This window comes from Podarcis erhardii, assembly GCF_964252035.2.
Source record: "Podarcis erhardii genome assembly, chromosome: 10".
Classification (NCBI taxonomy): domain Eukaryota; kingdom Metazoa; phylum Chordata; class Lepidosauria; order Squamata; family Lacertidae; genus Podarcis; species Podarcis erhardii.
The window spans coordinates 16,346,861-16,418,949 of NC_138500.1; the positions used below are offsets into that span (position 1 = coordinate 16,346,861).

Below are 72,089 nucleotides of genomic sequence, written 5' to 3' on the forward strand. Positions count from 1 at the left end.
CTTAAATTACCTATTGCTGAGAGAGGGAGATCAAACATGCACATCTCCGACAAAAACAAACAATTTATTTTTATTTTATTTTGGAAATCATATGCATCAAAAAAAAAAAAAAAAAAAAAAGGAAGCTTTGGGAAACATGGCTTGATTTTCAGAAATTGACAGGTATTCTAGTTACATTAAGCCACCGAGATTTAGGTGGGTTCAAAAGGGGAGGAGGCTAGTTCATTGAGGATAAGGGGAGCAGGGGCTTCCAGCCATGATGGCTAGATGCTACCTCCAGGTTTCAGAAGACAGGTGCCTCTTAAGTAGATGTTAATGAGAAGCAATCATGGGAGAGGTCTCCTCCTCCTCTTGTTCTGGTCATGGCTTCCCAGAGAGAAGGTCAAACGACTAGACAGACCTTTGGTCCAACAAAGCTCTTCTGTCAGGGACTGGCTGAATGAGGAAGAGTGCCCAAGAGTCGCCCAAAAAGAGCTCAGAAGATGATGACTTAGATCCTGGATCCTGGTTGTGGGACACTGAAGAACAGTCTGCAGAAGCGATGAGCTGGGAAGTACTAGAAGTAGGGGATTTGAACGATCAAAGGTCAGGAGAAGGAGGGCCTTCTAGGACAGAGACAGGCTGAGAGTCACAGTGTGAGTGCAGACAGTCACAGTCCTGCTGACTATCCTCCCCCTCTAACGCTCCATTCGAGGAGAGTCCTACATGTTGCTGAGCAAAGAGCCAGACAGTCCCAGATGAGGCACTCACCCCCTCAACACAGCCTTTGTCTGCTTGAGAGGCATCCAGAGTGAGAGGCTAGAGTATGGTTATCAAAAAATTTTCAATGAATCCGGGGACACTCTTTTTTTTTTTTTTTTTTAAAGCTGAGTAGCAACAGGGAGTCAGTAGTGGGGATGGTGAGGGAAAAGATCCTGGGCCCAAGTACACATGCATATTGTATAAAAGTGCAAAGCCCTTCTTTCGCACCCTGTGAAACATAAATGCCCAGAGTTTTTTTAAAAACTGGGCAATGGCTTGCCACCCGCCCGTGATTCCCGACCCTTTGCCAATCTCCTTCCCCCTTTGTTTGGCAGATCAGGGGAGGCTTGGGAGTCATGGGTGGGTGGCCATTGTTCAGGAGGCGCCAGCTTGGTAGTGCAGTTGGCGCTGGCTGGCTTCAGGAGCTGCTCGCTGCTGTGGCTCAGGAAAAATGGTGGGCGCCATGGCAGCGAGCAGCTCCTGAAACCAGCCAGAGCCAACTGCGCTACCAGGCTGGCTCCGGGCTGCTGAGGCTGCTGTTGCCACGTTTCCCAGGGACAGATTTGCAAATCTGGGCACATTCCAGGGACAGAATTTGTCCGGGGACAGATTTGCAAATCTGGGGACTGTCCCTGGGAACTGGGGACGTCTGGTTACCCTAGGCTAGAGGGGAAGGGTACAGCTAGTGGTCAGTTTCAGCAACTTGTCAGTTGGATTTATACGAACCAGAGGACTCTGCAGTGTTGGCATTTTCTGTTAATAAAGAACTCATTGCATTCTGTGCCGCCCGTATGTGTGCCTGCCCTGTGGTTGACCTGGCTCCCTGACAGCTCCTTGACATCTTATGCTTCCAAATGGTGTGTTGCGTGTGGGGCAGTGTGACCCTTTGCAAGTTTATACAGAAATGAATCCCACTAACTTTCATGAGATTGATTCCCTAGTATGCATTCTTAGGGTTACAGTCCAAGTCTGCACCAACTCAACTCACAACTGAGCTACACGTCCAAGTGAGGACTTGAACCAGGTCATCCAGGGCCTTGTTTGACACTTTAACCACTACACCACACTGCCTCTCATAAGAACTGGACCAGACCAGCATCTTGTGGCCAATCAGATGCCTATCAGAAGCCCACAAGCAAGAGAGGAGCACAACAGTCCTTGACCAATTACGATTCCCAGGAATTGGTGCCTTCTTGACGTAAACCTAATTAAAGTAGCATAGCTGGCAATGGAAGGAGATTTTCCTTCCCAGTTCTATATATGAGACCAACCTGTGAATGGACACTATCCATCATTATCAGATGACAAGTGGAACCAGATGCACATATCGTATTATTTTACTTGTAGGCACTACTTGGTCACATAATTACATATCCCTCCCCCTTTTTTGGCAGATGCAAAGGGGGGGCCGGGATCTTGAGTGCTTTCTCCAATCTATAGTTTGTCATGGGATTTTTAAAAAGCCATCTTTCTATATGATAGAACTAGGTCTAATTTACCCATTAGAGAAAACAACATCGTAAAGAATATCTGCCAACTCCACGATATAAAACTTCACCATGCATCATGAAAAATAATTGCAATGCAATTACCTCTGAATTATAAAACCGTCAAATAGGTGCAATAAGACAAGAGCCTGTGAACATATGAAAAACTGCCTAGCACAGATATAATTATATATGTTTGGGCTGAAAGAAAAAGGGAGCAAAGACGTAAAATAATAAAGCAGGTGCCATTTGAGAGGAAAGCACAATGGTGCCAAAAATCATGGAACGGTGGAATGGACTTCAACCTTTGCTGAATATGGATATGTGCCAAAACATAAGTGCCTGTGTTTATAGCCCCAGAAAGTGCTTTCAGCCAGCTTAGAGTAGTGCACCAGATGTGCCCATTCGTGGTGAGGTCAGATGTAGCCATGGTTTTGTATGCTTCAGTTACGTTTTTGGACTACTGCACCGCACTCTGTGTGGGGCTGCCCTTGAACACTACTCAGAAACTTCCGTTGGCTCAGAATGATGCTGCCAATAACTTGACCAAAGCCAGCTGTTTGGGATCATGTGAACCTTTATTGTATTGGCGGTTGGTACAATGGAAAGCAGTGGCCAAGATATCTAGAGCAGGTTTCCCAAAGCTTGGGTCTCCAGTTGCTTTTGGACTACAAATCCCATCATCCCTAGCTAGCAGGACCAGTGGTCAGGGTTGATGGGAATTGTAGTCCACAAAGAGCTGGAGACCCAAGTTTGGGAAACCCTGTTCTAGAGCCTTCAATGGCTTAAGGTCAAGTTGCCTGAGTGACTCTTTCCGCCTTTGTGTATCTGTTTGTCCTTTAAGACAGAACAGCCTGTGCATATTTTGAGGACTGCTTAGTGGCAAGAGATGAGAGAACTTTTCCTATGGCAGTGCCCTGTACGTGGAACTCCCCGCCTCATGAGCAGCTGTGGAAACCTGTGGTCTTCTAGATGTTGCTGGACTTTAAAAAACCCCATCACCTGCTCCCCATAAGCAATGCCATGGTTGATGAGAGGTGTGGTGTGATAACATCTGGAGGGCTGAAGATTCCCCATGCCTGATTTAATTCCTCTTCCTCTTTACTTCCATCCCACTGCCATTGGAAGGCTGTTCTTTTGCAGTTGGCCTTAAACTTTGTCACTGTTTGAGTTACTGTCACTGCAGTTTCCACCTCACGGAGCTGCGATTCCCAGCACCCTTAACAAACTACAGTTCCCAAGGTTCCTTGTGGGAAGCCATAGCTATGTACTGTGAAGCTGACCTAAGGTAAGCATGGGAGGGGAACCTACACCCCACCCATGAGATTTTCACTGAAATTACAATTCTGCCAGATATGCCTGACGTTTGCTTGGCCTGAGGTATAGTTGAATATTTAAAGAGAAAAGTAGACAGGACGTCCAGTGCATCTTTGCATTTAACATGCATGTTTTTAAAATTGCAAATTGCATCAGCTGTGGGGGAGGGGGTAATAATCAATAATCAATAATGGTATCAGAGAAGGCATGTGGGGGAAGGGCTTAACCGCTTCTTCACCTGCTACAGTCCTCAGGAAAATCACTCCTCTTGAGGCAGTATTTTGCATCCTGAGAATCCTTCAGTGACTGTGGATTTATGATCTGTGACCAAATATCATTTCTGACTAAATTACATCATTAAAAAAAGCTTAATTATTATGTGTTGTCCCTACAGCCATAAATAAAATGAACCTCCTATAGCCATAAATAAAGAGAACCTCCAAGTTTTTATTTCTTTGTGTCTTATATTAACATCTTATCTCTCCCTGCAACCTGCTCAGAGTGCTCTCTTATGTTAGGAAGTACTTCTCATTTCAATAGAACTTACATCCATTTCTACTTAGTCTGCCTGGGACCTTTGTTCTTTCTGCCATAGCAGTCCAGCTACGTAGATGGCTGGACCAAAAGACCAGAGTCACATCCACAGCAGACATTTAAATTATATGGCTTCTGCAAGAAAAGAAAAGAAATATATACATATATATTGGGAACTGTAGTTTTTGAGGGTGCTGGGAATCGTAGCTCGTAACTATAATTCCCAGGGTTCTTTGGGAGAAATCGTGCATTTCAAATGCATGGTGTGAATGTAACCAAGAACCTCATGGCTGGGCAGGGTAATTGTGAATTTCCCATATCCAAATAAGTGGCGCAATAGGTCAGTGCAACCTTCTGTTAGCCAGAAGGTTGATGGTTCGAGCCCACCCAGGGACAGCTGTGGGCAGGATTCCTGCACTACCCTCAGGGTCCCTTTGAACTCTGCAATTCTAGGATTCTAGGGAAAGGAAGAGCTAGCCTCCATCACATTTCCTGAAAAGCCTTGCTTGTTATTTTTATGAGCTAGGACCTTGATTTCACCTAATAGACAAACTTTCCAGATCCTCCAAAAACCTTCCAGTTTTCCCATATCTCACTTCTGCCAGGTTTTGTGAATTCTTACCAAATTACACAGCAAGTCAATATACAACCAAAATGTGAGCAAACATTTGAGTTCATTGAAAGTTTTCCGCGAACCTGATGAAGAGTTCTGAATGATCTGAAAGCTTGCCCACTATTTTCCTACCATAGATTAGGTTAGATTAGCTCCTATGGACCCAATACAGCCACTTTCAATTAGTGTGTGTGCCTTTAACAGTTACCTGACATAGAGAAATCTTCCACCAGCTGTATGCCAGATATGTGTTAAAAGCACAGGAGCCTTATCAGAACAAAATACTTGGCATCTCTGTGTCTGCAACTGATTGACAGACCTACCTCTATGATTTTGGTCGCTAGACAAGCTTTGCTGCAGAAAGTCTGCAGATGGGAAACACAAGTTGCTTGCATAGTGGTATACTACAGACACTTACTTGAGAGTAAGCCCCACCGGACTCAGTTTGTAAACATGTTTCGAGCCAATCTGAAAAAAAGTATTTCTCCTGCTTCTGTCTGCCTGCTCTTTCTGCCACAACAGCTTGTGCAAAGACCAGAGTCTGGAGCCTGAGTTTTCTGCCTCCAGAGCTGCATTGTGTGAAGATAAGCAGGGCAAATTAGTCTCTGAGGCAACGCAGCCCACTGACTAGGAAGTAAGTCTCTTCAAACTTAGTAGCATTTGTTCCTCAGTAACTGTGAGCAAAGATCTGCCTACAAGCATTGCGAGCATAGCTGTCAGCTTTTCCCTTTTCTTGCAAGGAATCCTATTCAGAATAAGGGAATTTCCCTTAAAAAGGGGAATAGTTGACCGCTATGATTGTGTGTGTGTGTTGGAAGGGGGGTTTGTTCCCTGTTAGCAATGGGGGCAAAGTCTGGACTGGGAAAATCCCTGGTGCCTCATGCCTGGTGTGAGGCAAACCCAGACAGTTCCAAAGAAGAGCCTGGGCTCCTATGTGGATTTGACCACCATCACTTCTGCTAGCCATTCTTCCAATCTCCTTCTCCCAACTTCATCAGACAGCAAGGGCTCCTCCTAACCCTCTTGTTTTTGGTGATTCTCCCACTTGAGAAGGCTCAGGAAAGGCTAAAGGTAAAAGTAAAGATAAAGGGACCCCTGACAGTTAAGTCCAGCCACGAACGACTCTGGGGTTACGGTGCTCATCTCGCTTTATTGGCCAAGAGAACCGGCGTTTGTCGGCAGACAGCTTCCGGGTCATGTGGCCAGCATGACTAAACCACTTCTGGCGAACCAGAGCAGTGCACAGAAATGCCGTTTACCTTCCCGCCGGAGTGGTACCTATTTATCTACTTGCACTGGTATGCTTTTGAACTGCTAGGTTTGCAGGAGCAGGGACCGAGCAATGGAAGCTCACCCCATCACAGGGATTCAAACCACCGATCTTCTGATCTGCAAACCCTAGGCTCTGTGGTTTAGACTAGAGGACCACAAAAAATCAGTGGAAGCCAATGGGAGTTTGCCCATTACCACATCTACAGACCCTCCCAAGTGTCCCTATTTTCCATGGACAGTCCTGGATTTACAGAAGCCATCCTGATTTCTGATTTGATCCTGGAATGTCCCACTTTTCCTTGAGACATCCCTATTTTCACTGGAGAAATATTAGAGGGTATGGACTTATGCAATCCCTGAGCCAAGAAACTATACAACTTTTAGAAGACATCTGAAGGCAGCCCTGTCTAGGAAAGTTGTTTAATGTTGTATTATGTTTTTATATATGTTGGTAGCAGCCCAGAATGGCTGGGACAACCCAGTCAGATGGGCGGGGTTTATTATCATTATTATGCGTTGTTGTTGTTGTTGTTGTTGTTGTTGTTATTATTATTATTATTGGAATAGGATGTCCCTATTTTAATCGGAGAAATGTTGGGGGGTATGTGTCTGGTGTTAATCGGGAATCATTAGATCCAGTCTTTTTCTCTTAAGAGTTTCTAGACCTTGTGGCTCCAAATAATAACTCAAGACACACACAGGCTGTCCTCTAAATGAAATTTCAGTAACCAAAGAGAACAGGGCTCCTAGAAATCAAAGAGGAAGGATTTAGCACATATCTCTTGTCTATGGCAATTATCGCCCATCCCTCTGTACCTAATTTCCCCCCTCCCTGTTTGATTCAAACAGACTTCCAAGAATATTGCGAAATAGCTTAAATCTGTCTTCTTGCAAATATACACAGAGTTGCCCACCGATGTTTTCTTTTCAGATTTGGAACTATGCTGCACCACTAAATTGTAGGGGAGGGGAACCTCAAAGCAGTTTACAAAGAGGACGCAACAACGAAATTATTAACAGAAAAGTTAAAATCGATTATTTAAAATGTTTAAATTTGATAGGCTGCTTCCGAGCAAATGTGGATGTATTATAGCCCTTGGCTGCAATCCCATGCACACTAGTTGCAAGTTTGGATGGAGGAGAATTTTGTTTCTATTTGAATTTAAAGTCAAACCCACCTAATTCACACTTTCTGAAACAATATGTGAACACAAACAAAGCTGCCTCTCAAAATTCGTACGTTGTCAAATTTTGCAGTCGAGTACCATGTACATATAAATCTGCATATACTCGAGTAAATGTCATATAGAAATGAATATACAGTGGCACCTTGGGTTACATATGCTTCAGGTTACATATGCTTCAGTTTACAGACTCCGCTAACCCAGAAATATTACCTCAGGTTAATAACTTTGCTTCAGGAAGAGAACAGAAATCGTGCGGCAGCGGCGGGAGGCCCCATTAGCTAAAGTGGTGCTTCAGGTTAAGAACAGTTTCAGGTTAAGAACAGACCTCCAGAACAAATTAAGTTCTTAACCTGAGGTACCACTGTATTACTAAAAAAATAGCAGACATATATTAGGGGAAATGCATATGTTGGACAAAGCGGCATACAAAAATGAGTATATTACATGAAATCTGCAGTCAGATGCTAATGAATTAATTTGCAAACTAATGTGGGAATGTGAGAATGGAAAAGAGAGAAACTGAGATAAACCAAAATGGACATATTCAGTGCACCTTCCCTACTTGGGAGCAAGTCTCATTCAGTTCCATGAGATTTGCTTTGGAGTAAGCCTGCTATGTGTATCAGGGGCTATAAATGTGGAATGTAAATCCTGAGGGTGGTTTGACCCGGCTTGCTGACTCTCTCGGGTCTCATGCTGCAGGTTTGGTAAGAGTGCTCTGACCTTTGCATGTTTACTGGAAGGAAGTCCCACTGGGGTTCACTCTCAAGTCAATCTTAAATCTTCCCCTAGTGAGGCTTAAATCAGTGCAGGATTAGGCCTTTTGGGAGAAATTATATTGGAACTGAAGGCTCCGACTGTCAGAAGCTGAAACTGGCAGCAAGAAGGGAGGCCAGACCACAACTGCTGCTTGTATCAGGTACTGGAAAACTTCTAGAGCCAGGATTAGACCCCCTGTTTGTTTCACCAAAGATCTCTCCCTGACCCAGTTTTCCAAAAAAACCACTCAGGGATTCTTATTGTCTTCTTTCTTTCTTTTATTAGTCCTGGCCTGACATTGTTGGTTGTTAGGACTGGTGGTTCTTCAGGGAGAATTGTATCTCTTTTTAAATGTGTAGAAGTATATGTCTGAAATTAAGAGTTGATTAAAGGTGCCTAAATTGTGGGGGCAGCAGGGGACCCCCTTAGATTTTGTGACAAGTCCCTTTAGCTCCTTACATATATATATATATATTGGGGACTTTATGATTTGACTAAAATGGAAGGGAACTGAAAGTGGGCCTTTTAGATTTCCTTGTCAGCCTCCAACTTCCCCACCCCTGCAAAAAGGCAATTTAATTTTGTTATATGGTTGTCAAGGTTTTTAGACCGCTTCCTCAGCAAAAGCCTCTAAGCAGTTTGCAAAACAAACAAAAACAAACCACCAATAGGCAGTATTTATTTAAAACGCATGTAAATCAAACATTGAAGACAAATTGACACAAAACGTATCGAAAATATAAACAAAAGCAGTGGTTTTAAAACAAGTATGTGCAATAAAATTGCATGTCTGAAACACATGTTTTAAAAAATTACATGCTTGCCCAGTGATGAGTGATGGGGCTGTGTCTTGAATGTCTTTGCATGGTTTTTTCACTCTGCAAGGATGTTGCACATTCATTTCTTGGCTCCGCAAAGCCCTTGCCTCCCATGTTGCTCTCCTTGTACCTTCCCAGCAGTTCGCTGACTCTTGGAGACCAAGGAGCCTAACATCACATTCACACCATACATTTAGAGCACTCTTATGCCACTTTAATAGCCATGGAGAACCATGGAACTGTAGATTGTTAGAGATGCTGGGAATTGTAGCTATATAAGATCAACACTCCTTACACCTGAAGGAGCATCTCCACCCACATCATTCAACCCGGACACTGAGGTCCAGCTCTGAGGACCTTCTGGCAGTTCCCTCCCTGCGAGACGTGAAGCTACAGGGAACCAGGCAGAGGGCCTTCTCGGTAGTGGTGCCTGCCCTGTGGAACGCCCTCCCATCAGATGTCAAGGAAATAAACAACTATCTGACTTTTAGAAGACATCTGAAGGCAGCCCTGTTTAGGGAAGTTTTTAATGTTTGATGTTTTATCATGTTTTTAATATTCTGTTGGGAGCCACCCAGAGTGGCTGGGGAGGCCTGGCCAGATGGGCAGGGTATAAGTAATAAATTATTATTACTATTATTATTATTATAGCACTCGTAACAAACTACAGTTTGTAGGATTCTCCATGGCTATTAAACTGGTATTGTAGTGCTTCATATGTGTGCTGTGTATGTGACTATGGTATCTTTATGATATATTAGGGCTGCCATATTACAAAAAGGAAAAGCCTAGATACCACGAAAGTTGTTGAGCCCAAAAAAACCTGTGATTTTTTTTTTTCAATTTACAGTGGTACCTCGGGTTAAGAACTTAATTCGTTCTGGAGGTCCATTCTTAACCTGAAACTGTTCTTAACCTGAGGTACCACTTTAGTTAATGGGGCCTCCTGATGCAGCGCCAACACTGCACAATTTCTGTTCTCATCCTGAAGCAAAGTTCTTAACCCGAGGTACTATTTCTGGGTTAGCGGAGTCTGTAACCTGAAGCATCTGTAACCCGAGGTACCACTGTACTTGCCAAAGCTCCAGGACAAACTGCTGTCTTCCAGAAATTCCCCCCAGACATCACTTCCACCTTTGAAATCCCACACATATGTCAGCCCTATGATATATACATTTATTTGCATATCTGCACAACTCTGAGTGTAGGATGGATGGGTGGACAGCATTCACAGTCCAGGAGCAGCTAGCTTTTGCAACAAGTGCAGCAGCAGCCTATCTCAACATGGGATTCAGGCAGCATTGCCCCGAACCTCGGATTCGGAACATCAGTCAGTTTGGTTCAGAGCCTCTATGTAACAGCCTCCCCGAGTCAGTCCACGATGGCTGCTGCCCTTCTGCATGGAATTCACTTCTTAATTTTAGTTTTAATTTTTGTCTGCTTGCCACTGACCATTGCTTGCCTCCCCAAAAAAAGGCACTTTCTCTCTTCTGAATCGCAGCAAACAGTTGCGACCAGAACACAGTCAAAACAGATAAATTTTGCACGGAGATTTCCCTTACGATACCCACCCCTACCCTGTTTTCATTAGCCCATTGCAATTATTTGGCAGGAGGGATGCTGACGGAGATACGACTTACTGCACTTAAATGTAGTGGCATATACTTTCCCCCCTCCTAATTAACTTTCTTATCTCAATTTAACTCGAATAATAACAAGAAATGTTATAACGATAAGCTATTGTTCATTTGCTTATGTGCATCCTTCCTGTCTTTATCGCTTTGCTCCCAGTTTCATCCGCGGTTGCTTAATTAAAAGCGTTGGAATATTAGCCCTGCATTATTTTTTTCCTTGATCCCAATACTTGAATTTTGCTGAGGTGCTTTAGCCGTCCTCGGTATTTAAACCTTTATCTGTAGCGGGCAGATAAAGTTTGCTGCACTTTCTATTGGATTCACATAATTTTAATAGGCAATTGTTGCTTTGCGGTCGGAGTGGGGGGAGGAGGTCGTGTTTGCCACATAACGAGCTAATTAAACCGATTGGTTTCTGAAAAACCTGCATGCTCAAATAAGTTAGTGTAGACGGCCTGGATCTGTAAAAGATGAGGATCTGAGAATTGTTGTGGCGAGATGTGGAATTTAACGCAACGGTCTCACTTGTGTGCCGGTTACAGAAGCGGGTGACTGAAGTGCGCGCACACAAAAAAGATTGCCTTGCCCCGAACTACTATCCTCCAGCATCAGCAAGTGATGCCTCTTGTAGATATGAAACTCATGCCAGATGGGCAACCGCTAAGCGCTGTAGCCACGAAGGAGGGCAGAAAACCCACAGCCAGGCAAGACAGCGATGGCGTCTCCAGCTCTACGCCTCGGAAGGAAATCCAAGGAACAATCTGGCTCTTGCTCGTGGAGCTGTGCGAAAAGTTCACTTTCTTTGGCATCGTCTGCAACATGATCCTTTTCTGCACTATCAAGCTTGGCTATCCCAACCACCAGGCAGCCACGATCAATCTCTGCTTTGTAGGTGCCTGCATGGTGGCTCCGCTTCTGATGGGCTGGCTTGCCCAGTGCCTGGTGGGACGGAGCAAACTGGCGTATATCTGTGCGTTTCTGCATTTCGTAGGTAGGTATCTGGTAGCGCCACCTCCCAGGGGTGGGGATGAAATCAGACACAGTTAGCATCCCAAGGCGAACCTACCCAATTTGGGCTTTCTGCAAACAATACGCAAACCGAAACAAAGCCATTTCTCTAAATTTGCACATCTCCGAATTTTGCAATTTCACAAGGCAGTTCTGCAGCTAATGTCTACTAAATGCATGCACTTGAGTATATTGTGTTTAAAAGATGTAAGTGGAAATAACATGCAACAATGCATTGTATAGGGAGCATATACCTTGCTTTGCAAAGGTATATATATATGGGGAAATTGCATACAGTCCTGTGTATTAGAAGACTTAAACTGAAATGCTGATGAATTTTCACGAGGACTTTTTTTTAAAAAAAAGAAAATCACTATTGTGATTTCCACTATTGTAGAAATGGGAACTTAAGAATGGAAAATATTTTCCAATCCCTGCAACTTGATTGAAGTACTTTATCTGTTTTCTTTGATTGTCATTTATGTAGATGATGGATTCCCAAACTATTTTTGGTGGTTCTGGACAAAAACAGCGGTGCAGCAATAGAGCACCTTCTGCCATGGAAGTAGCATGCGCTGCAACTGTGGCTGTGTGCATAGTATACATTTAAAGCACCTCTGAAGCACATTTTCTTCCTCAAAGAATTCTGGGAATTGTAACTCTGTGGTGGGTGGGTGGGTGTGAACGTGTGTGAACTACAGTGCCCAGAATCCTTTGAGGGAAAGAATGTACATCTTATTGCTGGCATCCTTCTCTCTTGGGAGGCAATGGAGGAGTGTGCCTTTGGCTGTAGATACGGGAGAGACATGTTTTGTTGCAGCAGAGGCAGATGAAGGCATCTGGTTCTGCTACTGCAGATGCACCGCGGGCATTTCTTCTCTCTGCACTGCGTCCAGTGGTCATTCCTCCTCTGGTCACTGCTGTGGATACACAACCTTGACCGTCTGTCTCCAGGCACTGTGATCATCTACAAGGGATTCCCCCACGGCAGGGTTGATGTCGCGTTTGTAGATACCTGAACCGGGAAGTGCGGGGAATAAATAAAAATTTATTTTTATATTATTATTATTATTATTATTATTATTATTATTATTATTACCTTTGTAACGTAGAGTTAGACGTGGGTGGTGCTGTGGGTTAAACCACAGAGCCTAGGACTTGCTGATCAGAAGGTCGGCGGTTCGAATCCCTGCGATGGGGTGAGCTCCCGTTGCTCTGTCCCTGCTCCTGCCAACCTAGCAGTTCGAAAGCACGTCAAAGTGCAAGTAGATAAATAGGTACCGCTCCAGCGGGAAGGTAAACGGTGTTTCCGTGCACTGCTCTGGTTTGCCAGAAGCGGCTTAAGTCATGCTGGCCACATGACCCGGAAGCTCCCTCGGCCAATAAAACGAGATGAGCGCCGCAACCCCACAGTCGGTCACAACTGGACCTAATGGTCAGGGGTCCCTTTACCTTTTAACGTAGAGTTGATGTGCTAATAGGGCTGGTGACTGAAGCCAGCTCCTTGTAGAGCACATCATTGCGGATCACTCCATCTTCCATTCTGTGAACAAGACCGTGCCAGTGTAGCTGTCGCTGAAACGGGAGTGAGAACTTTATGGAAATGTGGGCTTGGAAGAACACATATGCTTTAAAGGTATAATAGTGTGCGCACAGCCTGGTAGTCCTTTCGATGATGCTGGTGGGGGCAGACAGAGAATTGGCAACTCCTTTTGGGTGTTTAACACGGTCTGGTTACACAACTGTCCCAATATATATTTTTTTTAAAAAAAGTCATAAGGAATACTTTCATTTCTTAGTTACACTTTCATCCTGCCCTTCTCTCACACACTGCCTTTCATGTTGCAGGTACAGCCCTGCTACCTGTCGTCGCCTTCCCCTTTGAAGATTTTTTCATAGATAAGCACTACGTCCTCCACACCTTGGAGCAGCAGGTCCTCTTTTACGTGGGGCTGTCGGCCACCTGCCTTGGCTCAGGAGGAATAAGAGCCATCGTGTGCCCCTTGAGCGTTTACGACCTTGATGCTTACAGAGAAAAGGAGCTTCTGTCGTTCTTCAACTGGTCAGTGCTTGCTGCTGTTGCAATTGGGAGAAGAGTGGTGGAGAAGGGGTGTTGCTTTGAAAGATCTCGGTAGCTGATGAAATATCCTGACTCCAATGTTGTTGGACTCCAACTCCCATCAGCCTCAGTCAGCATGATCAGGGACCAGGGATGATGGGAGTTGGAGTCCAACCACTTCTGCAGGGACACAGCCCATGTGTTTTAAACCCTTATTCCTTCCATTGTGCTTGAGGTGCTCCTGTGTGAGACTGCCCCACTGGAAGGCCGCCAGTTTTAAAATCTCCACTTCTCGGCCTTTTGGCTAAGATCAAGTGTAGTAAAATCTCCACCGAACAATTGTTGACAGGGATATTGGATTGGCTGTTGAGCACTGGGGGTTTTTAGTGTGTTTAGCTTTGCATCAAGGTTGGCCCTTAAATGCAACATCCCTGCTCGGAGGGTCCATACTTCTCAGTTGCCAGATGCTAATGGCAAATGACTGGGGATGACCATCCTTTTCATATCCTTCTTGTAAGTTCCCAGAGGCACATGGCCATCTTGGCTCCACTGAGTACCCAGCATGCACCAGATGCATTCTTGCATTCCTAGTACAGTGGTACCTTGGTTTACGAACTTAATCCATCCCGGAGGTCCGTTCTTAAACCAAAACTGTTCTTAAACTGAGGCGCGCTTTCCCTAATGAGGCCTCCTGCTGCTGGTGCGCTTACACCATTCGGATTCTGTTTTTAGACTGAGGTAAAGTTCTCAAACTGGGACACTATTTCCGCTTTTCCAGAGTTTGTAAACCGAATCGTTCTTAAACAGGACTGTTCTTAAACCGAGGTACTACTGTATATTCCCTTCAGCAAACATTCTGGAAAATCCAGGGAATACGTAGTGGCTTACTAGCTTCTCCTAGGTCTCATCTTGATCCCAGGGTAGTGCGAGGAATCCAGAAACATCTGAAATGCCACAGTTTCCCCACAAAACAACAACAAACAAACCTATGGTCACGTAAAGCAATTACCACAGCTACTGCTATGCCATAAGTTCCACTGTCTTGCAATTTCACATATGTGCTTTAACTACTGAAGAAGCCCAGGATGGTGAAACAAGGCCAATATTCCAGAAATCCTTGTCTAGACTCTGTGAAAGGATTTTCTGGAACTGTAACAACCTCTCATGTGAATTGTTTGGACTTTATGAACAGACTGGTGGAATAGACACCATTACATGGATGGACCTTATGCATGAATTGACTAAAGAATGATCTGATCCACTGGGTCTTCTGCTTTGTTTGTTTGTTGAACTTTATGAGTTTCTTCTGTTGAAATTTACAATTTGATACAATGAATAGTATACCTTATTTATCTAAGAACACAGCCGGTTACATCTTGTGTGTTTATTGAGGACAGTTTCCCCACAAGCAACTCGCTCTGCTTTCTCAGAGCTGCCTTCTACCAGAGCAACATCAGAGAACATGGCAACATAACAGCTAATAATTCCACAGTTCTTGCAGGCCAAATTAATTATCATTTAAACAAGCAGATGTTACTGAAAAGGGATCATAACAGAGATGTGTTGGCATAGAAAGATGTGGAAGAGCTGGCATGTTTGTAGTAGTTAGAGTGAGGACAGGGGTGGCGCTGTGGTCTCCTAACCCTACCTGGAGATGCCAGGGATTGAACTTGGGACCTTCTGCTTCCAAGGCAGATGCTCTTCCACTGAGCTATAGACCTTCCCCAAGGGAAGGAAGAACCACCTTTGTTCTGGTGCAGCTCTGGGAAGGCGTGCATGAGGCAAGGCTACCATTGTTGTGTTAAGCAAGGATAGCGATGCGGGTGGCACTGTGGTCTAAACCACTGAGCCTCTTGGGCTTGCCAATCAGAAGGTTGGCGGTTCGAATCCCCACAATAGGGTGAGCTCCTGTTGCTCTGTCCCAGCTCCTGCCAACCAAGCAGTTCGAAAGCACGCCAGTGCAAGTAGATAAATAGGTACTGCTCTGGCGGGAAGGTAAACGGCGTTTCCGTGCGCTCTGGTTTCCGTCACAGTGTCCTGTTGCACCAGTAGCGGTTTAGTCATGCTGGCCACATGACCCAGAAAGCTGTCTGTGGACAAATGCTGGCTCTTTCAGCCTGAAAGCGAGATGAGCGCTGCAACCCCATAGTCGCCTTTGACTGGACTTAACCGTCTGGGAGTCCTTTACCTTCACCTTTCTTTTTACTAAGAGCTGGACTAAGAGTAGTTTCAAATCTTCCTCTCATCCATTAAGCTCGGTCATAGCTTCCCATCTAACCTACCTCACAGGGCTGTTGTGAGGGTAAAGTGAGATGGGAGTTGGAAAACCACATACATCATCTTCAACTCCTTAGAGAAAAGCTGGGACATAAATGTAAGAAATAATTTCATAGATATGAATGATCGCATTGTCGAACACTAGCCAACCTCTTTCTGGGTTAATAAATAGTACAGGGAGCCTAGCTGCAATGACTTACAAACTTTGAATAGCTCCATATAGATTTCCTGCAGAGGTCATAATAAATGCCTGTTCCTCTGCATGGCTCTCATCTGCATTGATATGAAACACATACATTTTAGTTACCTCTGATTAAAATCCTTTCCCAAAGGCGTTACCGTCTGCATACCATTTTTTAAAAACAACAGCAGAGAGCCTTGTGGCACCACGAAGGCTCACAAATTTATTATAACAAAGAGACCAAGTCACAGGAACCCAATTACAAAGCATATTATTTTTGTAACTGGGTCCCCGAGACTTGGGCTTTCTGTTATTTTCATTTGGGGACCCCTTCTTCTGTTTTCTTGTAACAAATTTATCATGACATAAGTTTCACAGCAGTTTCACAGCTGAGTTCATCAACGCATACGCACACGGCTGGGAGGAGGGAATTGTAAGCAGTGGAGTCAGAGCAAAAAAAAAATTTCAGAAAAGTACATATACTGATAATTGCATGATTGAACTATGGCCATTCACAAAACAGTTGTTGGCCACACAGGTGTCCTGGCATTGGCAAGTCAATTGATATCTATAGTGTAATTAAAATTGCTTATCTCTGTTCACTAATAGCACTGAACTTTTTAAAAAAATTCCTTCCAGTAGCACCTTAAAGACCAACTGAGTTAGTTCTAGGTATGAGCTTTCGTGTGCATGCACACTTCTTCAGATACACTGAAACAGAAGTCACCGGACCTTTCTATATAGTGAGAAGGTGGGGAGGGGTATTACTCAGAAGGGTGGTGGGAATGGGTGATTGGCAGATAGCTGCGATGAGCCTGTTGACGACTCTTAACGACTGCAATAGGTCTAACAGGAAAAAGCAAGGGGTGAGAAGGTGAAAAATGGCTTTGTCATGTATAATGAGATAAGAATCCAATGTCTTTGTTCAAACCAGGTCAGTCGTTAAGAGTCGTCAACAGGCTCATCGCAGCTATCTGCCAATCACCCATTCCCACCACCCTTCTGAGTAATACCCCTTCCCACCTTCTCACTATATAGAAAGGTCCGGTGACTTCTGTTTCAGTGTATCTGAAGAAGTGTGCATGCACACGAAAGCTCATACCTAGAACTAACTCAGTTGGTCTTTAAGGTGCTACTGGAAGGAATTTTTTTATTTTGTTTTGACCATGGCAGACCAACACGGCTACCTATCTGTAACTGAACTTTTTAATATTGATAATTATATTATCAGTAGAACTATATTGGCTTTCTTCCATTGTGGGTCAGTTTTCTAAGTATATTTTCAGTGCTTCCATAACCACCCCCTCCTCCCCAACTATATTGATATCTCCGTCTTTGAATTAAATCCAAACATTCTTAAATATTGCAGCTTTGCAGAAGGTAGCAAGATGGTTTGGTTCCTCTGAGGTAATTTCTTCTCCTTGACCTACCCGAAGGCGAGAATAAGGAAGCAAAAAAAAAAAAAATCTTCCCTTTTGAAATAAATAAATAAAATTCCAGGTTTTAATCCTTAATTAGCAACATCATTTTGATTAAATAAGACTCTGGAGAATTAAGTCTGAAGACCAATCTGGGCGATAGCTCAAGAGAATTTATTGTACTGCAGTCCTAGTAATTCAGAGGAGCCTTTTTTCCTCTCCTTTTTTCTTTTTTGTTTAATCAAAGTGACACTTTCTGGTGTTGATTACAAAGGGAAAGATTAATGCATATAAAATGTACCCTTGGGGTAAACCGAGTGGGGCAGTGCTTGGGGCTTTTGCTGGGCAAAGGAAGGCAGGTAATAAAAAGCTAATTTCTCCGGGACTGTGTGGTTTGAAGAAAGGACACATGGCTCCGATCTTAAATCTAGCATAATGAAGTTTAGTCTTTGGCCTCTTCATTGTAAGTGCACGTAATTATAGCTCAGGCCTTCTTTTTACTTGATAGCTGGTCATAAGGATGTGTCTAATTTAGCTATATGCTTTGAGAAGATAATTCACTGGCGATGCAGGCCTTTACATTGACCATCAATTCTGCATCCAGAGTGTTGTCTGCCTTTACGATCACCAAGTCAAGGAGAAAGGAGGTGAGGAGGTATTGGCTGGTCCCTTCATGTGCAGGCCTGCAGCCCGGACATAGGCTGCATCTGCACCGCCGTTTCTTCCATTTTCCCAACGCCTCTCTAACTGTTAATTTCTGCATTGTATCTGAGCTAAAAGCCACCTTCAGAAAACTATGGGGGTGTAAATGCACGTTTAGAGCTCATTTCTGTGTTATCTGATTCCAGAAAAATCCATTGGCTGCTCTCTTAACCCAGAAAACTGCAGGGGTAAAGCGATGAAATTTCGGGTAGTAGATTGGCATGCAATTCTTTCCTTCTCTTTTCATGGGGTAGTAGTAGCATTATCCAGTGATGTTTGCTGTTGTGCCACACCGTGCCCACTGATGCGACTGAAATGGAGCACGACATGCTGGTATAGGAAACTCCCCATTTATGCAGGGGTTACGTTCCGAGGCACCCTGCATTTATGTGAAATTGCATATATATGAAACACCATTGGAAAAGCCTGAAACACTCTCTAAACCTTTGGAAACCTTGGAAAACCCTTTTAAAAACCAGCAGCACTTACCAAACTGCATCAGAATCGCTCCCTCCAAATCTCCTTGCTAAACTCCAACTCTCCACAAGCCTCAATGGTCGGTGCAAGGAATCCTGAGATTGCACTTGCAAAGGCTCATGCAATTACCTGTATTTTTCCGCTCTATAACACGCACCAGACCATAACACGCACATAGTTTTTAGAGGAGGAAAACAAGAAAAAAAATATTCTAAACGAAATAGTGGATATATGATTTTTGTGGTTCATGCTGTGGCCACAGACATGTGATCTGACAGTGAGTTTTGAGTAGCCCAATGCAAAAATCCTGAGGATCCATGTGGATCCATGCTTTGTAACCATGGAGGAGGGAAGGAAGGGGAACCATGGATCCTCTGCTCACAACTGCAGCAGATCCCCGCCGCCACCCGCAGGCATTCGCTCCATAACACGTATAGACATTTCCCCTTACTTTCTAGGAGGAAAAAAGTGAGTGTTATGGTGCAAAAAATACGGTACTTGGTGCTGTTTTCATGCTTTTTTGCCCTTTCTGGACTCCTTTGGGGCTATTTTTGCCATTTTTTAAGTCACTTCTGGGTTTGGTGCGATGCACAGGTGCACGATCACATGTCAATTGGCCATTGCCTGTATATCAGCCCCACAGTTCCATATCACAAAATGTGCTGCAGTGTGAAAGCAACGTTAGAAAACAGGACAGAAGCACTAGCCTTACAGTGGTACCTCGGGTTAAGAACTTAATTCGTTCTGGAGGTCCGTTCTTAACCTGAAACTGTTCTTAACCTGAGGTACCACTTTAGCTAATGGGGCCTCCCGCTGCCGCCGCGTCGCCACCGCACGATTTCTGTTCTCATCCTGAAGCAAAGTTCTTAATCCGAGGTACTATTTATGGGTTAGCGGAGTCTGTAACCTGAAGCGTCTGTAACACAAGGTACCACTGTATAATCAGGAAAAAACTATGCAATATTCTCCACGTCTGAATGCACCCATAGGCTATCTGCACTTTAGAAGCTTAAAACGCAGTGAGATTGTATTTGTCCGTCACCTTTCACATTGCATTTGCTTAGTGGATGCTGAGTGGATTTGCCAGGGATGTCTTCACCTGCAGTGCATTACCTTTTTTGTTTCCCCGTACCTGCACCCCCCCTTCAAACACCTGTTCATGAAGTTGTCATTATCTGAGCATGTGTAATGGCTGTCTCAAATGACACACCTCAGTTTGGCTGAAAAGCGAAAACTGTAATAGTAAAATTTAAAAAATCAACCTTTGGAATTGGCAAGCACATTGCTAAATCAAAGCTTATGGAAACTGAAGGTGCTAAGCATCATCTTAAAGGGGGGGTTCTCCCTTCTCTCTCTCTGAAAAAGAAAGCATGATTCTAGCTGCGTCCCCCCCCCATTATTATTTTTTTTTAAAAAAGATCTGAGTCATTGTTGCTGGATCAAGGATTCCACCACTCCGTGCAAACCTTGGGCTTAGAATCCTATATCATTGTCTTCAGGATAATTTTTAACTGTTGGAAGACTTGCTTAGCAATGCCATACTTATATATTGTTGAAAAGGTTTCTAACCCACCCTTCAACTGAGAAGTCTCCTGCTCTGGCTTTTGAATGGCCAATAAAAACAAGTCAGTCCCTGCTCTCAGGCTAGCAAGCTTAAAGACACAATGAAAGAACTAAGCAGCATTATACAGCACTCCTTGTTCTTCTCCCTGTTCAGTAGTAAGAAACTACACAGCTGCCACACTCCTTGACAGCAGTCTCAGCAGATATATGGAATGTGTGGAAATGGTATGATTTTTGTAGAGTTCTGTTGATTATTATTTTTAATGCCTCCCCGTTTTCCCTTCTTTTTAGCTCATGTCCTATGTTTGTACTCCTTTTGTGAACTACGATACATTAGTTAACTATATTATTTATATTTACTTTCCATCAAAATGTGATTCACCTGATTATGTTTTATTGTTTTCTAAACTATGAGGAAAATTAATAGAGAGTATTTAAAAAACAAAATAGTAAAGGTGAAACTAGATACAGTGGTACCTCAGGTTAAGAACTTAATTCGTTCTGGAGGTCCGTTCTTAACCTGAAACTGTTCTTAACCTGAAGCACCACTTTAGCTAATGGGGCCTCCCGCTGCTGCTGTGTGATTTCTGTTCTCATCCTGAAGCAAAGTTTTTAACCCGAGGTACTATTTCTGGGTTAGCGAAGTCTGTAACCTGAAGCATCAGTAACCTGAGGTACCACTGTATTCTGAAAAACACAGGGCTGTTATTGAAGGCAGTAGTCCTCTGCCCAATGCTGCCTTCTCTCACCTGTTACATGGGGTATTGATATTGATATAGGGTGGAATTCATTCTTTCTGTGCAATCATTCTAGACAGAAGAATTCCCCCTGCATGCTGTCCTGGGGATTCCACCGACCCCTTTACCCAATTTTGGGGGGTGCAAGTAAGCACATGAGTGAAGGAGAGGGAGGAACGCCCTCTTGCAGGGCTTCTGCTGACAGAACCAGTTGGGTCAATCTCACCCATAGGGTGGCATTCAAGTAAGTCCTACTTAGAGTAGGCCCCTTGGAATTACTGAATCTAAGTTAGTCATGCCCATCAGCTTCAGTGGGTTTGCTCTGAGAAGGACTAATGTTGAATACCACCCATCACGACAAACTGGATGGATGAAAGAAAGTACCCTCAGAACCATTTGTTTTTTCCTTGAAGCATAGAAGTACAAGTGCAATTGGAAGAGATTTGAATCAGGTAACTAAAGTACTTTAGACCATTAGGAAAACCAAATTTCATGTTGTGCAGTGGAGAGGGAATCCTATGTATTGGTTGCATCTATGATAAAATCTCACCAAACAGCATGGAATTTTTCAGGATCCTCCAATCCTACGGCAACATGTAATTTATGAGTTGCTTTTTCAGCTAGCGCTGAACTCCGTATATTTTATACCACAACGAGAGTCCCATAAGGTTTTCCATTTTTCCATAATTTTAATGTATGTAATTCATTGTCCCAAGTTCTGGTGATGGCCACCAGCATAGTTTGTTTTTAACTGGGTGTGTGTGAAGAGATTTTTCATCTCAAGGGCCACATTCCCTCGTAGAGAACTTTATAGGGGCCGTGTTCCCAGTGGCGTAGCGTGGGGGGTGCAGGGGGGGCCGGCCGCACCGGGCGCAACATCTGGGGTTAGGGCAAATCCACGGGTTAGGGGGCGCAAATTACTTGCCTTGCCCCGGGTGCTGACAACCCACGCTACGCCACTGCGTGTTCCAGTGATGGAGAGGGCCAGAGGCAAGAGTGGACGGGGATGTGACTCAGTTTTTGCACAGTTGGTTACATTTCATCCAATCAAAACTAATATGTTTCTATACTCGCAGGGTGATGTTAAACTACATTTTTTCTCAGAGTAGTCCATTGGAATGATTGGACATGACTTAGACTGTGTTCACACCCCTGTCTACTGTGCCCTCACATTTCCAAATTCATATGTATCCTGCGCTTTGTTGCAGAATACTGTTGATTGCTGCGTTGTTCCTCAAACCAGTTTCCTGACAATTGGAGTCCATCAGCCATTCCTAGTTCATCTCTAGTCAAGGTGTGGTGTGCCCCCTGAGGTAAACAGAAACAAATGAAGCCAGGCTGGTGTGAACAGCTAGGTGTGGGAAGAGCTGTGAAATGCACCAGAAAAACAACTTCGCTGCACTCTGAGGGGGGGACGCACCTTGAGTCGTGTTCATTAATTTCAGTCGGTCTATTCTGCATAAATTGCAGTTGACTACCACCCACCCACATCCGGGCTAGTGGGAGGCATGATCAAAACATGCCTTCTATTATTTCACATTTGTGGAGAGGGGAAGATGTGCAGAAAAGAGGGTGCCTCTTTTTTGACATTATGTGCGGGTAGGTGTAATGTCTTCTTCTTGTTGTTGTTTAGTCGTTTAGTCGTGTCCGACTCTTCATGACCCCATGGACCAGAGCACACCAGGCACTCCTGTCTTCCACTGCCTCCCGCAGTTTGGTCAAACTGTCCAACCATCTTGTCCTCTGCAATCCCCTTCTCCTTGTGCCCTCCATCTTTCCCAACATCAGGGTCTTTTCCAGGGAGTCTTCTCTTCTCATGAGGTGGCCAAAGTATTATAGCCTCAGCTTCAGGATCTGTCCTTCCAGAGAGCACTCAGGGCTGATTTCCTTAAGAATGGAGAGGTTTGATCTTCTTGCAGTCCATGGGACTCTCAAGTGTCTCCTCCAGCACCATAATGCAAAAGAATCACTTCTTTGGCGATCAGCCTTCTTTATGGTCCAGCTCTCATTTCTATACATCACTACTGGGAAAACCATAGCTTTAACTATACAGACCTTTGTTGGCAAGGTGATGTCTCTGCTTTTTAAGATGCTGTCTAGGTTTGTCTTCACTTTTCTCCCAAGAAGCAGGAGTCTTTTAATTTCATGACTGCTGTCACCACCTGCAGTGATCATAGAGCCCAAGAAAGTAAAATCTCTCACTGCCTCCATTTCTTCCCCTTCTATTTGCCAGGAGGTGATGGGACCAGTGGCCATGGTCTTATTCTGTCTTAAATTACCCCCTGATGACAATGTATTTATTTATTGGGTTTATATCCCCTCCTTTTTCTCCAAGGGTCTCAAAGTGCCATGTATGACTCCCACCCATCTCATTTAACTCCCACAACAACCCTGTGAGGTAGAATAGGCTGAGAGGGTGTAACTGGCCTAAGGCCACCCAGTGAGCTTCACAGCCAAGAGAGGATTTGAACCCGACCCCCCGCCACGTCCTAGTACAACACTCTAACCGCGGCACCACAATGGCTCTAAACTGAGTATGCAAGATTCTCTTCATTTCTGTGAGTGAAGTCAGAACTGTTACTCATCCTTGTTCCTTGTGGCAAACTTGAGCCATCTTCAAGCCAAGCGAGATAAGCTCACATGGCTTATTTTCAATACAAATGTGTGCCTCTGCGTACGTGTGTTTAATGGGAGCCGAAATGGTCCTAAGTAAATAAACAGCGTTGACATTTTCAGAGCTTTCAATGGTGACCTTGGGGAAACTCCGTTTCCTGGTGCTCCCGACATTTTGATACCACCCTGACAGCCGCCAAAGGGTTCTCGGTAGTGTTAAATTTACTCAAATTGGGTCTGTCATTGTTTTCTCCCCCTTTGGCTGCCTGCTGTCTGTATTCCGCCAGGCTCTCTGTGCGGATGTTCTGCTCTGCTCTGACTCATCCTCTGTCATTCTTTGCTCTAACAAGATGAAAGATGATTTTGCTCAAAGTTAAAGCCAACCTGGGGATTCTTATGGTCTCTCTGGGCTTCCAACTTGTAAAGGTTCTGCCCTGACCTTTTGGAGTCCTTAAATAACTCTTGATCTCAAATTACTGAGTGGGGGGGGGAAGCTTCAGAATTATGGCTGTCAGTATGATTAAAGAAATCTTAGTTGATTAATTGTATGAATTTTAATTGACTGATTATTGGACGAAAGCAACGTGAACAAAAAGATTGTTCTGGAGGAAGGAAAGCTTACTTTCTTTGTAACTTGACGTCTGTGCCAGAGATGTTAAGAGGCATTCTCTTCTATGTGGGGGAAAGGGGATGCCTCTTCTTCAGATGGCAATTGTCACTTGCAATTCTTGTATTTAAACACTTTTTTAAAAAAGCACCAGTGCCTGATTTATTAAACTGGGGCACCTTTTTAACTGGTTGATTGACTAAACATTGCAGCAGATCAGCATATTTTTCCTCTAATAGCAAACTCTGATGGTTGGGTGTCTGACTGTTTGAATGGGAAGCCAAGCTCCACAAAATGGTAAGAGTTTCTACATACTTGAGAGATTCACGAGATACATAGAAATAAATCTATCTATCATCTATCTATCTGTAAATATTAAAAAATATTTCTTTGGTAGGTTCTCCCTTTTTCATTGCATATGCATCCCATATCGCCTGCATGATTTTGAACAATGAAGGCAGACGAAGAATGTCAGAGAGTAGGGGATGGTTAGCTCTCTTTTTAAAGTGTTGAGATGAATTCTAAATTAGTAGGGTCATCTTATAGGTATAGCGGGTGTTGCCGTTAGTGTTATCATATCATTACTGTAAAATAAATTGGATGTGGCAGTGGATTAGAAGCTGCAGTAGATTATGCTATTAGTTGGGGGGGGGTTATTGTGTGATTTGGTGATACCAATAAATATTTGACTTCAATGCACATGGAATTATTGTCTTCAACCCTTCTGTGATGCTTTGGCCAAACCATTCAGTTTCCTGGTTATAAACAGAGAAGATACATGAAAACAGCCAACCAGGGAAGGGAACACAGAGGCAGTTCTTAATGCCCATTCACACACAAAAATGGAGTACACTTATAAGATCTTGAAATAACAAAATTCCATCTGAGCTTCTACGATGGTCTTTGTTGATTAACGGGAGTATTTTGGTGTAGCTTGGGAGTTGTTGCCTTTAAATATGGAAAAGAAGGCACAGGACATTACCAACAATGGACCTGATTTCCCCCCCAAACAAACTAATGAACAAACTAATGAATAGTGGTTCTTCTTCCCATCCCTCCAAAAATGACTCCTGTGAGCATTTCTTTTCTTTTCTTTTCTCTTGTAGGTTTTATTGGCTGGAAAATTTAAGTTCTGCCATTGTCTTGGTCATCATTTCATACATCCAGCAGTCGGTGGCCAAAAACCTTGGCTTTCTTATCCCCTTTGTGTCTGTCCTGATGGCGCTGATCACCATCCATATGGCGCGCAGTGAAATGATTTACCAGCCCCCAAAAGGTAACCCAGTAAATTACGTGAATAATCCTTGGTGGTGGTGGTTAAATTTGGGGCGTGGGAGAGAAAGAAAATCTTCGTAGTTCTAAAAATTGCAGGTTTAAATCTATTTAATTTGTACTCGGGGTGTCCAAAAGCATATATTCCAGTGTGATATGTTATTGCCGGGGTACGTATTGCAGCCTGGCATATCAAGGGTGCCTGGGAAAGTCCTGGAGGCCCTGAGTATTGCCATTAGCTTAAGATGGCCATGTATCTACATTACACTCCTGTGTTTGAAGGACAGTCTGTCAGTTTGCATTTACTTGGTGCTGAAAGTATTGATCTGATGTGTAGGGATCTTTCCTATTCTAATTAATTCAAGAGGGTTCTGGAAGCTTCTCTGTGTGAAAGAAACAAGCAGAAGGTTCATGATGTTTGGGCTATTCCTTCAGGGAAGCTGAGTACAGCTGCTTAAACTGGTTCTGTTATCTCTTCTGTCAAGGTCTTGCTGACTATAAAAGTAAGGCCAGAAGGAGCCTCTATTTCACTTTCTCTTTCTACCTCTTTTCCTTCTGGTGTGGTGTTCTGTACAAAGTATGCTTAGTGTTAATGTTTAGACTTATTATAAGTTATTGTAGGTTTAAGTTAAGTCTGCTGCAACTGGATTTCTTAAGGACAGTGCAAATCCTGAATGTATTGGATTTGTGACCATTATGCTCATTTGCCTTCAGTAGCAGTAAAGCTCTGCTGGATGAAATATTAACTGCCTCTAGTCTATTTTTGGGAAATCTTGCAATGTGTTTAAGTTTTTACTCTGCTAACTATGCCTTGGAATTCTGCTCTGGCTCAATATTAAGTAGAATTTCATAACACAGTCTGGCCCAAGTCCAGTTCAAAGATAAAGAAACCTAACAATGGAGGAAGGACATGGACAATTGACTAAGTAGGGCCACAGGCCACCTAGTCACAGTGTGACAATGCATGCTGGGCTTCCAACCAGCCGCTCTGGTGGTGTCATCAGTGGAAGCAGGGCTGGCTCAAGACGTTTTGCTGCTCGAGGCGAAGGACAAGATGGCACCCTTCCATAAGACATGTACAGAAGCCAAGTTGAATTGTAGTTGAACCTTACTCTGATACTGGTGAAAGGAGAGTATCTCCCACTGTACATCTGGGCAGTAGGCTAGGGTAGGGGTATTTCTGTCCCTTCTCTGCACCTCAGCATCTGCCACCTGAGGCAGCTTCAGTCTGTCTCATTGTAGGGCCGGCCTTGAGTGGAAGTGGTGCTGGACTGACCAGGTTTATTACCAGCCTGCTTCCAATCCTTTTAATATCATTATATCTGCCTTTACCTTTTGGCTGCCTTTGCTTCTTTGCATTCTGGGATGACAGAGAAGGCAGTAAGTACTTCTATGGCAGAACAGGCCCTTAAGTCTGTGTATTGTGTTGTTTTGACTGCCGGCAAGTATGCTAATGTCTTGGCGTTCTTCCCCATATTTGCTTAAAAATAAATCTTGTTAATTTCTGTTAATTTCTCAAGACAGCAAGTAGAGTATATCTTGGCCACTAAGAACAGGACAAGACTTTCTTGAGAAAACACCACTCGTTTCTTCCCACCCCACCCCCTTGGTTACCTTCAATCTGGTATTTTGTTATATATAGCAGATGAAATGAGCAGTTTCGATTCTGCTGCTAACAAAGGTGCCTGTGTTCCTTCCAACCAGAATGGGGCATATAGGAAAGAGATACTGGAGGTTTATTGTAGCAAACAAACAGCGCTGTGCCAAAAAAATGAAAATTAAAATAAATCTTGCACATTTTATTTCAACCATTCTTCATAAACTTATGAGAACACAAATTGCATTGGAAAAATTATGAAAGAGGGGAACAAATTTTGGTGCAACTTTCATAGGCGAGAATGGCTGCCTTCACCCTTAGAAACACTCCCATTGGACAGGTGGGAGTGACATGTGCAGTTGTTGACCACAATGCCTATGGCCAAACCTCACATTTGTAGCCAATAAAGTTGTGGCCTTATTTGATCCCAAACCAATATGCCGTGTGTTGTCTAGCTATTTTCACCTTAGGGAACAGGGTGGTCACAGGGCCTCGATACGCAAATGGTAATAGTGTAGTTCATCTTTAAAAATGAGTTGTTTAAGATCAGCCTGCAGATTTGTAGTGGCACTGGGATTTAAGTTTCCTAGGTTTGCATTCAGCACTACTTCCTCTAGAATTGCACAAGTCTGCGTTTTTGCTGCAGTTTGGTTTGCACTTTTTTTGTTGCTGGCATTCTTCTCCTGCTTCACTCTTTCCCTTTTAGGAGGCAGCTTGAGTGCTGCATGGTTAGCTCCTTTCCCCCCTCTTCTTAATAGCTGAGTTTATAACCTTATTTTGGCTTCTTCCAATCAGATGAGTCGTCTGGAATTCTTCCCCCAAGTCAATAATTCAAGTCCATAGGTGACCTTAAAGAAATGATTGCATTTTATTTTAAGGTAGCTTTTCTCTCCCTTTCCAAATGTGGGCCATGCATATGTCAAGCAGGGATTTCATTTGCATTTCTTCACCTAGCTGTAATTTTGACAATTGGCAGTTGACCAAAGACAGGGAGAAGGGGAGGGGAATCATCTAGAGAGCCATGTAGACTTTTTAAGAACCGTAATTAAGTAATATAGATTAGTTCAAGGTCAGAGGAATAGAATACTGGAGCCAAGATTTTTCAGGAGAAAGAGCGAGAAGAGAAGACTATCTCTTGCAAAACATTTTAATCTGATCCTGTAATGTAGCCACCAAAGTCCAACAACTGTGTGTATATTTGGGTATATACTTGCTACTCCAGAGCCAACTCCAATTTATATATGGAGCTATAAAGGTAAAGGACCCCTGGACAGTTAAGTTCAGTCAAAGGCGACTATGGGTTGCAGTGCTCATCTTGCTTTCAGACCAAGGGAGCTGGCGTTTGTCCACAGACAGCTTTTCGGGTCATGTGGCCAGCATGACTAAACCACTTCTGGTGCAACGGGACACCGTGACGGAAACCATAGCGCACGGAAACACAGTTTACCTTCCTGCCACAGTGGTACCTATTTATCTACTCGCACTGGCGTGCTTTCAAACTGCTAGGCTGGCAGGAGCTGGGGCAGAGCAATGGGAGCTCAACCCATTACACAGATTCGAACCGCCAACCTTCCAGTCGTCAATCCCAAGAGACTCAGTGGTTTAGACCACAGCGCCACTCTTTGCAAGGGTTTGTTAAGGGCCCCTGGTGTTGTCAGGAGACCTCAGCTCCTTCCCAGAGTTGCAATCTCAGAAAATGTTGTGATAATTTTCCCAGGGGGTTGGGCTTCCAACTCTACAGTTTGATGATTCAATGACTCTGTTGTGGTTCATTGCCTTCTCTCACTTTTCCATAGGTAATGGCCTGTTGACAGTCTGTGGCGTCGTTGCTAATGCACTGAGAGTATGTTGTGTAAAATGCCGCTACTTCAGTGGGGATGTCACAAACTGGCTAGACCATGCCAAGGAGAACTATGGCGGCCAGTACAGCGAAACTCAAGTGGAAAGCACAAAATTGCTTGTCCGTCTCTTCCCTTTCATTGCCTTCCAAATCCTCTATAGGATATGTGTTGTACAGGTAAGGGTGTGACTCCTCGTAGTTCTAAATCCATTTTTTGAATTGCAATCCCAGAGCAGGCAGATTTATAATATAATGCATACCCTCCAAGACGCTGCAACAAAAAATGGGAATGCCATCTTCCAGGGCCTCACTTCTGTGTGAGTCACATGACCCACATGAGATCGCAACCCCAGAAAAACATTTTTTCAGGCATGGCACCCAAAAACATGTGTTTTGAGGTGCCCGACCCGAGATTGCAGCCTGGAAAAGGCTTTTTTTTTCTGGGGTGAGATCATGACATGGTATTGTGATGCCCCCAATGGCCGCCATGCTCTTATGGGAAAACACTAGATTTCCCTGTTTTTCCAGGGCAATTGAAGGGCATAACGGACACTATAGGTCATTGTACCACAAGATCCTGTCATACTTCATTTTTTAAAAAATAATATTTATTAAAAATTTTAAGGGTTACAAAAAGCAAAAGTAAAAGTAATAACACCATATTAAACAAAAACAAAACAACACATCACAATAAGGAAAAAAACAAAAACCACAACTAATCTTCCCATAACTTATCTTTCATTTGCTTGTTTCCTTGACCTTCTCACACCTCCCTTTTTTGTATTCTAATTCAGTTAACTATTTCAGCAAATCCTTTCCATCTTTTCCAATTTTTGTTCTGTAATTTATCTCAATATGATGTAACTTTACTTTCCCTCCTTTCACCAATTAACAGTCTATTTTTTCCTAAACCCTTATAACATTTCTGCTAAAACCACATAACTTCATTCCAACATCCTTCTAACATTCATTAATTTTACAATGTTTCTGTAAATAGTCTTTAAATTTCTTCCAATCTTCCTCCACCGACTCTTCTCCCTGGTCTCGGATTCTGCCCCTGTCATACTTCAGTGCTATGTCTGATTCAATCTAAAACTACTATTTCGCTCATGATCTCGTAAATTTGAAAGGTGACCTCTCACAGCCTTGTAATTTTGAAAGCAGGCAATGGATGTGGTTCTACCAGGAACTGTCCTTGCAGGCTCTTTGGAGATGCGGCAGCAGATTCTGAAGTACTTGGAAGTATCTTGGAACTGAATTTTTAAGTGCCCTCTGCAGGGCAATATGGTTATTGGAAAAAAGAGGGAATGAAATAATCAAGAGGTTGGAGCGCATCTTCCTGGTGAGGAAAGGCAAAAACGCTTGCAACTTTTTAGTACAGAAAACCAAAAGCAGATACTGAGATGATTTTTGGTTTGTAGGATTATGTCTGGCGATAGAGAAAGGATACTCCATCCCTAATTCTAGAATTTGGGGTCCTACACTGAGGCAGCCTGGCAATGACTTCAGAACTGAGAAAAGGATGTTCTTCACACAATGCATAATCTGAATTTATAGAATTCACTTTCATGGAAGGAGGAGACAGCCCCTTGCGTTGGCAATCCTTACAAATAAATAAATAAATTGTGCCTGCTCCAACCATAGCCTTCTCATTTCTCCTATATCAACCTAGAATAAAGCATTCACCTTTAAAATGGGCATGGACAAAACAGGGAGAATTGTTGCCCCAATAAACAGAAGCCGATTGTGCCAACAAGCAAATGTTATGGTCTTTCCCCCTTTTGACGTAGATACCGTCAGGATATTATCTGCAGGCAATGAATTCAAATTTGAATCTGAATGGGTTTCTCTTGCCAGTAGCAGCCATGAATGTGATAAGCATCCTGCCATTCTTAATTCTGGCTCCTGTGCTGGAGTGTCTCAACACTTGTCTCTTTAGTCCTGAAACAAGTGGACGATTCTCTGCAGTCTGTATTGGTGAGTACTAATATACGCTAATTTTCATGTGCAAGAGCTATTGGTTTTTGTGTTTCTTGGCAGCCAAACAGTATTTGTAAATTTAATGAATTGTTTTGAGGTGATGCGGAGGATCTGTTAACTAAAACGCTTGGGTATAATTGATTGTGGCTTCATTGATTCTTACCTTTCCTTGACAGTATATCTGTAAGGTGGTGCCTTCATTATGAAGCACGTCTTCAGTACCTGAGCAATGTGTGGTTTTACGCTGGGAAAACATTACAGTTATTTTGTTCATTGCATTTTGCAGCTTTCCTTTCCTCCCAAAGAGATCTTAAAACACCTTGTACCTTCACAACAATCCTTGCAAGGTAGGCTAGGCTGAGATATAATGGTATGCCCCATGCCATCCAGCAAACTCACAGCTGAGCAGAGATCTGACATTTTCTGCGAGCTACATGGAGAATTTTGTTGCTGGGTCGCCAATATAAGTACTGTAAATAAATAAAACTAAATATGGGTTTTCCGCATCTAAGCCCAAGGTTTTGCCACCAGCTTCATTAAACGCCACCTTGCACTGAGTGAAGAAGTACAGGGTGGGGGGAACGTCATCTGAAAAGGGATCTATTAACACCTTTCAGGGAAGCAGAATTGGCGTCAGAGGTCAGACCTTCATAGACTACGTTGGCAACCCTATCTTCCATCCTATCAGTCCCAATGGGCACCAGTCAACAATGCCATTCAAGCGTAGTGTAGACGAAATGGGGAAGGATGTGATTGCCACTCCATACCTCCCCATCATTTCTGACAAGAGCTGCCCAATAGTGAAATGGGCTCCCTTTGAAGATGATGGACTCTCCTTCATGGAAGGTTTGTAAACAGAGGTTGGGTCGCCATTTGTCTGGGATTATTTAGCTGCGATTCCTGCACTGCAGAGTGTTGGACAAGATGACTTTGTGATTCTATGAATTCGATGATTCACCAACCTATTCATTTAGCTCTTCTTCTCACAGCCGGCTGCTCCACCAAGCGGCAAATGTATTTTTTGGATTGGAAACTATGGATGTGTGTGTGTGTGGGGGGGTGTTCTCAAAATAATATGCTTGTACTGCCTTCCCAGCACTACCAGGTCATCCACTGAAAGACATTTGATCCTACTCCAAAGGGCATGACAGTCTTTTGCATGTAATTTTCACATTTAGACCTTGCCTAAAGCACCGAATGTATTTGTTCCAATTTGGAACCTTCTGAATATTTAGGTGCAGCTGTGTGTTTTGGGAGTGAGAATAGGATTCTATTTGTGGCCTGCTTCCTGATCTTCAACTGCGCTGTTGACACGAAAGAATCCTCATCCCATTTTGTTGAGTTATGAAGGAGAAGTATGGAGGGGAAAGCGATAATCCGGCAAACTTCAATCCAAGCAATGGTCTGGTGAACTGGAGGTGGGGAAAATGTTTCCAATACAGATGCAATCAAACACCTATGCATAGTATAGGGTGGTGGCAAAGGCACCAAAGTCCCTGGTTCAAATCCTGCTCCTGCTGCATGATCACAAGGTGGCCTTGGGACAAAGACTCAGTTTCCAACAGCACTGTCTGCAATTTGAGGATAACCCTGGCCAGACTTACTGGTAGAGTTGGGGAATAGATTCACTTTGAATTTTAATGGAAACTTATCTAACTCTGACTTATGAATACATTGTCCACACTTCTACTCATCCCACTGCTTTCTCCCAGGGAAAATCTGCTCTTTACTGCTGACTCGGAACAATAACAACAGCAACAATTTATTAATTATACCCAACCCTGCTCATTTGACTGTGTTGCCCCAGCCACTCTGAGCAACCCTGATGAGCGGACATCAATCATTTTTTCAATGGGTTGACATTTGCTCTGATCCAGTGGTAAAGAGTAAGGGAAGTGGCAGGGCAAACAGGAAAATGCTTGGATCCATGCATGGAGAGCACTGGACAAGCAGAAAACCTCAAAGACCCATGCTTTCTATGTGTAGATGAGCCCTTAGGCTAGAATCAAGGTGCTGATTCTAGTGTATAAATCCCTAGACAGCCTGGAGCCTGCATACCTGAAAGATCATCTCACCCCTTATATGCCCAAATGATCACTGCATTCTGCAGGTGAGACCCTTCTGCTATGCCAGAGAGTTCACTGTGCACAATGTAGGAATTGGGCTTACAGTGGAATTCCCTCCTCTTGAATATTAGATAGGCACCATCTCTGTTGACTTTCCGACCACCTACTGTGAAGATTTTCCTCTTCCAACAAGCTTTCACCAGTCTGCATCTGTGCTGCAATTGTTTTTAAAGATGCTTCATCATTTGTATGTTTGCCACCCTGGTCTCCTTTGGAAGGAAGCGTGGGACAGAAATTTAAGAAATAAAACCATACCTATCAAATAAGATGAGCCTTCCAAGCACTGGTTTGGACCATGAACTTGCATTGTCTGACCTATCTTAATAATAATAATAATAATAATAATAATAATAATAATAATAATAATTTTATTTGTACCCCACCCATCCAGGTTCAAAAACCGGACTCAGGGTGGCTAACAACAAATTTAAAACACATTGAAACACTTAATTATAAAAGCAGCATAAAATACAGTATAAAAACATGAATAACAATAAAAATCAAAAATCAATCAGATAATCCCCAGGGCTAGCTGGCTGAATTGGTCCTACTTGGGCCAGCGAGGAGGCCAGGGGAGAATTAGCTGTGGGGTCTCAGAGCGGGTAAACTTCATAAAAGGGGAGGGGGAGGGAAGAGAAGGGAAATAAAAGATCAGGCTGAATTCAAATTAAAGCCAGGTGGAATAGCTCTGTCCTACAGGCCTGATGGAAGGAGATTAAATCCTGAAAGGCCCTAGTCTCATGGGACAGAGCATTCCACCAGGTCAGAGCCATCACTGAAAAGTCGCTGGCCCTGGTAGAGGATAGTCTGACTTCCTTAGAGCCCGGGACCTCTAAACTATGGTTATTCATGGACTTTAAGGTCTTCTGCGGGGCATACCAGGAGAGGCAGTCCCGTAGATACAAGGGCCCTAAGCCCTCGTTGAGGTTTCCAACACAGGTATTCCTTTTGGCCCCTTCAGACCTCAGTTCTAAGATTCAGTGAACACAGGGAAGAGATGCAAATTTCCTCCTTTCTGCATGAAACAACTGAGCTGCTTGTCCAATTTGAAACTCTTCCCATCCTGCCTCGCAGTTTAAAACAGGCGTACACACTTAGGAATTGATGTTTCCTGTTCTCCTAGTATTTAATTCAGGACCCCAATTGCATGTGGCGCAGCCAGTGCCAAAAGACAGGAAGTATTAATCTGACTAGAATTAGCCTCATTAAGTTTGTTGTAAAGCTTTGTGCAAAGTAGAAGCACATGAAACAGAAGGTGGCAATTACTTGGGGTTTTGAAATAAAACAGTTTCTCCGCTGAACCGTAGGAAAGAAAGTTCAGATCGCAATGATGGTGGTTCTCCAAGTTGCAGCTTGGAAGTTCTGAAGTCTAATGATGCTGCAAAAGTTTGAGAGGTTAAACATTTCGAAAGGTATCTGGCGTGGCACTGCGAAAGCTGTTTATAAAAGAATGTCTGGGAGGTTATAGTTAATGGGCATAAGAAGAGAAGCTAACCCTGGAATGCTCCCTTTGGTATGTAAGTGGAAGAATCTGGGGCAGGTTGTGGACCTTCGAGAGAAGATGTGATGCTCTGTCAAGTTGTCATGGCTCAGATGGAAGGAATCTGGTCCTACCACCCTATCTGGGTTATCTTACTGCAGGAGTGAGGAACCTTTTCCCCTTCAAGGGCCACAGTCCTTATTGGGGAGCCCCATACATGTGGTGGGTGGAGCCAGAAGAGAATGTGGGTGGGGCAATGGATGTCTACAATAACCAAGTATGTGTGTACACATACTTGCACACACCCCTGTCTCTACCTTCCAGTCAGGCAAAAGCCCCCACGGAGGGTCAGGGGGTAGATCTACTATGAAACTAATGAAGCCTAAGCTTCCAGACCCTCCAAGTGTCCCTATTTTCCAGGAACAGTCCCAAAGCCGTCCTGGTTTCTGATTTGAGCCTAGAATGTCCCACTTTCCCTTATGTTGGCCCTATTTTCATCAGAGAAATATTGGAGGGTATGGAAGTGACCCCTGGGCCAAGGAAATATGTAACTGTACAACCTTTAGAAGACTTCTAAAGGCAGCCCTATATGAGGAGGTGCTTAATGTTTTATTATGTTTTTATATGTGTTTGTGGCTGCCCAGAGTGCCTGGGTATGCAGATGGGTATAATTATTATTATTATTAATGACATCCCTATGAGCTTCAGCACCTCTACTCTCAGAGGGGCCCAGAAGCTACTTTACTCCTTATCCCAGCTCCTCTTTCTGTAAAGGAAATTACAAAGATTACTCATAATGATAATGATAATAAATCAATTGTTAATTGTGTCCTCTGACTGAATATGGAATAATAGATGCAAGAAAATACCTACAAGCTGTATTGTTTTGTATTTGTTATCAATTGTTAGACAGATAGATACAGGGCTTTTTTTCTAGAAAAAATGGTGCCAGAACTAGTTGACCTTTTTTTTACCGGGGAGCCCTAAAAAACCTTCTCTTCTTACGCCTCCACTGAGCCACACCAATCATGCCACCCGCAGCCTCTGTCGTGCAGCCCCGAGTGCCGTGCCACCATTCCACAATGCTACAGAGGTACCGAAATGCATCAAAGTGGTGCCAGAATTCAGTTCCGGTGAGTTCTCGATGAAAAAAAGTCATAGATAGGTAGATAGATAGGCAGGTGAAGGTCAGAGGGTGTTTAGCTGTGGAGGTGTGATGTTTGGGAACAAAGCCAGAAGTGAGGCCTCACTCCTGCTAGCCATGGATGGCCTACATGCAAGTAGACATGTGACTAGAGTTACCCTGTTTGGTGAGAAATGACCTCCTTTTGCAGGCTGAAAATCTAGGATTGCAGAGATTCAATTCTGAGTTTCTAATATTTATCAGAGTACAAAATGGAGTGTGTTCATTGTCTTCCAGTATATCAGGTGCAATTCCAAAAGCAAGGTATGGTTTTATAAATGATTCTTTGCCTGCTTTGTGCCTTTTTGTACCCAGTTGTAGGTTACGCATCTGCCACCCTCTCTGTGATGGTTGCTGGGTTTTTAGAGGTACACAGGAAGCATTTCCCTTTGGTGGAACAGACTCTTTCAGGCAAAGTCCTCCTTGTCTCCTCCATGCCGTGCATCCATCTGGCCCCACAATACATCTTCCTCGGCTTGGCAGAAGCTCTGGCGACTCCCACCTGTAAGGGGACTCTTTTGTTTCGTTTCCTAGCCTAAAAAGCAACCAGCTTCAACGCAGGATGACATCTGTTTGAACAGGGACAGCCAAAGCACCTTCCATCGCAATCTTCGCCCCTGGCGCTGTTCCACAGCCTCTCTGAGCAGTCTCATTCATCACTGGCATGGAAAGAGCTTAATTTGTCATTCTTGTGGTTGCCGCTCGCCGAACAAGTGTTCTTTGCGGTCACGAGAAAATCCTTAATTTACTACCCCCAGTGGGACTTTCCATCCAGTTAAAGAAAGGCAGGACCTCCCATGCTAGAGCGTAAAGCAAGTTCAGAGATGCCACCCCATGGGGCTCAGTGGCCAAGAATATGTCCTTCCCTGTAGTAGTAGTAGAGCACCAGTGTGGTGTAGTGGTTAAGAGCAGTGGACTTGTAATCTGGTGAACCGGGTTCGCTTCCCCGCTCCTCCACATGCAGCTGCTGGGTGACCTTGGGCTAGTCACACTTCTCTGAAGTCTCTCAGCCTCACTCACCTCACAGAGTGTTTGTTGTGGGGGAGGAAGGGAAAGGAAAATGTTAGCTGCTTTGAGACTCCTTAGGGTAGTGATAAAGCGGGATATCAAATCCAAACTCCTCTTCTTCTTCTTCTAGTAGTAGTAGGAGTAGTCATTTATATGATCTGACTGGGTTACCCCAGCCACTCTGGATGGCTTCCAACAAATTAAAACACCGTAAGACATCAAACATTAAAAAGCTTCCCTATACAGGGCTGCCTTCAGATGCATTCTAAAAGTCAGGTGTTTCTTTCCTTGACATCTGATGGGAAGGCGCTCCACAGGGTGGGTGCCACTACCAAGAAGGCCCTCTGCCTGGTTTCCTGTAACTTCACTTCTCACAGTGAAGGAACTGTCGGAAGGCCCTCAAAGCTGGATCTCAGTCTCAGGGCTGAACGATGGGAGTGGAGATGCTCCTTCAGGTATACAGGGCCTAGGTTATTTAGGGCTTTAAAGATCAGCACCCAAACTTTGAATCATGCTCAGAAACATACTAGGTCAATGTAGACCCTTTAGGACTGGTATGATAAGGTCCCGGCAGCCACTGGCAGTCACCAGTCCAGCTGCCACACTCTGGATTAGCTGTAGTTCCTGAGTCATCTTCAGAGGTAGTCCCACATAGCGTGTAATAGTTCAGTGGCAATTTAAGGCTTGACCTGGAGGCTTTTCCCATGGGTCAGACTCATACAGCGGCACCCATCTTGAATGCTATGGATTTAACGCAGGATTAGGGGAACCTGTAGCTCTCCCGGTGCTGTTGGACTACAGCTTCTCTATCCCTGACAACTGGCCATGCTGAAAGAGGTTGATGGGAGTTGGAGTCCAACAGCATGCCAAGGGCTGCAGGCTCCTCATTCCTGATCTTTCTAAGGGCAAATGGTGGGACAGGTTCCAAGTTAAGAGCTGTCAGGGACTGGCTGGATGATGAGAAGTGGTGGGAGGCACCAGCTGGGGAACCCCCAAGGGGAACCCCAAAGGACAAAGTTGGGTTGCCATATTTCAAAAAGTGAAAATCCAGACAGAAAAATTGTTGAGCTGCTTCTCCAAAAATAAAAAATTAAGGTTTTAGAGCTATCCCCCCCACCCAGAAAACCACTTCCAATCTGGGTTGGCATATGTCTGGATTTACGTCCAGATTTCCCCAGACATTTCAGGGATTTACTTCCGGATGCAGTTCCCAACAGCCGAATCCCGCGTATGTCTGGGAAATTCTGGACGTATGGCAACCCTAAGAAAGGCTCAGAGCCCAGGGATTGGTGGTGGGACACTAGGGAGAAGTCAGAGGGAGAAGAGTGGGAGTACTTGTTGGATGCTGAAGGGGCAACAGGATTTAGTGAGCAGGGAGAGCCTGTGACAGGGAGCAGTTCTGACTCAAAGGCTGAAGCAGAGGAGAGGGATCAAGAGGCTGCTGAAGAGTATGGAGAGCCTGCCTCTCCTACTGAGACAAGCTCCCCTCCCCCCTTGTCTCTAAGGATTTGCGGAGTGATGCGTAGGATGGAGCAGAGATTGGAGATGCCCAGACACAGTTTGAGACTGCTTGGGAAACATCTGGCAGAGGAGGAGCCTTAAAGGGGGTAGAAGGCAGGGACCATCAATCCTGGCAACTGCTCCACAGGGCAAGACCTGTTGCTGAGTGTATAGTTGTTGCCTTAAATAAAGTTAACTTCACTGGCTCTGCTTTTTCGGCTGACCTGCATCTGACTCCAGCCCTGACAAGAGCAAACAAAGGGCCCCCACCCAGAACGATCCCTTCATTGCAATTTTGCCCCTGTCCCCTCCTGAGTACATGGAGCGTAATTTACCTTAAGCAATATTTGGGCATTGGGCATTTGTTTTGAAATTGTGGCTTTGTTTGCTGCCCTGGGCCCCTTCTGGAGGAAGGGCAGGATATAAATCCAATACAGTGGACGCTCGGGTTGCGAACGTGATCCGTGTGGGATGTACATTCACAACCCACAGTGTTCGCAACCTGCAGTGGCGCGTCTGCGCACATGCGGGTTGCGATTCAGCGCTTCTGCGCATGCTCAAAGTGCGATTTAGTAACCCATTCCGCTACTTCCGTGCTTCAGCGGTCCGTAACCCTAAAAAACACAACCTGAAGCGCCTGTAACCCGAGGTATGACTGTACATAAAATATCGCTCCTAGCAGGCAGTTGTGCTAATGCCCCATTGCACCCCAACCAGAGATTCACACCCTACCTATTTCTCTTCATGCTTCTTCAAAGGTTCCTTCATTACATACAAGTTTGTGCCGGGCAGAATTCGTGGAGTTGCCTTGCAAGCCTTGACTTTCTTCAATGGAGCTGGCTGCATCATGGGGGCTTTACTTGTTCAAGGAGCTTACACCGCCTCACAAGGTAAACCAGACTTTAAGCTGAGTGAAGATGGGTGCCTTCCTTCCTTCCCTCACTCTCTCCCTCCCCACCCAGCACTGCTCTCTCAGTAGGGATTTTGCCCTCTTCCTATTGGCTATTGACTTCCATTAGACGCACATAACAAAATCTAGCTGCCAGCAGTGTATTGATCTCTTTTTCGTGATTAAGGTAGGTCACTAAGTTGCAGTCGGATTCATCAAAATGTAATGAATCATTCCTATTTTGATAGGTGGAATAATTAGTGTGGGTGGCATTTATTTATATATTATACAGGACTTCCTTCTCTTCCACTTGGAAAATGAGCTAGGGATTCTCGGGTTACACTAGAATACCAGAGCAGGTTTTCCCCCCTCACATATGTATACAAAGGATATTTATTTGCCAAATAATTGTTTAAACGAGAGTTGAGCTAAGGATGAGCAAAATACCAGAAATCACATTCTTTTCTCAGAGCTTCTTATGAAACCTAAAACTACCCTGAAGGTGTATTCAGTCTGGAGAGGTGCATTAATTTTACCACTCTTACATTATTTTGGATTCATTTATTATAGACAATTCTGATTTAATTCATTTCAGTTGCATTTCTGTGACCAGGGATGCTAAAGTTGAGAAACTAAGCCAGTCTTCCTGAGCCTGGTGCCTTCCACATTGGTAGGGGACGTAGTCCAAAAAGTATTAGTAGTCCTAGACTAAAAACTAGAAAGGATCTTTGCAAATTCCTAAGTGGAAAGGTTTTGATCTACACCTCTTGGGCACAGTATCTTCCAGATGTTCACCAACCCTGAATGCTGACTGGGGTTTATGGGGGGGGGGTGAAGTCCAACAAAGTTTCAACATTTGGAGAGCACCACAGAGGGTATCCCTGTCTTCCTGTGCATATTGGATCTTCGCTGCCGAGCAAATTTTGCACATCTCTGAATATTGCAGCACAATTCTTAGTACTTTGGGTGTATCAAAATGCACATTTAAATATGTATTTTGAGAGGTGGGTTTTTTAACAACAAGAAAATGCAGCTTAATGTAGAAACACAAGCTCTAAAAGTGGAGTGGAGATCTTTACTAAAAAATATGAGCATTAAGCATCACCATGGTATAGGAGGACGGGTGGTGTTAAGAACCTGAGAAGAGCTTGCTGGATCACTCTTTTAACTTGGTTTATGTTAAAGTCACTAATAATATGAAGTTGGCAAGGGGTGAGGTCAGTTTGGAGGATACCCTGAGGGTGCAAAGTGGGGCTGACCTTCTGAAGAGAGTCCTGGCGGCTGCGTAGAGAAGCCTGGAGTTCGTACATTTCAAGAAATGTAATTATATTTAAAGTAGTAATATCTATGCTGTAGGAGATTTCCACCAATCATCTGCCAACTTTGACCCTTCCCTTTAACAAGAAGTGTCCATCGCATTGCAGTTTAGCAACTTGAGAGTTCCCTTGCACATCTCTTTCAGTTTCACTCTTGGTTTACAGCAAGGACGTCTAACTCCCAAGAGACAGCGTAGACAGACATCTACTCCGGGGGGGGGGGGACTTGCCAGCGATCTACCCATTGGGGGGGTTGTTGAGCTTTTTTTAGGGGAGCAGGTCAAAATTGTTGAGATTGGGGGGGGGCTCACCAACAACACAGCTGCTAACAGACGAACGCAGCGCTACAGCAGACAACTAAGGAACTCACACTAGACCAGACTTCCTCAACCTCGACCCTCCAGATGTTTTGAGACTACAATTCCCATCATCCCTGACCACTGGTCCTGCTAGCTAGGGATCATGAGAGTTGTAGGCCAAAAACATCTGGAGGACTGAGGTTGAGGAAGCCTGCATTAGACGCAGGGAAAAACTGAGGGGGGAGGAGCCATGATTCTAAACAACGCAAGCGATAAGGATCCCACGATCAACCACGATCATCCGGGGATCCACCTGTCGATTGCGGTCGTCCGGTTGGACAGCCCTGGTTTATAGATTTATTTTTTTTAAAGCTACTAACAGCTTTTTAAAGTTACATAGCTTTTAGAGGAGCACTGTCTCTTAAACTCTCTGGATCATCTTGAGATGCCAGAGTGGTTCCAGGGAGTTGGGTTGCACTAACAAAGGAGGCAACCCAGAGTTTACCTATTTTTCACACGGTGGAATGTTAGAGGAGACGATGCTCTGAGAGTACCAGGTACTGTTTGTATCAAATATCTGTTGATACGCTATTATTTTTTAAATGTGAAGCAATTTTTGTGAAGCCGCTGCCAGCATTTGCCTCTTGAATCACCCATTTGACCTGCCTCTCTAGCCAACCCTGCAAACTGGCCATCCACAAATTTAGGAGGAAAACTGTTGAACTTTTTTTTCTCTCTCTCAAGGCAACATACTTATGGTTCTTCCGTTTTATCTTACCAACCCCCAGTGAGGTAGGAACAGAGGAATCTGCCTTATACTGAATTCATACCATGGGCCCATTAGGTCAGAACTGTCTACACTGGCAGGGACTCTTCAAGATTTCCAAGCCCTACCAGGAGACACCAGGGGTTGAACCTGGGACCTTCAGTTTGCAAAGTGTATGTGCTACCCCTGAGCTATGACCTTTCCTCAGCCTAGGGTAGGGTAGGCTGAGGGAGAAAAGGAGGAGGAGAGGGAGTCTGGCATGGTCACCCAGTGAGCTTTGTGTCTCTGAGTAAGGATTTGAACCTGGGTCTTCCTCATTCCTCTGAGGGAATGAGCCTAAGACTTGCCGATCAGAAGGTCGGCGGTTCGAATCCCTGCAACCGGGTGAGCTCCCGTTGCTCAGTCCCTGCTCCTGCCGACCTAGCAGTTCGAAAGCACATCAAAGTGCAAGTAGATAAATAGGTACCACTCCGGCGGGAAGGTAAATGGTGTTTCCATGCACTGCTCTGGTTTGCCAGAAGTGGCTTAGTCATGCTGGCCACATGACCCGGAAGCTGTACGCCGGCTCCCTCGGCCAATAAAGCGAGATGAGCGCTGCAACCCCAGAGTTGGCCATGACTGGACCTAATGGTCAGGGGTCCCTTTACCTTTACCTTCCTCATTCTAGTACATACCGCTCAACTGTCCTGATTTAAATGGGGCACCCCAGAATTAACTCCAGCTTCTGATTCTCCCCCCCCCCCAAAAAAATTGTTTATTTGATTTTACATATTCAAATTTACAATCATACCACAACACCTCCCATAAGTACAAGATTTCCACAAATCTCTGGAATTCCCTCCTCCCCCTCTGTGGGTCCCATTGTCAAACCCTTTCTACTGCATCTTTGATAATAATAATAATAAAATTATATCTCCATTGTATCCATAGTTCTCGTTACATTACAAGTGTTATTACGGGCCCGCTAACAATTTTAACTGTTTACAGTGGTCTCCAAGGTAACTTGTAAATTTCCCCTGTTCCTTATTAAAATTTTTGTCTTCCTGATTTTTCCAGTCATTTTTGCCATTTCAGCATAGTCCAACAACTTGATCTGCCATTCTTCTCTGGTAGGGACTTGTCTTCTTTCCAACTCTGGGCTAGCAGCATCCTAGTTTTAAATTTTGATATGTTTGGGATCTTATGGCTGCTGTTGGTTTTGCGAACTCTATGTATTCACTTAGCTTATAAATCCATTCTTCTTTAGAAGGTATTGCCTCGGTTTTCCGTTTGCTGGCTGAAACTATTCTAGCTACTGCTGTGGCATATAAAATTTCTTTTCTTATTCTGTGGGATATCACTCCCTATTATGCCCAGTGGATATGCCTCTGGTTTCTGAGAATGCTTTTATTACCTTGCACTTCCACCACATATGGTAGAAGGTGCCTTCCTTTTCTTTACATTTCCAACAGATATTTGTACACTCCAGCTTCTGATTCTTTCCCAGGATGTCCCATTTGGGCTCCTGCACTCTGACACAAGTCAGTTGGCTCCTGCCAGAGAGTGGGACCAAAAGACATGTGTTTTGGGTTCCATACTCTCTCTTTGGGCCTGTGCATTGCCCCCTTCTCTTTCTTCTTCTCTGTGCCATGTGGCCCAAGTGGCGCCCACTTCCAGAAGCCCCACCCCTATCGAAACTTCACCTGGAAGCAAAACAAACCCTGCAGCCTTCATGTGGGTGGAGTGGGAGAGAGAGCCAGCGAGCAATTGTTGGGACAAAACAACCAAGGTGATGACAGCAAACACAGAGGCAGGAGGAGTAGTGAGCCCTGAGGGAGGAGGGATCTGAGTGACAGGGGGCCCAGGTGAGAAGGGGTGGGTATCTGTTAATAATAATAATAATAATAATAATAATAATAATAATAATAATAATAAATTTTATTTATACCCCACCCTCCCCAGCCAAGACCAAGCTCAGGGCGGCTAACACCAAATATAAAACAATGGATTGAAACACAACTTTAAAAAAACAAGATTAAAATGCAGCCTCATTTCAGCAGAAACTCTAAAACTTTTTGGGGGATGAAAACGTCAAGTCTTCACTAAGGCCAACTATCCAGACTGGTCCTACGTGGGCCAGAAAAAGCCAGGGAAGTCCCTAAGTAGGAGTTCCATCACAGAAGGAAAAAGGAAAAAAGAAAGAGGGGGAGGGGATCAAGTTAATTCCAAGCCAAAGGCCAGGTGGAACAACTCTGTCTTACAGGCCCTGCAGAAAGAAATCAGATCCCTCAGGGCCCTGGTCTCATGAAACAGAGCGTTCCACCAGGCCGGAGCCACTGTTGAAAAGGCCCTGGCTCTGGTTGAGGCTAATCTGACTTCCTTAGGGCCCGGGACCTCTAGAGTCTTGCTATTTATGGACCTTAAGGTCCTCTGTGGGGCATACCCAGCCATGCTCCTATTTTCATCAGCAGGATGTTGGAGGGTATGCTAGTGAGACAGTGTAACTGACCACTGAGGAACACTGTCCCTGGTGTAAGAGTTGTGCCAGGGAAGTGTCCCAAATCAGGCCAGGCTAGCAGCTAGTTGTCCTAAGAGCTGCTTTTGCACCATCCATTTAAAGCACTGTGATACGTTAAAGCAGTGATGGCCAAACTTGGCCCTCCAGCTGTTTTGGGACTACAACTCCCATCATCCCTAGCTAACAGGACCAGTGGTCAGGGATGATGGGAATTGTAGTCCCAAAACGACTGGAGGGCCAAGTTTGGCCATCACTGCGTTAAACAGTCATGGCTCCCCCCCCCCAAAGAATTCTGGGAACTGTAGTTTGTTAAGTGTGCTGAGAGGCCCCTTTTCCTCTTCAAAAGCTACAATTCCAGAGTTCCCGGGAAGCCAGGGATTGAACCTGGAAACTCCTGCATGCAGAGCAAATGCTCTCCCACTGAGCTATGGCCCTCCCCAAACAGGGGAAATGTGTTTGGGGCAAGAAGGATCAGTAACTGTGGGGAAGTGTTGTCTTTGAATCTGCTTTATGGCAGGCTTTTTAAATATCTGAGAATTTATGTCCAACTCCCCACTCACTTTTCACCTTCTTCTCTTTCCGATACCTGATCGCTCCCAACTGTTTTCCCCCCTCTTCTCCCCCCTACCTTTAAATTAATTTATCATTTTTACTGCTCTCCTCTTTGCTAAATGTTAAGGTCAAAAATCTCCCCAAGGTGCCAAGAAATTGTAATGCATCCTCTGCCATCTGAGGTGGGCGTAGAGCGGGCGTGTGTTGCAAATGTTACATGTTAAGTAATGTTAATGTGGTGCCATTTTGCTGCTCTGCAAATGTGTTGAGTCACAAGATCTTTTTCATTCATTCTTTCTTTCTTTGATGCAATTAAGGACTCTTAACACCTATAGGCACTTCAGAGGGAAAATAAATTTGAGACAGAGAAGCCATTTGTGCTTTCAGGTATTGCAGTACATGCAATACAGTGTAATTGTTCAAATGTTGGGCATGGACCCAGAAGAACTGAGTTCAAATCCTTGTTTTACCATGAAGCTCATGTTCAGGGGCCAGTCAGCATCTCTTAGCTTAACTACCTCCCTTTGTTATTGGAAGGATAACATTGCAACCTTCCTAGAGTGTTTTTCTTCCAGCTTGAATGAGTCCTTGAACTCTTGATAATGCATTTTGCTGGCCTGGGTGTAGCAAAGACAGGAGTGTGCTGAGCGCCTGTGTACAAAATTTACATACATTGCTCTGCCCACTTTTGTCTCTGTCCTCACCCACCACTGGCATGCGGAACCTGGAAGGTCACCCAGAAAGGAATGCAGCCCTCTTTCTTACTTCGCGCCTTGTACAGGTCAAGGAGACATTCAACCAAACATACAGAGGGAAAACTCTCACAGAACTACACAGCCAGTCAGGTTATATATTACATCTATGAGGATTGTTTCACTGCTGGTTTCTAACTACACTTCCATCTGCCTGCCTCCTACCTCATTGACTTTAACACTAAAAGAATTAACCCTTGAGCTGCACTTGTAATATCTTTGCTGTTGCACTTCTAACACCAATTATCTAGTGCAACAGTAGGCTCTCCCTCACTAGAGGTCTTCAGGCAGGGGCTGGAGACATATCTGTTGGGTAATGCACCGGCTTTTCCAGCCTAGAGCAAAGAGTCCTATTAATTTAAGTGGATCTTCAGTGCAACTAACTTTGTTTATACCTGAACCATAGTAAACATAAATACATTACTCATGTTGTTGGTGGGAAAGGACAAGGCTGAGTGATAAACCAAAGGCCAATTGAGACCGACCTTTTGGAGCACCACCAACCTTCAACCACCCTCCATTTGCCTGCCTTCTTGCAACCAGCCCAGAGGGTAGCACTGCCTATAAGCTTCCTCCTCCTTAGTTGCACTTTTGATCTTGTAGAATTCAGCAGGGGAAACGATGAGCGGGAAACTAGAATTACAATAAAATAAAAAAATTCCTTCCAGTAGCACCTTAAAGACCAACTAAGTTAGTTCTTGGTATGAGCTTTCTTCATGACAAAGCCATTTTTCACCTTCTCACCCCTTGCTTTTCCTGTAAGACCTATTGCAGTCGTTAAGAGTCGTCAACAGGCTCATCACAGCTATCTGCCAATCACCCAATCCCACCACCCTTCTGAGTAATACCCCTCCCCGCCTTCTCACTATATAGAAGGGTCTGGTGACTTCTGTTTCAGTGTATCTGAAGAAGTGTGCATGCACACGAAAGCTCATACCTAGAACTAACTTAGTTGGTCTTTAAGGTGCTACTGGAAGGAATTTTTTTATTTTGTTTTGACTATGGCAGACCAACACGGCTACCTATCTGTAACTAGAATTACAATGTCATTGGCTCTGGTGCCACCTACTGTTCATCTCCCTACCTTCCATCTACCGGTACAAATGGTCACCAGCCACCAGTGCCAACAATTAATTCATGCATCCGTGCATTACAGTAAGGCTTACAGTTAACTCTATGTTGGTTGTCCTGCTACAGAAGGGATGCTAGCAAGTTGTCAAGTCTCCCAAGTCCATCCAACGGGTCTGGCACTCTGGTTTGGGGATTGGAACCCAAATTTCCCAGATCCACAATGGCGCAGAATTTCGAAGAAGGATATTTCAGCCTCATTTGCATCCCGTAGCATCTTGTTAGTCTAGAGTTGCATTTTTGCTGGCAAAGTGGGTAAGATAGTCACCCGGCGCCTTAAGTGGCGTTAATCATTTTTTAAAATGTATCTATGAAGGATGGTGTGAATATGATAAAATAAGACTTCTTGGGAATTTGATGAGTGCAAACAGATGACGGGTGACAGTGATATTTCAGTACAAGCTGGGGAAGTGGATTTCTTAAGGCTCTTTCTACCTCCCTTGACATTTTAATGAGACACATGACAAAACCTATCCCCCTGTGCTACTTGTGATGGAGAGAAGTTTTTTTTTTCTAAAAAGTTGCAGTGCAAATATGTACATTCGGGTTTGGGTTGGAGGTTAGGAGTGAAGGAGACTGTCCTGAACCGGTTCCTTTTGACTCCATCTCGCCTCAGTTATAAGAGCCCGGTTACATCCATGCTAGGCTTTTGGGATGCCCTGTACATGGGGCAGTCTTTAAAGACTGCTCTGAAACTTACACTAGTACCAACTGCAACTGCTTGGGTGCTTGTAGGGACCAGATGGCATACGAGGTACATTTAGGGTTGGCATATTTCCGAAAGTAGTTGAGATTTTTTAGGAAGACCCCAAACGCGTTTTTTTGTTTGACTTGCCTAAGATCCAGGATAAAGCACCGCCTTTTAGAAATTCCCTACAGACATCAATTCTGCCTTTGAAATCCCAGTAATGTCTGAGAAAATCTGGACTTGTGGCAGCCCCTGGACATACATTGACCCCTGCTTGTTTCTGTGTCCAGTTTAAATTTCAGGGAAAGGTTGCAACTCCATGGTAGAGAATCTGGCTTGCAAACAGAAGGTCCCAGCTTCAAACTCTAGCTTCTCCAGGTAGGACTGGAAATGTCCCCTGTCTGGAATCTGCAGAGCCACTGAGCTAGATGGACCAATTGTCTGAGTCAGTATAAGGCAGCTTACTATGTTCCGGTGCTGCTGGTAACCTTCAATGCCCTAGACAGTTTGGGACCAGGTTATTTGAAGGATCAGCTACACCCATATGAACCTGCCCAGGTATTACAATCAATCTCAGAAGCACTCTGCATGGGTGTACCAAAAAGATCCATCAGATTATAGATAATGCCCTTTCAGTGGTGGCCCCATATCGGTAGAATTCCATCCCTAAGGAAGTATATGTGGTCTCTATTTTAGTGGGTTTTAAGAGGCTGCCCATTGCTTCTCATAGAATCATAGAGTAGGAAGGGACCACAAGGATCATCTAGTCCAACCCCCAGCAATGCAGGAATGTTTCACCCAACGTGAGATTAAGAGTCTCATGCTCTACCAACTGAGCTATCCTCTGGGCTACACCTAAATAATATGTGTAGTGTTGTGTATTGTGTTAGCTGCTACTGTTTAAAATCTTTATAATGTGTGGAGGGTTTTTAAAAATGAGAATATGGTTAACATTGTTTTTATGTTCCATTTGGGTGCGAGCCACCACTGATAGGCTTTACAATGACAGGTAAATTCTGAAATAAAAAAATACCTATGTGTGATGGTGATCCTCTCATTCAGTCTCTGATTGATCCTGGCTACCAGCATTTTCCTAAAGTAGAATTACATGGTTGGTGAAAAGCCAGATTGGTTAAAAATGAGATCAATATTTTAAAAGATTATTATTATTATTTTGAAAAGATAACAGAAGGAAAGAGGGGAGAAAGCCAGATTAAAAACATTGCCATCTGACATTAACGGGAGGAATGTCAGATGGCAATGTCCTAACTTAAAAGCCTAGATTAATATAGGAAGTCAATATGTCCAAACATGTCTAAATCAGATTGGCAATTATAAGCCTTGTATTCAAATGTAGAAAGGGCAGAGTGATCTTCGGACGACTGAGTAGTGAATGGGTGGTTATTTGTCATTCTAGCTTTGCTGTATATGTATCTTTGCCACCATAAGGGCAAACAGAATCTACTTTTGTTGTCCGTCTCTTAGTCCCCACGTCACAGGGCTATGATTTAGGAGAATGTGAACATCCACCAATATCAAGGATTCTTCCAAAGTTAATATGAACAATAATTGTTGGCCTCTAGTTGACTTTAAGAAACCCTTCAAAACTTGAGTCTGGGGTCTGTTTCTGATATACACTTCCAAGCATATGCATGTCACTTCCGCCCATTCTTATAAACTTTTTGAGACTGTTTCAAATACTTTTTGTGAGCTCAAAGTGAGTCTGTAACAAACAGGCTTCACAACTTGGTGTGAAGATTCTGCCACTTTGCTCACACATCCCAAGCCCTTGGGCTTCTAGTTCCCATTCCTAAACTTCAACTTGGGATGGACTGGACATCTAATGCCATCCTATTTTCATCTTATTGGAGCTTAATTTGTTGACTCTTATTTGTTCCAGTGCATTGGATCTGTTCATTGTATCTATTTTGTGTGCACTTTTTACATAAGATATCCATGTTTAACATAAAATATACACACTTTTCAAAAAAAAGTACATGCTTCCATGTACATTAACACAAAATATGTATTTTTGAGCATGACTTTGATGCATGAAAAATGCATTGCAAAATCTGGAGGAACATGTGATCTGACTGGAAATTGCCTTCTGATCCACTAGCAGTTGTCAAATCCAGTCAGTCCACAGCAAAGAGTGGATCAAAGTATTTGCTCCCTGAACCCTAATTCTTGCCATTTTCTGTTGAACTCAACAAAATGAACTGTGTCTAAGGTTTGGCAAATCTGTCCATTTCAATTCCTCTCTGCTTCTCATTTTTGCAGTCTTAAATTCAACTCTCTGCATTTCTGCAGCAATCTTTTTAAAAAAGAAACACCTTTTGAACATTCATCAGTGCAAATTTTTCCTAATGGTCACATGTTTGTATGCAGTATTGCCTAATGCACACACTTTCCTGCAAGCATCTTCCCCCAACATAATGCGTTTTTGTCTTTTATGCCTTTTGTTGTTGTTGGAGAACCGTGTCGCAAAATTCAGAAGTGTGCAAATTTCAAAGGCTAGCTGTGCTTCACTTTGCATATTGGTTTGAGAAGTGCAACTTAAGTCGCTTCTCATTAATATGCAAACAAAAATAGATTTTCCCTCCCACCCATAAGCTGGAGCACAGGGACCCATATAAAACCCTTCATTGCCGTCAAACACACTTATTCTCTCCTCAAGTCCTTGCAGCCGCTGGGATGTGTAAAATGAAAAGCTGCTTGATTATGAATGATGGCTCTAAAAGTTTATAAGCTACTAAAGGGGGAAGTATATAGTTCCTAGGTGCTCAGTCAGCTGACAGTGTTAAATGATATGTTTTAAACCTAGCTCTGGGAGTTCGGCTCAGTCTGTTGCATCTTTGAGGAGTAAGACAAGGGGAGTGGAGGAGGAGGTGCGGCTGTTCTGCTCCCTGACAAATGAAGGCAGTTTTTGTCTGAGGAACTGAGCGAGAGCAAACTCTGCTGGCACCCGGCTGGCAACTGACAGCTTATTCTTGTTGATCCAGTGGAGGAAATTGCTTAACAAAGTTGTGTTTGCGGTCGTCCAAGAGAAGGGCAGAAACATCTCACCCCACGGGCCCAGCTGCTCTTACACCTTAACTCCCAGTTTGGCCTTTCAAAAATATTGGTTGCACTGTTATAGAATTGTGGAGTTGTTTGACTGGTATATTTGTGTTCCCTCCAAACCTGTGGTTTTTATTTCTGTAAGATGTGAGTCTGTAGTATAAGGAACTGTCTGGTGGTCAAACTAGTCTGTTTGCTAAGTTCATAGCCCTAGTCCAGCCTCTTAAGCATCCTTTGTACATGTCTAAAGAGCTGGTAAGATACTGGGAGTGTTGCCATAGAAACAACCAGGTAGTGAAATTAAGGGGTTTCCAGCTGTAATGCTTAAGAGATATGAAAAATAAGGTTTAGAAATAAGTAAAAACTAAATGGTGAGGATTTGCTGAACTAACAATTTGAACTGGAATACAAGAAAGGGAGGTATGAGGAGGTCTGGAAAATAAGTTAAAAGAAAATAAGTAATGGAAATTCTATGTGTTTTTAATTATTTTTGTATTTTTATATTTTTTGTATTTATGTTATTTTTTCTTTTTTTTTATTTCACATTGTATTATTTTTGGAAAACTTTAATAAATATTCTATTAAAAAGAAAAAAGAAACAACCAGGTAGTGATGCTTCCAGAAGAACAGGGCAAGCTTGCCCCCTTCCCCTTCACTGAATGGAAGATACATCATGGGGATTATCTAGGTTCATTTGCAGCTGGGAAGAAACAGAGGTTTGATTTGTGCAGAAACCAAAGCTATGACTTTGGGAACTCACCCAGAAATCAAATGAGGGACCAAGATCTGTTGGAGAGTTTATGATGTGAGCTCTCCTGTCTTATACTTGTGGGCATGGAGTTGAGGGTAAAACACATATCCATAGACAAGTGTGCGTTATAACTCCAGCAAAATATCCTAAACCTCTCAGCGGTGTGTGTATCAACATACATGAGGGCTGGTTGCACACATGGGAATCCATGTACACACTTGTAACATGATGCTCAGCCTGTATACACATGTCAATAAAGTCATATATCACAAAAAACTCCCAATTGGCCTTCATCACGAACTGGTGTGCAAAACTGGTTTGCATGAGGGGACCCTCCAAAATCTCTCCTGGCTCTGAAGTCCCTCCACACCTCGCGTGACAAGTGGGGTTGTATGTACACAAACATTGTACACGTTATAAAAGAGGAAGCAAAGGGAAGCCCCTCCAAACCTACAATGATGCGCTGTGTCTACCACAAGTAGTGGAGTGGAAACTCGGTCATCATTCCTAACTTTACTGTGCTTACCACTGCAAATGTTCCTGTATATTGAAGATGTCATTTGATTCTCCAACATGGTGCCCATGAGCACCATGCTGCCATTGGGCCATGTTCCTTGACACCTGCTAAGACCTCCCATGCATGCTTAGGGGTGCCAGAGAGAATATCTTTTTGAAATAATTTTTATTTGATTTTACAAATACAAGGTTATAAAAATCCAAATATAAGTCCATATACAGAGATTCCTCCGAATCTCACGACTTCGCCCCATGGGGTCCCATTTTAAACATTTACAACTGCATATTCTTCCATACTTTAACTTTTAAATCACTCCATACAGTGGTACCTCGGGTTACAGATGTTTCAGGTTACATACGCTTCAGGTTACAGACTCCGCTAACCCAGAAATCTTGCTTCAGGTTAAGCACTTTGCTTCAGGATGAGAACAGAAATCATACTCCTGTGGCGCGGCGGCAGCAGGAGGTCCCATTAGCTAAAATGGTGCTTCAGGTTAAGAACAGTTTCAGGTTAAGAACGGACCTCCAGAACGAATTAAGTACTTAACCCGAGTATCACTGTATAGTCTGTGGCATTTGTTACGCTACAAGTGAAATGAAAATCCTGCCAATGTTTCCATCTGCTTCCAGTGGTCTCTTAGATAACTTATAAATGTTTCCCATTCTTTTGTAAAGTTTTTATCCCCTTGGTTCCTGGGTTTTCCTGTCAGCTTTGCCATTTCAACATAGTCCATCAGCTTAGTTTGCCATTCCTCTCTGGGAGGGACCACCTCTGGGCGAGAGAGGATCTTGTTGTGTGCTCTTTGGTACATACATAAAAGCACTTCACAGGAAGCAAATAGCTATTCTTATCAGTGTATTTTTACTGCCAGAGGAGAGGCGCTTGTGGGATTTTCTGCTCCACATACTGGACTTGGGTATTGCATATGCAGACCTGGGGGACACCATTTGCAGCTCCATCTCTGGTAACAAAATATCATAGGTCAGCCCTGGGGGTTTTGTGACTAGGGCTGGGGTTGAACTGCTTGTTCTGCCCCATTTAGGTCTTGCTGCCAGTTAGACCTGGGTTCGTTCACCTGCCTCCATCCTATTCCTGTCCTATTTCATGCTGTTCCTTTGTGTCCCACTGTGCAAATTTTGTGCGCACCATTTATGTATATGAAGAAGAAGAAGAAGAAGAGTTTGGATTTGATATCCCGCCTTTCACTCCCCTTCAGGAGTCTCAAAGCGACTAACATTCTCCTTTCCCTTCCTCCCCCACAACAAACACTCTGTGAGGTGAGTGGGGCTGAGAGACTTCACAGAAGTGTGACTGGCCCAAGGTCACCCAGCAGCTGCATGTGGAGGAGCAGAGACATGAACCCGGTTCCCCAGATTACTAGACTACCACTCTTAACCACTACACCACACTGGCTCTTTTAACAAACTTTCTAACACACTCTCCAATACAATATGATTTTTTTAAATGGAAAAGCTTTTGTGTGTGTGTGGAACGTATGTAAATCTGTGCACACATTTGGGGCATCAAAAATGCATTGCTGTATCCAATGAGGTCATAGACTTGGAAGGGACCTTAAAGGGCATCTGGCCCAGAATGCATAATCTTACTGGGAGTTACATTCTGATATGCAAGAAAGTTGGGAAGCAGTGTGGTCTGTAAGAAGCAGACCACACGATTCCAGCCTCATCACTATTTAACTTCCTTCCGCAGGGCCTGTAAGACAGAGCTGTTCCGCCTGGCTTTCAATATGAACTTAGCCTGATCTTTTATTCCCCTTCCTTCCCTCCCCCTCCCCCTTTTTATGAAGATTACCCGCTCTGGGATCCCACAGCTAATTCTCCCCCGGTCTCCTCGCTGGCCCAAATAGGACTAATTTAGCCAGCTAGCCCTGGTGATCATCTAATGTTTATTGGATGAATTTCCCCCCTAAATCGATTTTTGAATTCTGAATTTATTGTTATTCACGTTTTATACTGTATTTTGCGCTGGTTTTTTGTTGCATCAATTAAGTGTTTTAAATTTGTTGTTAGCCACCCTGAGCCCGGTTTTCTGAACCGGGAAGGGCGGGGTATAAATAAAAAAATATTATTATTATTATTATTTGTGATGAAACATGCATGTCATTTGGCAATCTCATGCTTTGTGATAAGGGAACCTTCTGAGGTTTGAGGGTACCACTCTATTCTGCCTTGGTCAGACCACACCTGGACTAATGTGTCCAATTCTGGGCACCATAATTTAAGAAGGATGTAGACAAGTTGGAAGGTGTGCAGAGGAGGGCAACCAAGATAATCAAGGGTCTGGAAAGCAAGCCTTATGAGGAGCGGTTGAAGGAGCTGGATATGTTTAGCTTGGAAAAGAGGAGACTGAGAAGAGATATGATAGCCATCTTCGAATATCTTGACACTCTACACTCTATTTTTCTGATGAGTTTCTTGGAGCTCATCTAAATACAGTTTTTTTCTTCTTTCCCCCCAACAGGTGACTGGTTTCCAAATATTCTAAATGAGGGTAGACTGGAGTGGTTTTACTTCTTTTTGGCCTCACTAATGATGATTAACACTTTAGGCTTCTGGACCATCTCACACAGGTAAGTCCTTGCATATTCAGCACATGAAATCTTGATACATGGTCGGACCAGCCTGAACGGAATGAATATTCACATATGATGCTGCATTTTCAGACAGGTGCTTGATATCTCTCTTGGAGGGCCTTCCCCAAGTTCCCAAGTGAGAAGCCACTAGAAAGAGGGAGGGCCCTTTCAGTGGTGGCCCTTCCTGATGGAATGCCCTCTGCAGAATTACCAGCAAAAGAAGAATGGCAAATGAAATTAATAGACTATGCAGAGTTAGGTCAATTAACAGGAAGGATTCGAAACCTGCGGGATCAGAGATTCTTAGGGGACTGGAGCAAATATTTGAATTATTTGAAAAGCAATTGTGATAAACAGATTACACAAGTAGGACTGCAAGAAGTTCTGTAAGGAGGACTTTGTGAAATATTGCAAGGAAGACTTTCAAAAGAATTATTAGTTAAAGACAATTAAAAGTAATAGAGAAATTAAGAAATGCAGAACAAGTGATAAAGAATGGAAAATCTTCAGAGGTTCTTGACAGAAGTCTAAAATATTGGGGACATTTAGATTTGAAAGGAGAATGAAACAAGATTTGGAATACCCCATAGGCCTTACTTTTAAGCACGGAGGTTTGGCTGGAAGGAATGTGGATGCTGTTGGGTTGGAGCTTCCCCGAGATTTGGTTTTCAGTACTAAGGACTATCAAAAAGACTGGCAGAGGGTACATGAGAGAGACTTGAGAGCCTCTGATGTAAGATCTCCAGGCTGAGGGCTTCTTGAGATTGATGGACTTATGTTGGGGACTGAAACCGGGAAGGGGGTATGGGTGGAATGGAAATTGGGAACTCAAAGCGTATATAATATAACTTGTTTTTTTGTTTTGTTTTGTATGAGAGTTGGGAAATTTGTGGAAGGGAATTTTTTTTTTTTCTCGACCTTAGAGAAATGTCTTAAGAATAAGTATTGATATATAGGTTTGGATGAGAGCTAAGATTGGATAAAGTAAAAGTGGTTTTTGAAATAAATTAAATTATTTAATGAAAATAAGGTTGGAAGAATTTGCAGAAATAACGATTTGAACTAGAATACAAAAATGGGAGGTGCGAGGAGATCAAGGAAATAAGTAAAGGAAGAAAGTGATGCAAAGGTTTAATCTGTTTTTTTTTCTTTTTCTTTTTTGTGAGTATATTTTCTTTTTTGTTGTTGTTATATTTTTCTTGTATTTTGTATTTTTCTTTTTTGTTTCTCTTTGTAATTCTTAAACTTTGAATAAATATTATTTTTTTAAAAAAGAAGTCTAAAATATTGTGTAAGATAAGAAGTTAAATGATTGTTGGAACTTGTGTGTGTGTGTGTGTGTGTGTGTGTGTGTGTATGGAATGCCCTCTGCAGAGATGCTGGCCTGGGGCATACAATCCAGTCTTTTAGATGCTTTTAGGTAATTTCAGTTACAATCTATTGAGTGCTTCATGCACCAAACATTGCCTTTGCTGCGAAGGATGCTGGTTTCAGCTGCTGTGTTCTACATTGATTTGGGGTTTTCACATTCTTGTGCTACAGTGAACAGGGATGAGAAACAGAGCCAAATGGCCCTGAATACACAGCTGTATCAGATGGGCTTAAACAACGCCTTTCAAAATAGGCTTAACACATACAGAAATAGGGACTTTCTTCGCATACAGGTCCCCGATATCCCTATCTTAGGTACCAGGCGAGCAGCTGTCAGTCACAATCCTGGCATGGTTAGACCTTTGGCGTGGACATGAGGCAGTTCAGCATATTGGAGGCCCTTCTTCGTGTGCCTCTTCCACAAGAGGTCCGGAGGATGGCAAAATGAGAACGGGCCTTTTCTGCAGTGGCTTCTTGTTTGTGGAATGTTTCCCCAGGGAAGCTCGCCTGCCGCCTTCATTATACACCTTTAGGTGCCAGACGAAAATGTTTCTCTTCAACCAGGCCTTGGGCTGGTTGACATCCAATGCCCTTTTAAATGTATTGTGGAAGGGAGGAATGTTGCTTTGTTCTTGTTTTTATTGTGTGTTTTGTGTTTTTATCTTGTCTTTTTATGCTGTGAACCACTCTGAGATCTTTGGATGAAGGGCAATATACAAATTTAATACAGTGGTACCTCGGGCTACGAACTTAATTCGTTCTGGAGGTCCGTTCTTAAGCTGAAACTGTTCTTAACCTGAGGTACCACCTTAGCTAATGGGGCCTCCCGCTGCCCCTGCGCCAACGCCACCCGATTTCTGCTCTCATCCTGAAGCAAAGTTCTTAACCCAAGGTACTATTTCTGGGTTAGCGGAGTCTGTAACCTGAAGTGTCTGTAACCTGAAGCGTATGTAACCCAAGGTACCACTGTAATAGTAATGATCATCGTCGTCATCATCATCACTCTTTCCCTTTTGGACTCTTGAAGGCATTAAACATGGCTGGTATACAATATTACATTGCACTTCAAATGTCTTTATATGCTAAAAGCTGCCCAGAGTGGCTGGGGCAACCCAGTCAGATGGGCAGGGTACAAATAATAAATCATCATAATCATCAAAGGAGATTTAATTTATTTTTGCTTTGCAGGTACACTAATCTACAGCAGGACTACGACAAAGGATTCAGAGGGAGTCTTCTTCAAGAGCAACTTTTACAGCATGAGAAATCGCTGATATTTTATGACAGCATCCTGGATTGCCCCTCTCCTTTGTCTCCCGTGGAGACTCTCCTGTGAAATCTTCCTCTGAAAATGACTGGTTGGTCACACGGCGCAGTCAGTCACCAGAGTATTGTCTGTCAGATTTTAATGATACATTCCTGTCTGTGTTTATGAACTGACTTAACAATAAATGGATTGTTGTTTCTCCTTTTCATGTCCTCATAAGATAGATAATATTTGAAATCTCAGCGAGAGCATTCAGACTTCAGCCCCGATCCTTAGCTTTCCATATGCCTAGCTCCCTTTACTGAGACACTCCAACAGGTGCATTGTAAGTGGGCAAGAGGAATACTTACAACTTTGTGTTTCCGTGTGTGTGCAAGAGTTCACTCTGAAAATGACGTTTGCATATAATAAAATCTCTTGCATCACAATGCTGTGTAAGTTTCCTGTTCCAGAAGGTTGGGAATCTGTGTCTGTTGAGCAAAAAGTCCAGGCGACTGAGGCAGAATAGTAAGGGGTAGGAGCATGAAGTAGTGGTAATAACACTAATAATACATTCGAGTGGCTGATATGTTTTGCAGCAACCACTCCAACCTGTGTTTGCTGATGGTATGGAAATCAGCAAGAGAAAGACGTCCACTTGTGCATGAGAAGCAGCAGGAACATAGCTGGGGCTGATGGGAGATGTGGTTGAAAATACCTGGAGGACACTAGGTTGGAGAAGGCTGTAGCTGAGTGTCAAGGACCGTGCTGAGGAGGGTTGCACTGAGAAAAAATGTTTGGAGCCACTCCCTCCTCCTGATCCTGAATCTTCCCAGGAGCAGGAGGACAGTATAGATTGGGAACAATGGTTTGCAGAGGGGCACACCGTATTTTTCTGTGTATAAGGCTAGGTTTTTTCCCTAAAAAATAATTTCAAAAATTAAGGGGGCATCTTATACATGGATACATCTCCCCCCATTTTCTTAAATCTGAGTCCCCCAAAATAGGGGGTGTCTTATAGAGGGAAAAATACGGTATTTCAGAAGGCAGAAACTGGGAAATACTGGATGGGGAACAGCTAGCAGAAGGAACACTAGAAGAGAGAGAGTTTACAGATTCACAGTCTCTGGATAGTATCCAGACACACCCTTCCCCAAAGTCCTGGAGAGCTCAGAAAGTTTCAGAACAGAAAACACAGCGGCTCCAAGCTCAGATTACAAGAAGTAGGAGTGACATATATTAATCGGGATGGAGGGGGCAGTGAAAGTTTCTAACTGGGAAGAAGAAGAAGAAGAAGAAGAAGAAGAAGAAGAAGAAGAAGAAGAAGAAGAAGAAGAAGAATTATTATTTATTATTTATACCCCGCCCATCTACCTGGGCTTCCCCAACCACTCTGGGCGGCTTCCAACAAAATATTCAAATACAGTAATGCATCAAACATTAAAAGCTTCCCTAAACAGGTCTGCCTTCATATGTCTTCTAAAAGTCTGGTAGTTGTTGTTGTCTTTGACATCTGGTGGGAGGGCGTTCCACAGGGCGGGTGCCACTACCAAGAAGGCCCTCTGCCTGGTTCTCTGTAACTTGGCTTTTCGCAGTGAGGAAACCACCAGAAGGCCATCGGCCCTGGACCTCAGTGTATGGGTAGAACTCCTTTTCCTTTGTTCTGCTTATCTACTGCCATGGGGGAGGAAGCTGATACCCTGAAGCCTGACACTGAGGGTCTCATGCTTCCTCTTCCCATCTTTTCAAGTCATTATGTAATGCCCAGAGCCACTCAGAGACATTTAGAAGAAGAAGAGTTTGGATTTGATATCCCGCTTTATCACTACCCAAAGGAGTCTCAAAGTGGCTAACATTCTCCCCCCCCCCCCCCCCCGCACAAGAAACACTCTGTGAGGTAAGTGGGGTTGAGAGACTTCAAAGAAGTGTGACTAGCTCAAGGTCACCCAGCAGCTGCATGTGGAGGAGCGGAGATGCGAACTTGGTTCACCAGATTATGAGACTACTGCTCTTAACCACTACACCACACTGGCTCACACTGGATTTAGAACATTGAAAGCAATGGAAATGGAAATCAGCTCTGTACTGGATTGCAGCAAGAGGATAGCAAGGTTTCACGTGCCTCTTCCAGACCTACCTGAAGATGCCAGGGAATGAACCTGAGAGCTTCTTCATCCACAGGCAGGTGCTGGAACCACTGAGCTACAGCCCCACACTAATCCGGTTATTGAGTGACCACAATCCAAACCCAAGAACCAGATGCTAAACCCTTTCATCCTGCACAGCAAAGCAAACTTCATTAAAAACACACACACACACACACACACACACACACACTGTAAATTACCAAGCCTACTCTGAATGAGTTAAATGTATCTGCTGGATGATATTAAGAAGTGCTCTTTAAAAAAAAGAATTTGAACCATTTCCCAGGTACTACGGGCAAGATAAAGCATGTGGGACATTGTTTCAGGTAGAATGGGGGGGGGGGGAGAAGAGAGATCAGTGGCAGGGATTAAGCTATCCATCTGTTGAGTTTGCACTGATGATGGAGCACATGCTCTCCATTGCAATGAGATGCGTTCAGAGAGCATTTTTCATTTCCACTGCCTAGCAACAAAGTCATTCAGCACCTGCAATAGTTTAAGCATTAAGCATAATTGGCTTTGCTTGACATAAATCTGTAGTTTTGTAAATAAGAACAGGGTAGTCTCGTCGTCATACCAATTAGCGGAAAGGAATGCTTTCTTGATGTCTGCTGTTTTTGGAGAGGGTAGATGGGTCTCTTTATTGAAAGGATTGCTCGCAGACAGCGCCTGGTGTTGCTGAAAGTTTGCCGAGGAAGCTCGGAGAGGTGACCCGAGGCTTCTCAAATGACCCTAGGCCAAAAGGAGAGGATCCTTTGTCTCTCTCCACCAATGCTATGGCTATATTCATGTCAGCAAAGTCTCTCTGCTTCGTGAGCATCCGTCCCAATTCGTTCTCACAAAATTTCTGCAGAGGTTATGCAATGCTAGTTTCAAATGTTGGTTACTTCACATGTCTCCCACTTGGATATGCCATCATTTTTCTTTCAGCAAAATATCCTCTTCCTTTTTAGAAAGCAGATTTGTTGCACTACAAGGGCTGTAGTGCCTTTGCTATTTCATTATGAAGGCACACGCTAGCACATGAAGGTCAGTCTGAATGGGTGACAGCAGCAGTGTAGCATGGGGCGGTTGCACAAAATTGTTAGGGGTGCAAATTTTCAACACCCAGTGCTGCCTCAATACTGCTGCATGCTTCCATTGCTGGACGTCGCTGAAAATGGCTTTTCCATGAAACCAGAAACTGACCTCTGGACAACAGAATGACTTCTCTGATCTCTGCAACTGTGATCTGCTGGGTGACACAGATGCTGTTAGGCAGTTGAATGTTTCTATTTCCCTCCCTCCTCCCATCCACCACCCTCAGCGTGGCCCAGGGCATTGGCACCCCATGTTTCACCACTGGGTGTCAATTGGAAAATAACTGTAGCATGATACTACTGAGATGAATGTTGCCGTGTACTCTTACCTGATGCAGCTTCTATTCTGTACCTAGGGTGCTTTGGAGACTTAGGTATTTTGGCCTTTTCTTAGACCAAAAAGCTTTTCAGAAGAATGTAAGAGCAGCACAATCCCCATAGCTGCTCCTCTTCCAACTTCATACAAGGTCTTGATATGAGGGACATAAGAGCCCTGCTGGATCAGACCAAAGGCCCATCTAGTCCAGCATCCTGTTCTCACAGTGCCCAATCAAATTATTTATTTATTTATTTATTTATTTATTTATTTATTTATTTATTTATTTATACCCTGCCCATCTGGCTGGGTTTCCCCAGCCACTCTGGGCGGCTTCCAGCAGAATATTAAAATACAATAACCTATTAAACATTAAAAGCTTCCCTAAACAGGGCTGCCTTCGGATGTCTTCTAAAAGTCTGGTAGTTTTTGTTCTCTTTGACATCTGGTGGGAGGGAGCTCCACAGGGTGGGTGCCACTACCGGGAAGGCCTTCTGCCTGGCTCCCTGTAATTTCACTTCTTGCAGGGAGGGAACCGCCAGAAGGCCCTTGGCGCTGGACCTCAGTGTCCAGGCAGAACGATGGGGATGGAGACGCTCCTTCAGGTATACAGGACCGAGGCCGTTTAGGGCTTTAAAGGTCAGCACCAACACTTTGAATTGTGCTTCGGAAACGTACCTGGAGCCAGTGTAGGTCTTTCAAGACCAGTGTTATGTCTCCAGGAAGCCCAAAGTCAAGACCTGAGGGCAACAGCCTCCAACAGTGGAGGAAGAACATAGCCATCAAGGCTGGTAGCCACTGGCAGCCCAATCATTCAGAGCTCAGAGCTCCATAATTCCATAACTGAGGGCCATAGCTCAGCACTAGAGCATTTGCCTTGCATGCAGAAGGTCCCAGGTTCTATTCCCAACGTATCTAAGTAGAAGTGGGAGAAATCTCTTCCTGAAATCCCGGAGAGCCATTGCCGCTGCAGACAATATTGAGACAATATAAGGCAAGTTTCTATATGCCTGTTGTGTAGGCAGCGACGAATCCACAGCAACTGAGCACACGTTCATTATAATTTGGGGTTAGCACCATTTTATGACCCCATTACTGTTCCTTAACCAATCTGCTAATTATCTTTTAATTAATTATTTCTAATCTGGCATTGAATTAATTATCAATCCTTTAATTCCCCAGTTATAATTTTCTTTAATGAAAGAGAGGTTCAGCATTATAACAGCATAACGCTACAGCATTATTGCAGGGTGGCGCCGTAGCAATGTGGTGCCGTAATACAGGGACATGAAAGCGGCATAGTGCTGTAGCAGTGCATCTCTTTAATTTTTTAAAAAAGCAAGCTGGAAAACTGTTTTAGAAATAATTAAAGGGTTCATTCCTTAAATGATATAAAATAAAGGGGTCATAATATTATCAGCCATCACAAGGATTATAGTCGGAAGTTATGCCATGGCCATTGGTGTGAACAGAACATTGCAGAAGGTACACAGGGAGGCATGGCGATGCTTCTGATAGCATGGGTGGAAAATTACAAGCCCTTTTGTAGCTAACAATGGAAGTGCAATGACTGGGTAGCTCAGGGCTGTTGCTCATTGGCAGAGCAGTTGCTTTGCATACAGAAGGCTCCTGGTTCAAACCCTGGCATCTCCACATTAGGTCCCTGCCTGGCACCCAGGAGAGCCACTGCTTGACCATGTTGACAACTGGATGGGCCAATAGTCTGTCACATGGCAGGACAGAATTCCAAACAAAGATGGGCCCAGGACTGACCTGCTGGGAGCCTGAAAGGCCCTGTCCTGCTTCTCTCCACCTGGCTTGGAACGGGGCCTGACAGGCTTCATAAAGGACTGCTGCTGCTGCTCGGCAGAGAGGGCTCCGTTTTTGGTTTTTAAATTGCTTTTATTTTTTACCTATGTCATTTTAAACTGTGATATTAATGCTGTACAGTGGTACCTCGGGTTAAGAACTTAACTCGTTCCGGAGGTCCGTTCTTAACCTGAAACAACCTGAGGTACCACTTTAGCTAATGGGGCCTCCCGCTGCCGCTGCGCGATTTCTGTTCTCATCCTGAAGCAAAGTTCTTAACCCAAGGTACTATTTCTGGCTTAGCGGAGTCTGTAACCTGTAGCGTCTGTAACCTGAAGTGTCTGTAACCTGAGGTACCACTGTATTCTTAGTTTTAGATTTTATGATTTATGTGGAAATGGTTTTCCATTTGGTTGTGCCCTTTTTGACGTGCTTTATTTATTGCTTATGACTTTTGTTACGTTGGTGATTATGTAAATCTTGTCATGTTGTAAGCTGCCTTGAGCATTGTTTTAACTATGGAAAGCCGGCATACAAATAAAGTGATGATGATGACGATGATGTGCTCTCCCAAACCCATGTTGCCAGCATGTTTGCACTCCTGTCTCTTTTTTGTTTTTGTTTTTTATTAACATATAAAACACATACATATACATTTACACAATACACGTACACAACACACTACCTAATTTTCATAACATAAAACATACCTACATTACTCTATATAGTACCTACCTATACTATACATATCAACATGTTTGCACTCCTGTCTCAGTGACATCCATGCTGGTTTGGCCATGTCTGCAGAATGGAATGTGGTAGGACCCCCAAGGATGTGTTCTGTGGGGAGCTAGCTTCAGGCACGAGGCCCATTGACAGGCCAATTCTGCCTTACAAAAATGTCTGCAAACATGACGTGAAGGCTGGCACCACCAACCCCACCACATGAGAATCCCTTGTGGATGACCACCATGCCTGGAGACAGACAGTCAGGTTGTTTTTCCACAGTTTATGATATTTTAAAATCCTCATGAAAATTTGTCAGCAGATTTCTCCTCATATACACATGCTTGTATGCAATTTTGCCTAACATGTACATTTTGCAAAGCAATTTCCCCCTAGTTTTGTTATTTCCACTAATATCTACATTTTTATATGCTAGTATATGCATTTATGTGCAAACTACTTGACTGGAGAACCGTGCTGCCAATTTTGAAGGGTGGCAGCATAAAAAGAAATCGGCCCATGCGTTATTTTGGAAATTATGTAGGTTCGCCTTTAAATCTTAATGGAATCAAATTTCTCCCCTTTCCCTCCTCTCCCAACAGTGAATTGGGGGGTGTGTGTGTGTGTGCATGTGTGTTTTTAAAGAGGCACTTCAAGAGTGAGTCCCAATTTAAATTCTGCGTCGAACTTGAAGACACACAAATTGGGAGCTAAATCTCAAAGCTTCTGGTGAGGGTCTCTGGCAGGTCACCCAAATCCAGTCACTCAAACATTTTGTGATTGCTTCCCCTGCACTTACGTAAGTGATGCTGTTTGACACCTCGGAGACAATTTCTCATGTTAGATGGGTTGTAAACGAGCACATGGTCCAGAATAATTAACGGTAACACTTCAGTCCTTTCCTGACAGAGTTGTGTTTCTCATATGCTTTGCACTGGTCTGTCTCCTTAACTGCATGCAGCCATGCCTGAAAGACGAGAAAGAACGAGATGGACAAGTGTGTCACTGATCGAACCTCCTTTGCTGTAATTAGAAGTGTACAGGGAATAAATTATCCTCACATTCAAGCTGTCCAGCCTGCACTAATAATAACACAACCCCAAATGCAATCTGTTTATGCGGAGGCAGGGCTGAATTTGCAACCAAATGTTTTCCACTGCCCGATTGAGTTGATTAGGTAAAAACAGCTCTGTCAATACATTTCAGGTGCAGAGGGCTCCCCTCTTTTTTCTTTTTCTCCTGCAAAGCAGGCAATCTATTTCCTGTAGATCGCTAATCTAATCTTCCGTAAATTTTTAGCACCAAACTCCCTGTTGACTTAACTTGGTTGAATTTAATAGCCATCAGATGGGTAAATCAAAGCAGCTGATGTGGGACAGAAGAAGGACTTGGTTCCAAATATTCTTCTAGACACCAAGCCGTTGAACTCAAAAGCTTTGCTGTGGACAAATGCTGGCTCCCTTGCCCTGAAGAGAGATGAGTGTCATACCTCATAGTCGCCTTTGACTGGACTTAACTGTCATGGGGTTCTATACCTTTTCCTTTTACCTAGAGGTGGGGAAGAGAGTTTAGACGAACAAGATGGAGTTGTTTGTTTCTGAAAAACTATCCAGGTCTCAGCGTGAAACATACATTTTTCTTCTATCATCATCATTTTCATTATTAATACATTTATTTCATTTATTTTATGAATAAAAGCAATGTTTTAGCATTGAATTTTAATTCATCTCTATTTATAATTTTAACATTTACACACCATGTTTCCATCAGCATCAAACATACAGTTGTCTTCTTTATTAGCCTTTAAAAGGTTTTTGGTTTTTTGGGATGTCTTTACAAGTTTCTAAATGGTTTTTAAAAATTGCTTTTAGATGCCTGAATATGTTTTCATTTTTTTATCATTCTAATTCAGTTTTTAACACTTTAACAATGTTATACATTCTCAATCTAGATAATATAGAAACAAATAAGGAACATTTCTGATTGAGATATTATAATATTGTAGCTATTTAATTATCAGCAAGAAAAGAAAACCTAAACAGAGAGAGAGGAGGAGAAGAAAGAAAAGAATAGAAAACAACTGGGGGAGTTAGAGTGGTCCTGGAGAGAGATAAAGAATCTACTGTATTTGTTGAAAACCATACAATATTTCTTAGATATATTAAGATTATTTGAGTAGCAGGTTTCTCACTATAAAAACTTGGAGATTCCAATGAGTCTGGATCCAGAATGATTATTAATAGATTAAATGCTTCCTTATTAATATGTATATAAAAGTGGTTATAAATATGGGTTTGAGTACTGTTATGAATGTGGTGGGAAAGGGAGAACCAAGGGAATGGAGAACCTGAATATTTTAATTTTAATTTTTGCTTTAAATTGTGTTGTTTTCGCATTTTGTTGTTTGCCGACCTGGACTACTTTTGGAGGAAAGGTGGGGTGAGCTGGCAAGGGCTGATGGATGCTGTGGTCCAAAACAGCTGAAATGCATCAGGCAGACAGAGGTTGGCTTGAAAGACAGAGAGGAAGGAGTGAGGTGCATTATTCTGAGGGAGGCACTTCCTCTACTCCAACACCACTGCTAAGAAGGTCCTACCATGTATGAGGCAGGGAGGTCATATGGAGCTGGACCTCTGAGGAAGGGAAGGAATGGCCACTGCTTCATGGCAAGAGTTGATGCTTTACGTGTGGAAGGCCCCCACTTTCAATCCCTCACATTTCCACTATTCCTGTTGCTGTGATTTGTTTTTTGTTCTGAATTTTAAATTGTGGCAACTTGCCCTAGGGCCTGCCAGTGAAGGGTAAATCATAAACTTAATCATCGGCATAATTAATAATATGAAGACGTTATTTCCTATGACACCAGTATCGAGTAACGTCAACTCGCCTTTTTGCTTCCCGCAGCATTGTGTGCTAGCACCCACATAAATTTTTGTTGTTGTTTAGTCATTTAGTCGAGTCTGACTCTTCGTGACCCCATGGACCAGAGCTCACCAGGCATTCCCGTCTTCCACTGCCTCCCGCAGTTTGGTCAAACTCATGTTAGTAGCTTCAAGAACACTGTCCAACCATCTCGTCCTCTGTCGTCCCCTTTTCCTTGTGCCCTCAATCTTTCCCAACATCAGGGTCTTTTCCAGGGAGTCTTCTCTTCTCATGAGGTGACCAAAGTATTGGAGCCTCAGCTTCAGGATCTGTCCTTCCAGTGAGCACTCAGGGCTGATTTCCTTCAGAATGGATAGGTTTGATCTTCTTGCAGTCCATGGGACTCTCAAGAGTCTCCTCCAGCACCATAATGCACACAAATACTGGCACCTCATTTTTTTACCACCCCCCCCCAAAAAAACCCACCACTGGTCATAATCATCATCATCATCACTGAGAAGAAGCTCCCACTGTATAATGTGAAGGATACCTCGATTTAATAATAATCCCTGTGCATTAGTCTTTACCTTCAGTCCTTCTTCTAGGGAACTCAGCCTGAGATGCACAGATTGGAGGAGTCCACTGAATGTCTCCTTCATGACAGCTTAATCGATCCCTCCAGCCCAAACGCCAGAGCACTTCTCCTGTCAGCTAGAGCCGAGCATCCCAATATGGCTGCTTCTTTGTGGGTTTGTGTATATGCTGGGCTTCCTCATTTGTGGTTTCCCCTTGTGCTTCAACGACAGAAAGAGATACCTGCCATGAGCTATCAGCCTTGACCGAATGAGGAAGCCCATGTGTGCAGGAGCTCCATAGTAAGCAACGGAGGTCACAAGGCGCTCCATATCAGCACCGGCATCTACAGATTACTGAAAATCCAGGGATATTCAGTCATCTGCCTCTCCACAGATTTTGAAAGAACGCATTCGGTTTTCATCTGCCAAGACTACAAGGAGAGCTAAACTGCATTGGAGGAACTGTGGGGACATCCAGTGGTCACATGGTTTAATTAATTACAGCTGAGTTCCTCAGTGTCACGATACATCGTTTTCCAAGGGGTGTATCTTTTATCCAGTCACACCGTGCCATGAAGCGTTGCTGGGCTTTCGGTGTGTCTGTTTGCCTAGACATATTTGCAACCACTAAATAAAACCTTGTATTTCCTCTCAGTTTGTATTTTCACTGTAAATGCTGGGAACTGGGGGGGGGGGGAGAGAGAGAGAGAGAGAGAGAGAGAGAGAGACTGTGGAGAAAACAATAGCCTTCTACCCCTGCCTCCACCTCTCCACCCTCTGCCGGTGTGTGAGATATGCTTTTTTAAAAAAAATTCAAAAAATAGGGACATTTGGTAGGTACAAGTTTCTGCCTCCTGGCTATGTGACAGCTTATTTAGAATGAGTTTGTGGTGCTAAAAATCATCTTCCAAATTGGCACATGCTGTCATCTGTCTGATCAAATGACAAGCTTTGGAAGCTAACCTGTTTGGTTGACTCTGGTGAGGTTCTTTGCACCCCAATGTGGGGGGGGGGGGGCAAAAGAGACTTAGTGCCATGTAAGTCTGGATGTCTGGATGACTGATGCACAAGGACATATTTGGTAAGAATCTTCTCTGGCTTGCTGGGTCCAGGAACAGCAGAAATAAGTTAACCAGTTTAGACAGGGAACAAGAATTCGGTGCCTAAACAGGGTCCCAGAGATTGATAGTGTTGGGCCATGACCCACAACCATTTATAAGTTGTGAATCTTTGTTTCTCAATTTGATCCTTTTATGTGGTTTTGTAATGCCCTGTGGTGTTTTATGCATTGTGACGCAGTTATTTTTATCAGTCATAGTTCAGTAGTTATTTATTCTAACTGTTAAGAGTGAATTTCTGTTTAATTATTATTTGCTGATGCTTTGAGAGTTAATTTTATTGTGTACTATTATATTATTGAATATTACTTTATTTAAGTCGTTCCGTTTTAAAGTTATGTTTTATTATGACTTTATGTATTGGGTCCGATTATTATAAGGTGTGCGTTCTTCATTGCGTATTTTGTTGCTGTAAACCGCCTTGCGCCTAGTAATTTAGAATGGAGCTATACAAATTAAAAGTGAAATGAAATGGTGCAAATCTTGTTCCATATAAGACAGCTTCCTGGGTCCCACATCTCATTTGAGAAAGTTCTAGTGATGGACAACTCGATCCATTTTTGTCCTTATTTTTCCAGAGTGTGAATATTCCGAGATCACACACTGATTTCCTGAACACAGCTTTTTGGGTTTCCTTGAGCTGAGAGTCCATGTTCTTTGTCTGAGGATGGGAGCCAATAGACGCAGGAACCCTGCCCGCTTCTATCGTCTGGCCTCCCTGCTGCCACATGACACTGCCCATCACTTGAGTCTCAAGCTATAGGATGCTGGAGAGCTGATGAACAAAACCCCGGGGTCCAAGCATCCTTCAATGACACCATCAGTGATATGGCTACTTATTCTTGCATCTTACTCCTCTCCCCAAAATTGTGTTGTTGTTGTTGTTTAGTCGTTTAGTCATGTCCGACTCTTCGTGACCCCATGGACCAGAGCACGCCAGGCACTTCTGTCTTCCACTGTCTCCCGCAGTTTGGTCAAACTCATGCTAGTAGCTTCGAGAACACTATCCAACCATCTCGTCCTCTGTCGTCCCCTTCTCCTTGTGCCCTCCATCTTTCCCAACATCAGGGTCTTTTCCAGGGAGTCTTCTTTTCTCATGAGGTGGCCAAAGTATTGGAGTCTCAGCTTCAGGATCTGTCCTTCCAGTGAGCACTCAGGGCTGATTTCCTTCAGAATGGATAGGTTTGATCTTCTTGCAGTCCATGGGACTCTCAAGAGTCTCCTCCAGCAGCATAATTCAAAAGCATCAATTCTTCGGGGATCAGCCTTCTTTATGGCCCAGCTCTCACTTCCATACATCACTACTGGCCCCAAAATTGTACCATGTTTCAAAGAAGCTGATGCTCTTATTAGATATTTCCAAATGACACACAACTCTGATGTTCTTCCATTTCCTTCTTTCCTTCTTTCCTTCCTTCCTTCCTTCCTTCCTTCCTTCCTTCCTTCCTTCCTTCCTTCCGTCTTCCAAGACAGTAGCAACAATCACCAGTAGCAGATACTCACTAAGGTATCATTTCTACCCCCACCTCATCATTCCATTTCCTCCCTTTTGCTTCCCTTATTTTCCTCTCTTGAAGTATAACTTGATTATGCATTCATTATAAAGACAAGGGAAGGGAATGATTAAACAAAAACATCTTTAGAATGCAGAGTTCATTTCAACCCATTTGGTTTTGTTACACACAAATTGGATTTGCATTGCAACCTCCACAGCAGGTATTCCACTTGAAATCAAAGACAGATGCTTTTATGGGATTAGAAAGAAATATCTTGGGGAATGGAGCGAGCACCTTGTTTTTGTGTGTAATAATGGCACCCAAATGCATAGTGGTTGTTTCATTATTTTATCCACCTGGAGTATTAAAACTTTTTTATTCTTTTCCCCCCTGCAATTAAAAGAAATTGAGGGTCTCTTTGGTTACCTGGCTTGTTGACAAAGCAAAAAAATATTTAATTTAAGATTCTTTTTTTCCCCGTAAGCAGCTAATGATTCCTGAACCTATTTGAATTTTAATTGTAAATGGGTTGGAGGGGAAATATTGGTGGAATCATTTCAAGTGCTGATGTTAAATTGTTTGTTTGAAAGCAGTCATTAGTTCAAACGGTCCCTGCAAAAGCGCTATTCTGTTCCTACAAGCCCTGATTTAGCTTGTGAGGACCCTCATCATTTTTCAAATTCAGGCCCTCAATTACCTCCTTCTGAGAACACACAGCAGGCGGGTGTGTGACAATGGAAACAGGATCAAAATTAATGCGTGGATTCAAGAGCTACTAAACCCTTTGCATATTACTCAAGAAAAAGTGGGCTAGATTGGAAGCATGTGCAGACATTCCTGGCTCCTCACCCAATACAGAATATAAGAAGCTGCCTTATACAGAGCTAGTCCACTGGCCCATCTAGCCCAATATGTTCTACACTGGCTGGTAGCAGTTTTCCAGGGTTTCAGACATGGGTTTTCCCCAGCCCTACATGGAGATGTTGGGACCTTCTGCAGGCAAAGCTTCGATACTGCAAGCACAGCTACGATACTTATCCATATCATACATGCTGGATAGCCCCATCTGCAATGTTGAAGCTTGAACAAGAAGATCTCATCGCATGCAAAACTTGTGTTAAGAATTTTTTAAATTTTATTTTCTATCCTCCCTTCCTCCAAAAGGAGTCCAGGACAGCAAACAACAAAATAAATGCAGTGGAACCTCGGTTTTCAAACGTAATCCATTCTGGAAGTCCGTTCGACTTCTGAAACGTTTGGAAACTGAGGATCAAAGGGACGTCAGCAAGTTCAATGGGGGAAATTGAGAAATGCACCACGGAAACTTCTGAGGCACATTCGAAAATGGAAGCATTCACTTCCGGGTTTTTGGCATTCAGCTTCCAAAATGTTCAGCAGCCGAGAAGTTCGAAAACCAAGGTTTAACTGTACAAATTTCAAGAAAACATTAAGCACATATAAAATCTCTCTATCTAATGTATGTATGTATGTATCGTCTATCTATATCATCTATCTATATCATCTATCTATCATCATCATCTTTCATCATCATCTAGCTATCATCTATCTATCATCTATCTATCATCTATCTATATCTATCTATCTATCTATCTATCTATCTATCTATCTATCTATCTATCTATCATCTATCTATATCTATCTATCTATCTATCTATCTATCTATCTATCTATCTATCTATCATCTATCATCTATCATCTATCTATCTATCTATCTATCTATCTATCTATCATCTATCAATCATTTCAGGAAACATTAAAGAACAGGCACATATCCTCACAGCTAATAATTCCAAGGATGTCAAACACAGTATATTTCAGCCATCATATGCCGGGGCAAACAGGACCCATTTTAAATTACTCCTGCTGCCCTGCGGGACATCTTTGGGAGAAGAAAAGGTTAAGAAGTAAACCTGACACAGATCAGGAGTGGAGTCAAGCTGGTGCCAAACGTCATGCTCTGCCTTCCTTTGGACCACATCAGTGAAGCTAAGAGGTGCACCTGATGCAGCAAAAGCAACACAGGAGGCAACAGGCAGCGGTTTACCAGTTTCTGCAGCCACAGCAAGTGCTGCGATTCTTCAGCAGTTTGATTTCACCCCCGGAGGCACACTCCATTGTATTAATAATAATTGTCTTTCAAGATGGACGGATGCCAACAATATTTATTTCATTTCCATATCACTTAATGGTTTTTTTTGGGGGGGGGGATTCAAAGCACTTCACAACCTACGTTAAAACTAGAGAGGACATTCCAAAAATGAGAAGCCACCACTGAAAAGGCCCTGTCATGGGTCAGTGGTGCCAAACAACCTACAGCAAATAGCATCTTGAAGGGAGAAATTTAGGGAAGGTTTCTACGATGCTGTGCTGCTTCCCCAGTCAACTTAGCCCTCACCCCATGCTTCCTAATATTTCATAATACTATTTTGGCCCACGTGGCAAGAGTAAAACCGCATTAAACTCCTTGGACTTACAACTCATGTAACTGATGTCATGAGGAACACGCTACACAAAGGGGTAGGTGGTGATGTATAAGTTAACTGTATTGTTTTGTAGCACGGTAAATTTTTCATCGCTTCTCATCTATATTTTGGATCAGAAAAGAAGAAGAAGAGACATGGATCAGAAGGGCATAGAAGGTGATAAATATTTCACACGTTCTCCTAAAAATAAAAGGAGTCGGGTGGACTGCTTCATGAATTTATGTGTTTATGTGGCTTAGGATGATTAGATGTATTCATGAATGTTGAAATACAAAGGAAAGAACAGCAACAAACAACTGTATAAAAGAGCCGGAGATGCCAGCATCGCTTATATTCATTGAAAAATGCACTTGTATTTTTGTGAGGCAAGAAGCGTGTTTCTCAAACTGGGGCAGAGAGAGAGTCTCCAGAAGGAGATGAAAAGCAAACAGTGAACAATTTTGCGTATCTTATTGATAAAAGATTGGGATAGTCCTCACAGCTGATCCCAAGGATAAGAGGGACCATGGCGGGGTGATATGTTCAGGGGTTGCTGGCAACTGCCTGAGGAGGCCTGCATATCACCCATTTTTTCCAGGGCACTTATCTTCCTGGATGTGCTCCACTGCAAGTCATGTGACCTGCACCTCGCTCTTGCCCTGGAAAAGTGCTTTATTGGGGCAATATCTTGTGTGGTGCTCAAAAAAACCCCACACATTTTGGGGTGCCACGTGAGATTGCGGCCCAGAAAGAGTGCTTTTTTCAGGGCGAGAGTGCAGGGCGACAGCACACAAGATGGTGGCACCCAAAATAGCTGCTGAGATCTCATGTAAAAAAAAAAATGGGATGTGACTATTTTCGGGGCATTCGGCAGGTAAGTGCCGGCTGGTGACCCAGGGCCTGGCCCTCCTGTGTGAAAGAAACAGACGTAGCAGAATCACTGAGTTGGAGCTATGGGTTTCAATCCCTTACTCTTACAGGCTCGGAGGATTTACAAGCATCTGAAATCGCCTTTGAGCTTCTCTGCTACCATTTATGTAATGGGTAGGTCTGTAAGAGCCAA

At 43.5% G+C, this 72,089-nt stretch overlaps 1 protein-coding gene across 1 annotated transcript; it reads left to right on the forward strand.

Annotated features, from left to right (window-relative positions):
- Window positions 1–8,043: 8,043 nt before the first annotated feature.
- SLC15A5 (solute carrier family 15 member 5) lies at window positions 8,044–56,946 on the forward strand. Its single transcript, XM_081879966.1, has 10 exons — window positions 8,044–8,070; window positions 10,905–11,353; window positions 13,219–13,432; window positions 25,111–25,280; window positions 28,670–28,890; window positions 30,504–30,690; window positions 35,798–35,986; window positions 38,749–38,880; window positions 53,687–53,795; window positions 56,358–56,946. Exons 2-10 carry the CDS (start codon window positions 10,981–10,983, stop codon window positions 56,503–56,505), a joined length of 1,743 nt encoding a protein of 580 aa, XP_081736092.1. The 5' UTR covers window positions 8,044–8,070; window positions 10,905–10,980; the 3' UTR covers window positions 56,506–56,946.
- Window positions 56,947–72,089: the final 15,143 nt, after the last annotated feature.

Bases quoted from the DNA above. Each gene is read 5' to 3' on its own strand.
- SLC15A5 (XM_081879966.1), top strand. From the start codon at position 10,981: ATGCCTCTTGTAGATATGAAACTCATGCCAGATGGGCAACCGCTAAGC. The intron at 25,281-28,669 runs GTAACCCAGTAA...ACTTTTCCATAG, and splicing joins GATTTACCAGCCCCCAAAAG to GTAATGGCCTGTTGACAGTC. The intron at 35,987-38,748 runs GTAAGGGGACTC...GCTTCTTCAAAG, and splicing joins AGCTCTGGCGACTCCCACCT to GTTCCTTCATTACATACAAG.